The 62337-nt window shown below is 42.6% G+C and overlaps 3 protein-coding genes and 1 non-coding gene across 6 annotated transcripts; 3 read left to right on the plus strand and 1 right to left on the minus strand.

The window, feature by feature from the left end:
- Window positions 1-9952: 9952 nt before the first annotated feature.
- On the minus strand, window positions 9953-15574 carry sub1b (SUB1 regulator of transcription b). Of its 2 annotated transcripts, none has more exons than XM_072664614.1 (5): window positions 15486-15574; window positions 13612-13681; window positions 13268-13387; window positions 11625-11733; window positions 9953-10414 (listed from the first exon to the last, which is right to left on the minus strand). In XM_072664614.1, the coding sequence occupies exons 2-5, from the start codon at window positions 13678-13680 to the stop codon at window positions 10335-10337; spliced, it is 378 nt and encodes a 125-aa protein (XP_072520715.1). In that variant the 5' UTR covers window position 13681; window positions 15486-15574; the 3' UTR covers window positions 9953-10334. The 2 variants fall into 2 exon arrangements, with proteins under 2 accessions (XP_072520715.1, XP_072520716.1); XM_072664615.1 differs by lacking the exon at window positions 15486-15574 and adding an exon at window positions 15251-15448.
- Window positions 15575-16454: 880 nt separating this feature from the next.
- Window positions 16455-40975, plus strand: zfr (zinc finger RNA binding protein). Of its 2 annotated transcripts, none has more exons than XM_072664515.1 (20): window positions 16455-16545; window positions 16808-16889; window positions 21606-21888; window positions 23616-23760; window positions 23929-24150; window positions 24528-24766; window positions 25795-25995; window positions 26309-26618; window positions 26854-27047; window positions 27163-27282; window positions 28130-28275; window positions 28367-28532; window positions 28909-29111; window positions 29894-30044; window positions 31294-31435; window positions 34132-34229; window positions 35136-35231; window positions 36784-36895; window positions 37272-37369; window positions 39050-40975. In XM_072664515.1, exons 1-20 carry the CDS (start codon window positions 16476-16478, stop codon window positions 39230-39232), a joined length of 3261 nt encoding a protein of 1086 aa, XP_072520616.1. In that variant the 5' UTR covers window positions 16455-16475; the 3' UTR covers window positions 39233-40975. The 2 variants fall into 2 exon arrangements, with proteins under 2 accessions (XP_072520616.1, XP_072520617.1); XM_072664516.1 differs by having other exon boundaries at window positions 28367-28490.
- LOC140542556 (U1 spliceosomal RNA) lies at window positions 18582-18748 on the plus strand. The gene has a single exon (XR_011978118.1). It is a non-coding gene; the product is annotated as a U1 spliceosomal RNA (small nuclear RNA).
- A 2988-nt stretch (window positions 40976-43963) lies between the features above and the next one.
- Window positions 43964-60334, plus strand: mtmr12 (myotubularin related protein 12). Its single transcript, XM_072664874.1, has 16 exons — window positions 43964-44131; window positions 48194-48251; window positions 49757-49896; window positions 52684-52756; window positions 52938-53074; window positions 53163-53250; window positions 53547-53670; window positions 53999-54074; window positions 54250-54347; window positions 54486-54610; window positions 54692-54770; window positions 54852-54922; window positions 55179-55348; window positions 56175-56357; window positions 56737-56895; window positions 57631-60334. Exons 1-16 carry the CDS (start codon window positions 44063-44065, stop codon window positions 58216-58218), a joined length of 2238 nt encoding a protein of 745 aa, XP_072520975.1. The 5' UTR covers window positions 43964-44062; the 3' UTR covers window positions 58219-60334.
- The last annotated feature ends 2003 nt before the right edge of the window (window positions 60335-62337 follow it).

Genomic DNA, 62337 nt, shown 5'->3' on the forward strand with positions numbered 1-62337 from the left:
ACCTCATGTGTGCTTGCTGTTTGTTTGACGTTTTATTTATCTTGAGACCTAAGCCATTATTACCAATTGCCATTGATATGTTTTTCAATCCCTGTGTTATGACCTCGAGGGTTTCTTGTGCAGCGCACTTGTATTTTTCATTGTTGTAGCGCTCGCTGACCGGCAAAAGGGTCAGTGTCACCGAGAGCACCCATCATGCATCGCCACACCGTTTCGCAGTTGTTCCCCGATGTGAGCGGAATGCAAACATCTGAAGACTGGTACCGGGGAGACGGAGTGCACGATGTTCGAAAAAGGGTTGAGTTTCGCGTTCTGAAAATATTGAACACTTACAGAGTGCATATTTGGATCTGCCCCTTATGGAGCTTGATGTTTTGCCTTGTTGTACAGCAGACACCCCCTGTTGTTCCTTTCCTTTTCCTTCTGGAGCAATCGCCAGTGTGGTGCAACTCATTTGGCAGCATTCCTCTTACCTTTTAAAAGAGGCCATGGCAGCGAACGCATAGGCATGTAAAAACAAACTCTCAGGGACAGGTTAATAGGACCCAGAGTCCACATAGAAGGGAATGAGGAAGGGGGGGCTGGGTATGGTGCCCTCAGGCCCGGGAGTCAAGGTAACCCACACATTTACTTAAGAGACTGACTACCTTACAGTTATGCACGGTTATGACCAACACCCATCCAACACTGCATGTTTTTTTTTTTTCTTCGGATGTCTGAAGATGCACTCAATGCCATTCGATGTACGTAGAGATACATAAGAGGCCTTTTTTGCCCTAACCTGAAGCGAGCAATCCTATTTTTGCACAAAAAAAAAATCCTGCTGGTGATAATAGCACTTGTAAAACCCTCGCGGTTTCTGAGTCCAGGCCAAGATGACTGTTACTCTTCTGCATTGTCATGTTTCCGCAAAGCCTTGGACAAGGGGAGACCAAAAAATGCCTAAGACCCATTCTATAAGTCCACCGTGGAGCAAATAAAAAAGAAGAATGTGACACCATAAAAGTAATGATTTTCGGAACAAAATAATAATACAAACAGACATTATTACTGCAAATTGTGCTGCAGACATTCCACTAAACTTCCCTTCACCTCCGAAGCGCAGACACAGCCTCCGCTCCCTCGAGGACACATTAAAAATCTCTCCACGTCATTAGGGGTTTGTTTAAATTCAAAATATTCCATTTATTAAACCTTTTAAATGAGATGGAAATGTGAACTGTAGAATAACATTGTAAATGAGGCTTGTGACTTAATTAGCGAAGTGATGCTCGCCTGGGGGCGAACACTGAATGAATGATTTAACAGCCCAGCATGAGGGTGTGACTGCATGCATTTTTTTCTCACTGCTAATTCAATTAGACATTCTGTGTCAGATAGAGCTCAGATAGAGGTCTAGCGGAGGCCGAGTATCACTTGCCTTCACAATTAAATCCGTTACAAGCGTCTACCAAGTTGGTTTATCCCAGACATTAAACTGGATTATAGAGAGCGCTCGCTCATTTCATTAGAACATACAGTGATCACTGCACAAGTAAACAATGGGCCTCATTCACCGATTGTTCTTAGGATGACGTTTCTGTGTTCTAGTTTGTACGAAGACACTGGGCCTCATTCAGCAAAATCTTCCAAAAAACTTTCTTAACTTTAATTTATGTCTAATTTACACCTTCAATCGGCTTTGGTTGGTCCATTTATCATTTGAAACACACATTGGGCTAGAATTTTTGATGTGTCAGTGACATTATGAGAACCATGGGGTCATCATTCACCAATGTCGTCGTGAGAATTTTCTTCAATTTGCTCTTACAAAAAGTCTATGACTCTGACTCATGATGTGTTTTTAAAGCGCAGAACTGTTCACAGCTATTCTCTTCTAATGATGGATCACCACTGTCCACCTGTGAATTGAACAAATCCCAAATAAGAAAACACTGGTGGATGTCAAGATTTTCGTGAAAACTGCGTAAGTGTCCACTCAAGAATGATTGGTGAAGGCCCAGTGAAATCCAGCATTATAAGAGCATAGCTGTGAGCAGGCCTGCGCTTTAAAACCACACCATGAATCGGCCGTAGACTTTTTGTTATGACTTTCCCTAAGAACAAATCTAAGAAAAATCTCAGGACGATATTGGTGAAGGAGGCCCCGTGGTTCTCATAATGTCACTGACACATTAAAAACTCGCCCCCTGGTCTTTTGAAACTGCGCATATAATTCCATGACAAATGGACCAACCAAATGTACAGAATTTAACATACGTTAAAGTTACTTATCCTACAAGTTAACACTGCAGACATTTGAGCTTTAGTTTTGTTACTTTAATCCTCATATTCCACAAGCCGGGCAGCTGGCCATTTGCAAAAAGCATCTGACGGATGGTCAGAAACGCCTGGAAAACACGCTCGAATGCGGAGCTTCAAACACCAGTTTCTCCAATGTAGCAAAGAAACTGGTCCTAACCAGGTCCTGCTCAGGAATGTGTGCGGTTAACGCCAGCAGATAGCATTTAGCGGAGCTACAAAGGGATGTGCAGCTCCCTGTTTATATATCCTCCAAACGACACGCTCTGACGTCCCTCCGTCAGAAGAGAAACACTACATGTTGACATTGCGTGTGTGGTAGACATTTTTACGTCAGAGATTCCCCCCGGCCCTTTTTTCTTTTCCCCCCGTCTGCAAACCCTAGTTTATTTGAATGGTGTATTACTGCTTTCCATTGTCTGGTACTGTCTACATTCTGTTCTTGTGACAAGCGGTGGGTGTGAGGTCTAAGTTAAAGAAACAGACAGAGGCCTTGCTTCGGGGAGCTGAAATCTAAAAGAAAGGTCAGAGAGCGTCATGAGCCTTACCAAATAACCGGCTTTAAATGCCTTTATATGAAGGCAGGAGGAAATTCAGGCTGGGAGAACATCGCATCAGTTAAAAGTAAATACATCGAAAAGCATCGCTCGTGTATTAACGCTCTCTGTGAGGTCCTGTGAAACTTAAACGCTGAGCGTGTACCATCAGGTACATTACAGTACAATGAATGAATATGAATATGAAAAGTAAATGATACAGTGGGACTGAAATTAGCCAACATTCAAGGCTCTGTGTTTCGGTATGTATTCAGCTGGAAAAAAGGGAGAGAGAGAGAAAAAAAAAAAATCTGAACAAAGCACAGAGTAGGCCAAGTGGAAAACCCTCATGCCTGCAGTGGTTTGACATAACCTCGAACAGCACAAACAAGGGGAACACGACCATGAATACTTAATGGCTGCCCTATTCCGAAACGGCCTTTTTCCGTTAATCACTGTGAATTTTCTTCCACTGTTACCTGGAATCCTATGGTTGAATGTATTTTCCACTATTACTGCTAATTGAGAGATGTGTGATATTATTACCCAGCGTCTGCACAGTTTGCTTATTAATAACGCAATCAAATCGTTCATGCTAAAGATTTTCCCTCGATAAGATATTCCACTGAAAAGGCACCAAGGCCATAACGGCATTATTGCAGAGACTGCCTCGTGCGCACTAGGTGTGCACTAGATTTTTTTGGCATGGGATTTCACAGCCTTCGAGCGAGATAGCGAGAATGACTTTTTTGCTTTTGGACGGCTGCATCAAATTTACAACCATGCCATGGAGATCTTAATGGCGTCCCCCAGGACTTCGAAGGAATTAAAGTATGGCCGAAGCTATTTGGAATGCACCGTGGAGCTTCTTGCATAATGCTTTGCCACATAGGCATTCAGCGGTACAAGGCACAGAGGGTGTGCTCTGAGCTTTTTAGGCCACATCAGGCAGCTGGGCTGCTTCAAGCTATCTCAGCGCATAGTCTCCCGCGCCAAAGGTGAAGGAAGAAAATCCAGCTCATTAAGTGATGAACCCCAGAGCCCCTCAGGCACACTAACGCTTTCCTAAAAACAGGTTAAGAGAGTCTTTCACACCCGCGCGAGAAAATTCAGGGATATTTATGAGCTTGTGCGGACAGTCGGACAGGTCGGGGGCACCTTCAGCTGACCCTGACGTGGCTCCACTCAGCGGGGTCCCGCAGCCAGCAAGCGCTGAGCTGGCTCAGGCCCAGTGTACGAGGATGAGGAGGGGCGGGTTGGGCAGTCATCAACAAGGCCCGCTGCATTCCTCAGCGCGCCCCGGCCAACGTCAACAGCTGCGGGCAGGGCCGAGGCCCCGCCACCACTCACCTTGCCTGGCGGCTCCACGGCACGCTGACAGCAGGACCCTCCCAGCGAGGGAGCCCATGCTGCGTCTGAGGCTTCCACCAATCAGCACATGCTGAATAAGTGGGTTTTAAAAAAGAGGTAATCGCAGTTTCAGTGGCTGGAGTGGCTAATGGTCCAGCTAAAAGTGAACCATTCCAGGGAAGGCTAGGATAACGGATTTGCCTGATATTGTGACAAGTAAGTAAGAGTTGCTTTCAGGGACTGGTGTTAGGTGGTTCTTCAGAGCTACTTAAAAGCATGTGGACCATTCAAACTCAATCTACCGTCCACTTTTTCTCAACATCTGCCTCGAGGCCTGCCAGTTGGATGATCGCAAACACTGTTTCATCCATTCCTTATGGTTACCTCTGTGACAGCAGTTGCAGGGCACTCATTAATCATGAATGAGGGCCTGTTTTGATCCGGCTACACATTTATGGCAGCTCCACTGAAGTGACCTCTTAAGAAAGCTGTGCACTTCCAAGCTTCCTCTTCACTTGCCAAAAGTAACTGTATACGACAACTGTAACAGACACTACCATCTGTACCATCCTTCCTACAAAGAGAGCCTACGAAATGTGCAACACATCAGCCGCATGCCCACCAAAGCAGGGTAGATTGGTCCAGCTGTGTGGAATTTCACCTACTCCGACATTCAGCATTCGGAGTTGACTTGTTTTTCTTATGACGTGTGCAAGATGAATGATTTCATCTGCGGCGGAGGGCGTAGCGAGGGGACTCTGGCCTGTAAACCTCTCAATATCATTCGTCCATTGTAAAGATAATTCAAGTGTAGACGAATTGGCAAGATCCTGCTGTACTTCACAGCCAAGCCAGGCCTCAGCCAATACCATCCCTGTCACGGACAGGAAACTCGAGGCGCCCCATAATCAATATGCGTTTCACATCTCAATGGAAGAGCAAATTCCTTCCAAGAAACAAGATCCGTTATATTAGCCACCACAGAGTAAAACAACAGAGACAGAGACATCCATCAAAAAGTGGGCTGATAGGGTTTCCTCATGCCTTACACGCCCTCGGCCCCTTTTCACAGCAGCGCTAGCTCGATATTAACCCAAAGATGAGCTGCGTTCCCTTGTACATTGCCATGTTCTGATGTAAATAGAACCTGAATCTGAAGCGCCGAAGCCCGCAATACAATACCCCAAGTTCCAATGACACGAGCAGCAGTCGGAGAACCACAGCCGCTGATGTTCAATCACTGGGCTTATTGCAGACCCTTCAAATGGAAGCAGATGTTGGACTTCAGAGGCGTCGGGGACCTGAGCTAGTGAAGCACACCCACTTCCCTCCTCCCCCGCCCACCTCTGCCTTTTCTTTTCCAGGATACTCTTCCCTCGATCCATCATAAAACCATCAAAGTATAAAGTAAAGTACGGGAAGAAACGCAGCGTATCCCTGCCTTGTTTCCAGGTGCAGGTTGCACGGGCACTCCAAACCACTTACAGCAATTGGAGAGTGTGCTTTTTAGTGGGCGGATGGGAGAGGACTTGCCTTGCGTGCATGTAAGTGATGGAGGACATTTTTTTTCCCTCCCCTCACTCGAATGCGTGCAGACTGCGGCGCAACCTTTAACGTCCATCATTTCAATAAGCCCTTGTTCCACTGAGTGATTCTACAGCTGTGACTCCTAAAGACAAGTATCCATATTAGTCATGTCGATATTATATTCATCATAAATCACGTCGTCCCACTGAAGTGGCATAAAAATCTGAGGAAATGGCAGTGCTTGGCCGCAAGCGTGTTTCAGGTACAGCCAAGGGTTGCGAAACGAAGTTCTCTTCGATCGGTGACTAACAAGACGGTTGCGAGGAAATTTGTCCATCAAACCAGAAAATCATTATTCACCATTCATTCCAGCAATACTTAGCTCCTTCTTGCTTTGACAACATCAGGCATATATCAAAGGAAACACTCCCTAATGGACCAATTGGAGCTTCTAAGGCATTTCAGAAATATTTGGTAAAAGTACTTGCGGCCCCTCCCTAGAAAACTGCACTACTGAGACCATCTGAGAGCGTTTATTAATACGACATCCCTCTGTTCCAACTGTTTTCCATGGGTTTTGGGTCAGGGATGGCCACTGCAAAAGCTTGAGGGTGAGAGCTATTGTGTGCACGGAGAGAGATGCTTTTAGGCCGTTGTCTGGGTGGTAGATTCAACCATGACCTATTCGCCCTTGCAATTTAGTGTAATTGTGTTCACTCCAGTGTTTTTGGCTAGGTGTCCAAGTAGGTCTGTGCAATTTCTCAAGTCCACTAATCACACACATACACTATTCACGCCCGTTACCCATCGCTGGGTCGGAGCAGTGTTGAGATAAGCGTGTATTCCACTGTTCAACATGTTAGGGACATGCTGTTAAAAAATAAATTAATTAATAAAATTATGACCGATCTTGATGTCCTCCAACTACCTGCACTCTTGTGGCCCAAACCAGGGCTTTGAGACTGGCCGTTAATGTAAAGACAACACCATACCAATACTGGCCTCCCTTTGCACTCAAAACCACTTTCAAAAATGTCCGTGGCATGGATTCCACCAGATGTTGGAAACATTCCTTTGAAATTCTGGACCATGTTGACATGATTGCGTCACGCAAGTCCTGCATATTTTTCAGGAGCACTATAATGCTATGAGCCTCCTGTGGTACCACATCCCGAAAGGGGTTCTATTGGCTTCAGATCTGGTGACCTGGAAAGGCCACTGACGATCCCTGAACTCATTCATGTCTCATAATTAAAGCAGGCTGCTATTTCTTTCGCTGTGTGACGCGGTGCATTATCATGCTGGGGGTAGCCGTTAGAAGATTTGGTCAATTGTCATTGTCATGAAGGGATGCACACGGTCAGCATAGATACTCAAATAGACTACGACTAGGTCCCAAACGTGTGATAAAGAAACCATTCCACACACTCTTGACACAAGGCAGGTTGGGTCCATGGGTAGGCCATGCCATCAAATTTCGACCATATATTGACCTACCATCTGTGTGCCTCAACAGAAATTGAGATTCATCAGACCGGGCTGCTGTTGTAGCCCATTCTTCTCAAGGTCTGACATGATTTTTTTATGCTCAGCCGTGGTTTTGAGGTACTGTAGCCTTTCTCCATTATCCTCTTTCACCAGGAAGGTGTTTCACCATTCTGAGTACACTCTACAGATTGTTGTGCTGAAAATCCCAGGAAATCAGCAGTTCTAGAAATACTTAAATCAGGAAGAATCACCAAGGTCCAATTTTTTTCACCGTTCTGATGGTTGGGACCGGCTTTTGGATGCTGACCGAGTGCATCCCTTCATGACAATGACAATTGACCAAATCTTCTAACTGCTACCCCCAGCATGATAATGCACTGCGTCACACAGCGATGATGTGAACAGTACTTGAAGCTGCTGGCCTGTATCTGTATGATTTTAGGCTCTGATTAAATAATTGCTTGAATGAATAACATTCATAACATGCTCAATGAATGTATGTGCAAACACCAGCATATTTTATATGTGTTTAAGGATAGTTTTATTATATTAACACATTGAAAAAAAGAAGATACATATCCTTGTTGTTATATCGAAACCTTGCAAATCAATTCTTCCATCTGCATTTTACACCATGTATGAATATTGCACAAGTGATGCATCCAGCTTCAGCCAGTACCAACAGAAACGGTTCTTGAACGTACATTAAGAACGTGTTCGCTTCCCCCTTTCCCCAAAAAAACAAGGTATTTCCGAGGAAGCAATGTAGTGATGTTTAGAAAAACGGCAGGCGATTCCATTGGTTTCTTTACAGCGCTCAAGTCTTCTTCTGGCAGGCCTTTCGAAATCGTTTGTTGGCATGGAGGTGACCTCAGGATGCAACCAGTTCCTACAATTGTCTTAGTATTATTCTTTAAAAATGTTTAACCTTATTTCCTTTTTACACTTGTGCGCTTTCCCAGGCAGGTTCACCACCGCTGTTTGTTTTTTCTTCATTGAAATATCCTTAGTGTTGCTCATTTTTGTAGCGCATCAAAGCCAGTTGTATAGCCATTTTAAAACAGCCATCATCGGACTTATAAAAACAAAAGTCAGCAAGCTTTGCTGTTTATCTTCCCTACGTTGACTGACGACCCCTTAGATAGAAAAAAAGGGTAAAACAGGAATATATGTATAACATATATGACTTAATTTCAGATTTGATGAACATATGTCTATGTGATGTATACATGTCTATTTTTTCCCCCTTAGTTGGGTTTGATTCTTCTTACTTGGCAATAATGCTGGTGCGCACCACTCTAGGCAAAAAACCTGCAGTTTTCTTTTATTATAAAACATAAGACTCTAAATCATGCCTCTTATTTTTAATCATAAAAGAAAATGGAGCACTAGTGCCATCTAGTGCTTCCCTGTCCAAAACTGCTAACTATATCTCTATTCCCTCAGTCTATGATCCTTACGTTTACTTTTGCTGGACGTAGAGTCGTTTCTTATCTGACCAGCAGCCGCCTGATCTCAGATTGTGTGTGTGTGTGTGTGGGCTGTGCACACACACATTTCAAGTTCAATAGTTCTCCCAATGTAGGTGTTGTACACACACATCCTTGTGTTGGCAGCTTGTTTTTTTGTGTGTGCTGGCCCACAGTCAGCACTTAAAATATGGCAAGGCATGTGCAACGCACCTCGTCTCTAACTGTACAGAAACAGCAATCTGAACACCCTGCTCCTCAGCTGGACAATGGCACTGATGATAATCATCACCTCCGCTCTGGAAGTGCAATAGAGCTTCACGCGGACAAAAGATCTCCATAGTAACTGGCACCTTAGCAGCCGCTGGCAAAATCTAAAAGTGGATTAATTATCCTTGGTGCACTCATGCTGCTGCGGCCTAGGAAATGTTAGGGAGTGTTGAAGTTGAATGTGTTCAAATGATGGGAGGAGAATCTGAGATAATTGCATTAAGTTGGAAACGAAAGTATAAGAACAATGTTCTGCAATCTGCAAACATTAGAAAAGCTTCACCTTAATTTCATCCATTCAACCCTCCAATGTACACTCGAAATCGCACCAGCCCTTATTCGCAGCGTGAAGTGACCCTTAAAAAATTAGGTTTTCACACTGCGGTTGCTGCACCCACACCGCCCCCACCCCCCTCCTCCCAGACCCCTCTCCTCGGGTAATCGTAACTAATGTGCGCCTTTGCACGCAACACTATAAACCATGTTGTCTCAAAGATCGGTGCTGGCAATACAGTGGCTACCATGATTTAAGAGCCTGATTTAATTTGGTCAGCAAATGCAATTGATGCAAGATGGCTCTTCTGGACAGTTAGCTGAAAGGGCTGTTGTTGCGCTGGAGTCTGGTCTTTGTCTGAGTGGGCGTATGGACAATTATAATTCCTGCTCCCACGCGAAGGCAAGCAAATTATACACAGGCACTTCGCACTGGACGCAGTACGCACCACAAAAGAGCCAAACACGTTGGTTTTAGGCAGTCCTTTCTCACTGGGCTGCTGAGCGTTAAAAGCCTTCTAAAGCATAATTCTGCTTTGACGTGTGGAGCTGTTCTCACTGGAGGAAAATAAATTTCAAAAATAAATAAATAAACAAATAAATAACTGCCCATTTGTGCATCTGAGATTCATCCGTTCATTCATTTGAAGCCAGGCTAGTAGGTGCCATTTATCTAGTGCGTACTCAAAAGTGACAGGCCGTGGAGGGGCTCCAAACCCAAATATGACAAACATATGTCACTGTGAAACCCTCACTCAGGCGGCCTTTGCGGCCTTTATTACGCATGCTAAGAATAAACAACTTCGCAGCAAGTTTTTTTTTTTTTATTCTCGAAACACTCAAATTCTCACCCGTTGCAGACCGTCAGTCATCCGTTACAAACATCAGACAGCAGTTTTGAATTCTGGACAACGATACACCAAAACAAAAACACTCTGCTTCTACTAAACTGCAACCACATACAGGCTGAAAATAATAATAATAAAAAAAAAAAGAGGGAAAAACAAACAAAAAAAACTGTTTTACAAAGTGCCCAGATGTCAAAGTACGGAATTTCTTAAAAACACTTTGCCACGCCCGACCCACCCCAAACCTCCCATGGAAACACTCGAGATAGATCTTATACTCTTCTTATCGCGTCATCAATGTCCGACATTTGTTCCTTCAGCTGGTTCCACTGTTCTGGGTTCAGTGAGATACCTGAGGGGGGGGGGGGGGGGGGGGGGGGGGTGAGTGTCAATACAACTGAGGACACCAACAGGTTGGAGAAACATTCCAGAACATTCATTAAAAGGCAGTGGTTCTCAAAATCAGTCCTCCCCTCCCTCAAGACCCCCCCAGGCAGTCCACATTCCAACTCCTAACAAGTGTCGAAGCAAAAATGTGAATCGTCTTAAGGGCCCCAGGGCCTGGTCTGAGAACCACTGATTGAGAGTCGTTTAACTCCAAAATGCTAAAATTAATCATGACTGACTGCATTCTTGTGAAGTGACATTTTAGTCCTCTGAGCTACACTCCATGTTTTCTATCTGATTCATTCAGTTTTATTTGTAATGTTTGTTGATAAAAAGGTAGAAAGCAGAAGAATAATTGGTACAGTTTCAAACAATGACTGTAGAAAACATGGACACTGGTCCCATCAGCCTAAACTGAGGGCCATGTTGTCAGATTTGCAACTAGAGTCTGCGCAGTACTCTTATTTGGTAGACCTGTCCCCTTTCCCCCCAGGCCGCCTTTATTGAGCTTACAGCAAAGAGGAAAAGCAGATTTTTCACTGGATACCCAGGTAGTCCAGTACGTGTAAATGTTGTGTTTTCTTAAGAAACGCTTTACATTTCCATCGAATTACAGAACCGAAGCTCCGCTCTAATGATTTCTAAAAAGAAGAAAAACTATGTTTGGAAAGTAAATTTAGGAAGCACGCTGGCAGTGTACAAATACCTCTGAATCCAGCACGTCTAACTGCACTAATGTTAGCTGGCTGGCTAACAGCTAATCAGAGCACATTTTACGCAAACATCAGACTTGCGGGAAAAAACGAGTGTGCGACCAACAGCACAACGCAACAAATGAAAGTATGATAAACTAGCTAGTTTCCTGACAGCTTGACTACAACTTTAAGGCTACCAATCACATTTTTTTTAAGTGTAGTCCCGCCTTCTTACGATATCACAGAATAAGGGATTGAGGAAAAAAAATAAATTACGTGGTCATATTAGCACAGGGGAAACTGATTAGAGGATTTAGAACTGATTTGTTTGTTTTTTTTTATATAAAAGGGGTGAGCAGGACTGTAGATACACATACTGCAACAGCCAGCAGAGGCACCGGACCTGTGAGCGATGACGCGCCGTCCATGCTTTTTACAGTCATTGGTTTCAAACAAAGGGACAACAGGTTTGGTATTTACCTTTTTTGCCTGGCTTCATATCACCAGCTTGGTCCATCCAGTATTCTCGAATGTCAATCAAGACCTTTCCTTTAAAGTCTCTGACACTAACATACCGCATCTTCCCGATCTGAAACAGACATATCACTGTGGCAATTAGCAATGCATACACATACAGGTGCAATTTAAGTTATTCAATCCCCATTGTAAGTTAAATGTTTGTAAAGTTTAAATGATGCCTGCAGTCTCAGAATTATTCAATCCTCTGAAGAGAATCCATCATTAGAGCATTGTGGTGAGCACAGCTGATGCACCTCCTCAAGGGCTTCATTAGTTTTATCAGGTGTGCCCAAGATAAAACACATCAAATACCTGGACTGGATAGAGGCTGGTTGACTGTGACAGTTGGAGGCATGTTAGAAATATGGCTCAAGACAGTTGAGAGAAGAGATCAGTGCCTTCACAAACAAGGAAAAGGATCTGAACAAGTTCAAAGTTAAAGAAACACTGGCGACACTACCTGGACGTGGTAGAAAGAGAAAGATATCACCGGCTGCCACCCGATTCCTGAGGAGGTGGTCAAGTGGTCAAAATCACTCAAGTGCCTGCAAAAGACCTGTAGTGGCAGCAGGCACTGAGGTCCCCATGCCTGAACATCTCTACTGACCCAAAAGCTGGAACTTCTCGGGCTCCTATGGAAGCATAAGCTGCAAAGAACACCCTGCCTTTAGTGAAGCATGGAGGTCTTGGGCTGCTTGGCTGTCTCTGGTACCGGAAACCTGCTGCGTGCGCAGGGCAAGACCAATTCAATCAAGTGTCTGGACATCCTGGGAGAAAACATCATGCCTTCTGGGAGGAAGCTGAAGCTTGGGCGTAACTGAATCTTCCAACAGGACAGTGATACCAAGCATGCCTCAAAGGATTGGGGTTTCAGGCTATGCATTATTTTTGCGGCACACCAGCAAACAGCAAAGGGGAACTCTACTAATAACTAAATGCGCTCCTCAAGTGTTGAATTTCGAGAAACCACTTGTTCTATTGGTTGTGATGGGCTATTTAAAGCTCCTGGGAACCTAAAATCAGGGGCTTTTAATTGTTCTTGTTTGATTTATTTATTACAAACAGCTGAAATTTGTACATTTTGCTAATTAACCTAATTTGCACGGAGGGCTAGTCCATTTTGACTGCAATCGTATGGTTATAGACAAAGTGTTTGGGCACTCCTGGCTCGTATTTGTTGCACTGTCAGTTCCCCTTTACGTTTGTTAGACTACCCACATGTAACATTAAACCCATGACGCACAAAGTCATAACTTATCCAGCTAGCCCACAACTAGCAGCTCAAACGTGGGCAGCTTTATGAAGGCCTGCGGTCATGTACTCTCAGAGAACGGCTCTGCTGTCGCACAGATGTCGCGCCCTGAACTTTCTTGGCTGTTCTGCACATATATGTTATTTGATGCCATTAGCTGAATACAGAGGCTGTTACAAGCCAAAGTTTGGGGTAATAGCTCTGTTAAACGTTAAACATTTACATCATTTCCCAGGGCTTGTACAAACTACAGCTGGAACAGTAGATGTGGTTTGTTTTTGATGTACAGTTCACTAACCTTAAGCATGGGAAGTGCTTATAGACGTGTATATCTGGGAAATGCAAACCGAACCTGGAACATGTTGTCGCCATTATTCTTATCACTCTTAGAAGAGCTGCTTGGTTTGGAGGTCTCCCCACTCTTCTGTTTCTTAGCAGGCTTCTCCGGGGCACTCGCCTTCTTTCTCTTGGCCTAGAACAAATGTGGCAGACGGCAGCATTCAGACTCATGAGTACGGGCTTTGTTAAATACAAACTTAAACATGCATGCAAACATTTGATTGAGTGATTTGATTTTTTTGTGACTACAAGCCAGGTTCTGGCCAGATATCATAGATAAACTGCCAAGATCTCGAAGATCCTGTAATTTGTGGTGTTTAAATATATATATATCTTTTTTTAAATGACTCATCTTACCTTTGTTTCTGCTTCACTGTCAGAATCACTGCTCGACGTGGAGGACAACACTTCTTTTGATTTGGGCATGCTGGAAAAGACAAAAGCAAGAGTGTTACTACAACATGTGAGCCAACACTGCCCCCACATGACTGTTTGAGAAACTTCATAATAGCCAGCATCCCATGCTTGCTTAGACCTGAAACTAGCAAACCACAGGCTGCAAAATAGGAGATTAATCAGGAAAATACTGGGACTGAAGTGTCATTCTGTTGTTTGTAAACTGTAACATGTGTATGTGTATAGCCCCAGGAGAAATAAGAACCCACCCTACATGATCAGTTTCTCTAGTTTTACTATTTATAGGCAATGTGTTTAGTGTACGACGCAAAGCCTGAACAGTACGGGTTAAAGCGTACCAGCAATGTCCTTGGGTTTGTGTGTGAAAAGGGGTAACTTTTTACTGTTCAGCAATCAGGCAAATGCCATCTCTCTGCATGGGGCTGAAAAATCATCCCTGAGCTCTGCTGAGGAGGAGCAAAGGACTACAACTAATAATTACTATTACTTACTCTTACTTCAACTATATACTAATCCATTGAATAATGTCCAAACATTATGCTACCTATGGTTTCTTCTCACTTTGGTATTCTCAATTGGTTGCATGGTATACCGTGCAACCAATTGATTGCAGCCATACCACCCCCTGAGTTTCCTGTAGTGTACTGCAATCTGCCAGAACGGCTGCATGCATGAGATAAACATTATAGGACATTACACATGCATTGACCGTTGAGGACATTAACAACTGTTGTAAAAGGTGCTCGGGAAAACCATTCACACTAATTAAAATATAGTCAGATGACCCACATTACCACGACACCACTAATATTTCTGCCCATGTTCTGCAGTCCTACTACAATAAAAATAGAACAGGAGGTCAGTGCTTGACGGCACATTTGTACTTTACACTGCGTTTTTTGTACATAACTAACATCTGCATAACAGCAGGCCAAATAAACACTACTTGTGTGTGTGGTGTACCTACCGACAGCATGCCCGCTCAGTCTGTCGCATGTCATATGGTGAGATATACACATAACCATATTACCTCAAAGGGGAAGGGGGGGCTGTGGCATGCACTTGCATCCTCCCTCAACCCAAGCCATGTGGCTGCAGCCCATATACTGAGAAATGAAAAGGATCTCCCTCACCCATCTCCTGCTCCAGCTCTACTGCCCAAAGCTAGACAGACTCATGGGTGGCTCTGTGCATGCAGCCCAGACTGATAACACAGCCCTGGCGCGCGCGCGTGCACACACACACACACACACACACACACACACACACTTTCTACCAAAGGCCAATGTCAACAAGAAAGGACATTGCTCAAAGGTAGCAGGAGCTGTCTCCTCGCTGACCAGCACAGAGACTAGCTAGCAGCAAGCCAGAAGGCCAGCTATGGTCTTGCAGTTCAGACCCGAGCTACGTAGGACACCCCTGGGTTTAGAAGGAGGCTCGGTTGGGTGGGTGGCTTCACAGTGCAACAGCTGAAGAAACCGCTGACTAGTAAGGCCCTTAGCCAAATCCCCATGTAGTTTTATTGCTGTGTTAATTATTAAATGCTCCGCGTCCCTGTCCTTCTGTTAAGATTACCCACCTGTAACATTAAACCCGTGACATGCAAAGCAGTCAGCAAACCAGCTAGCCCACAACTAGCAGCTCAAACGTGGGCAGATTTATGAAGGCCTGCGGTCAGAGTGTGCGGCTCCGCTACCGCACACATTCAGCCGCCCCGGACTGTCGCTCCTGTCCCGCACATTAACATTAAAGACGAGCTCTCAAAACTGGACATTTCGCGTTACTCGCTTTCATCTGGATTCACGACGACTTACGTTAAACGATGCTGTTAGCTGGATGCTCGCTCTCGCTCTCTCTCTCTCTCTCTCTCTCTCTCTCTCAACGCTTACTTACAGCGGCGGGAACTCTGGGTACCCAGACCACGAGCCAACCAGAGCTTTGTTTAGTGTCGCGGAGGATTGTGGGGAACGTAGTTTTCTCCGCTTTTGGTTGGCCCCGTCGGTGAATGAAGCAGGGAATAAGATAACATGTAGGGGAATGGAGCATGTTGGGAATTATATTATTATAAACTACGTTTTTCTGAGTAAAGTGATTGAAGTAAATTGGTATGCTTCATTAACCAATTAGCCAGACTATTTACTGAGGCGTATACTGTACTAGGTATATGGCATCGTACTCAAATCATATAGCTGTATGACATTTAGCTAGCTACATTTATGTTGACAGCATTTAGTAAATCCTGGACTTACATAAGTGCTTCACTGTTCGTTATTATGTCTGATTGCAGCTTCTTTGTTTAACACAGGGCGGGACGGTGGTGCAGCTGGTAGCAGGGTGCAGGACACAGCAGATGTCCTGCACACCTGCCTCTGGTGAGGAGGTTACTCTGGATTCTTCCTGGGTCTGTGTGGGTTTCCAGTGTCCTCCCAAAAACAGACATAGTGGGTGAACTGGCCATGCTACATTGCCCCTAATGGTGTGAGGGTGTGAGTGTGTGTGTGTGTGTGTGTGTGTGTGTGTTACCCTGCAATGAGCTGGAGTAGTCCTACTCCAGACCCACCACTGGCTAACCCTAAGTGGAAACGAAAAAGAAGGGAAGGTGGAGGACATGAACTCCTAATACACGGGTGAAGTAGATCACATAACCATACTGACACCGCTGTAAGAAAGTACACAACGTTGCGCCAATGTTGTGTGCAATATCAGCCTGCAGAACTACTATTCCCAGCGTGCCCTCGCCGCGCTGCGCATGCGTACCCTGGCCCACTTCCTGCTGCGCTGTTCTGATATAAATACGGCTGGTTATGAGTCAGAGTTCGTCAGAGAAGAGGAACCCAATGATTCCCATATGTCCAGTGGTCTCCTTCACCTATGGTGAGTAAAATGTAATAAAACCCGTACACGCCGACCTTCTGTCAGGGCGCAGACGACATGGATACGGTTGTAACCCGGCCCTGAGGGCTTTAGTGTGGGTAAACACCAGGGCTGGGTTGGTGATCTGCAGTAGTTAGCTAGCTAGCTAAGCTCATGGGTAATGCGGGGTGTTCATGGTTGCTGGTTAGCCCGTTAGCGAGCGAGCGAGCGAGCTAGCTAGCTGTAGCCTCGCTCACCCACGGTCACTCTTGTCTCTCTGCAGTGCCCAGCCGGCTAGGTGAAGATGCCAAAATGGCTACCGGCAACTACTTTGGATTTACCCACGGTGCTGCTGCGCAGTACAGGTAAGAGCTCCTGCTGTGGTGCTGTTTTTTTATACATGTTGACTCTCTCTTCCTTTCCTAGCAACGGTGCGATCAGGGCTGCCTGTAGCGAGCAGTGCGCTTTACGATATCCCGGTTGCCATTGTTCAGCAGTGGGGGAGGGGGCTCCGCACAGCGAGCACAACACGGCCAGGCTCAATGCAGCCGAGTCACTGTAGGAAATCCAGCTACACGCGGTATTGGCATTAAAACGACGACTGCTGCTCCTCTGTCGCAGTGTTTAGACCGGCGAGTTACGGGCTGTTACTGTAGCCAGCCTGCTAGCTAGCTAGCTAACTAGCTAACGTCCCCTCAGGGCGGCGATGGCAGGGGTCGTGTTTTGGTTCACGAGCGACCCACAGCGCTCGTGTCCTCGTCTCGTCTTGTTTACGGAAACATGAGCGTTTTCTACAGCCCCTGATTACCGACCTGCTCATCGGCCCTTATTTTAACAGCATGTGATGTTTAGATGAACGTCGGCTCCGTGAGGAAGAGTCGCACGGATGCGTCGAGGCTAGGCCTGCATTAAACGCATTGCTGCGCTGCTGGACACGCCAGTGTGTCTGCGGTCAGCTGTCATCCTGGAGCCGGGTCCGCACCGTAGAGCGGCTAGCAGGCTAGCTAATCGCGCTAGCTGGCTAGTGCCCGTCCACACCGACAAGCGCAGAAGTCGTTGGCTTGTTTTACTGGGGTTAACGATCTCGTCCTCGGTAGAAGTAGGAGGAGGCCAGTTCAGTTCCAGCTGCATTGATCAGTGATCACTTCTAGTGGCTCCCCGTCCTGAATGACAGGGTCTGAGTGGGCTTTTGTCAAGGACTCTCTGAATGTCAAGCAGTTCGGCTGCCGGTGTCCTGCACCTGCACAATCCTGTTTGATTTATCTGCTATCGTATGTTGGCAGTCATTTTATAAGTATTTTATATTAATAGTTTTTTCCATTAAGAACCCAAATTGAAACGTTATAGATGTGATGATGATCAGTGTCTGATTTACTGGGGCAGATCTGACCATGCTGTATGTTCTGGCTGATCGTAAGGGCCGGTGTTGTTGTCTGTCTATAGGGTTCAAATGGGGCGGGGGGTGTCCATGGTGGTCTACTGCACTTAAGCTTAACAAAGACTGTAAATGTTCAGGCTTTTTTTTTTTTACATTGGCGTTTATCTACAGACTAATAAGATAAGAGTCCTTTATTAGTCCCGCAGTGGGGAAATTCCCAGTGTAACAGCAGAAAGGGATAGCAAGACACTCAGTTACAAAAATTTGGATAAATAATTTACACTATATACACAATATAAATAAGAATTAAAAGAGCAATAACAATATTATTTACAGCAAAGGAGCTGCTGCAACAGGCTGCCACCTCCGCGGCGCCATCTTGGTTTTAATATAGTTCTGTTTAGCCATGTTTTGCAGAAAGTCCAGTTACTATGCTATGTAAATCTGCTGTCTTTACAGAGAGGCGTAGGGTATGCCCCTATGCAGGGTAACGGTCAACAGGTTGTTCTTGTAGTTGTCAGGTCTTTTGTGCTGTCTGTATTTATCCCGAAGGTCCCAGGTCATGGAAAGCTGAGTTTCTCTCACCTTACACGAATAAACTTTCTACATAAACTGTGTAGAAGTTCAATTGCACAATTTACTCCCGAGTCCGTACAGCATCATTTTATTATACCTTCTAAAAAATGCCTGGCAGGGGAGATGCCATGAACAAGAAAGTGGCCCACCCAGGATGAGGCTCAGCCATTGCCTTCCGGTTGTGCTGACCTCTGCGTATTTCCCCCAACATGGGATTTTCAACTGCATCATTTCTGGTAGTAGGGGACTGCATCTGTTAGCAGTTTCTTTCAAGATCAATAAACTAATCTTATATTAAATGGCGTTTTTGATTCACCGTTTCTCTGAAGTCACAAGAATCAGCTCATTTGCATGTCTCTGCCTTTTTATTCAGCATGCCACAGTTGAGCCCCGCCCGTTCGTACTGCAGATATCCAGGGTTTAGTGCTAAGGCTAAAAATTAAACAGCCCGTTTAATTTGCTTTGTAAAAATTGGTTGTCAAATGGATTGGTATTGTAGTATTTTATTTTGAGTCGAATGGCGACAAAACAAATATGTAAAATATGAGCCCTTCGAAAAAAGCGCCCCTGTAAATAAGAATCCTTGGTGATCTTTAGTTTTATTACAGTATAAAGGACATGAGCAGTGTAGCAGGACAGACCCATTAGTTTAAAAGGGAGTGCGAGGCATGTACATCTCCACTGACACGTCTCAAACGTCACGTGAAGGCTGACCCGTATTGTTCCGGTGTTTACCTTTCAGAAAGAAGGAGTCCGGTATGACTAACCTGCCCTGTTTTTACAGTAGCCTTTTAGTGGTGAATATAACTGCTGTTATCAGCATTTTTAGTTGGGGAGCACCAACACACAATAACATGAAGTCATGTGCCTTAATTTGCCACAGAGTGTCCTTATTAAACAAGCAAACATGTGAATGGCAAGCTAGGGTGGGTGATGCACCAAAAAACTAGTGTAATCCTGATACTTGGGTGCTTTTTAGGATGCCTAATATGGATCGTAAGATTTGGACACCCAGGCACAATGCAGCTGCTCTCAAACCAGTACTACAGTGTTTTCGTTGTATTAAAGCAACATTTTGCTTCACTGCATGCAATGAAAACGAGATTCATTATGGCTGGGGGAAAAAACATTGGTTTTCTGATTACTAATCAACTGCTGGTTTCATCACCATGCTCAAATATTGTCCCTTTTGCCCACTTCTTCTAGAAGTACCTCACTTCAAGCCTTTTTCAGTTAATAAAGAATTAAGATTATATATATGAATCTCTTATTAGTGCCACAGTGGGGAAATTTAGTGTTGCAGCTGCAAAGGGATAGCAAGCCACACAGTTACAAAAAGTCGATGACTTGGCAGTGTGTGTGTGTGTGTGTATATATACAATCTAAATAATAATTAGTTCAAATATTAATAATATATTCAAGCCTTAAGTACATACTGATATGCTTTTATGGAACCGTTAAACATCCTGATTAAGTTTCATTTAGTATAGAAAGCACCTTTACACAATGCTTCTCACTTAAAGCACAGATGTGTATAAGATCATTGCAGATTATTTTATTTTGGATCCTTGGTAAATCCACTTTCAAGCAAGGCAAAACTGCCAAACACGGCAACCTCTACAAGAAATGAGTCCAATTTTACAAAAAACAACAACAATGTTTAAATTACAAAACGCTGCCCTATGACCAATAAAATAGGAATAATTATGATCTTGCAACTGAAACAAGCATCGATCGGCGTGCTTTATCTATGATCTACTCAGACACCTGTTTATCATGACTATTTTAGCATAGGACCACCAGTATAATAGCAAATACAACCACTAATGCCAGTACAACAGGTACAATGATGACTACCAAAACCAGTAGAACCACAAACACTGCCAAAATCGCAATACAGCAGATACACTGCCAAATATCGACTAATATCGCAAATACACTACCAGATGTATTGAAGATTTGGGGAATTTTTAATCCCCTTTAAATCAAAAATCGGGGAAATATGTAATGCTACTGTAAATCCCTCTCGCATGCAAATAAGGGATTATTGCATTTAGTCAAAGCAGAAAGATTAGGTTTTATCCGTCCAATAATCTGCTCTTAACTCTATCGAAAATGAGTATAGCCGTTTACCAATAGCGTTGTCCTCATACGATCTGAAAGGTCAGTAATGAGGATGTTTAGGGACTTTAGAATTATATTGATATTGGCTGATATTTGCCTAGAGAAGTTTGCACCAGTCTGATGTTCAGTTTTGAGTAATATTTCAATCTTTGTGGGAAGAGGGGGAAATTAAGGTGGGTTTGGGCTACTTCACTAAAATGCCCCTCATTTAATTTGCTCTTTTTGTGTTTACATTTGTTTTATGTATTTGTGATGCTTCTCCAATTGGGTTCTCTCTATTTCTACAGTTTGAATTATGCCCTGCTGGATGCTCACATTAGCCTGGAATATGTGCATCCCTACCCTTTATTTCATGGCTAAATTAACAGCATGCCCATGAATATCTGAGGTTTTATATTATCGCCCAGTTATATCACTCGGGGCTAGCTTATACTGCACTATAATGCTGTGGGTAGCCTAGCATTACTTGCCTAAGATGGGCTCATTTTACTGCGTTTTTGGTGCGGGTGTAGCTGTTTATTTATTAAAATAATGAGTACCAGTTCAAGACTGATCAGGATTTGGGGCAAAAAGCTGCAGTTTGACCAATGTCGTTTTCAACTTTCAAATTTTAGGTTTCTAATGAAGGCTATGAGCAAACCAACTGATCTCAAGTAAAGTGTGTAAAGTCTCGATTCACAACTCAGAATTAGCTTTTTAGCAATACAGTGGGGTCTCTATTATTCTTTCTGATCAGCAAATATAAAGAATGACTATAGATGCATCATCCACTTAATGTAAATATGTACAATATTTTAGAATAATTGTATTGTTGATGTACTTCAATGACCCTCCTTAATCTGTTATGGCAGAGCATATATATATATATATATATATATATATATATATATATATATATATATATATATATATATATATATATATATATATATATATATATATATATATATATATATATATTTATTTATTTTAGAGCTTTTCTGATTACATCCTTCCTTTGCAGTCAGCAGCCGACCGCTGGGGTAGCCTACACCCACCCCACGACAGTGGCCAGCTACACTGTGCACCAGGCACCAGTGGCGGCTCACACTGTGGCCGCAGCCTACGCCCCCACAGCCGCCACAGTTGCCGTAGCCAGGCCTGCACCAGTCGCCGTGGCAGCGGCGGCCACTGCTGCCGCTTATGGAGGGTACCAGCCTGCCCATGCGGCTACCGACTACGGGTACGCCCAGCGCCAGCCGGAAGTGCCGCCACCACCTCCTCCGGTCACCTCCCAGAACTATCAGGTAAGTTTGTGGAAAGACTTGGTATGTACACATATACGGTGGCAGGCAAAAGTTTGGGCACCCTAGCTTAAGTAGAAAACTTGTTGTAGAAAAAAAAAGTTAAGGTTAAGGTCACGTTCGAGGTCTGCAAGACCCAGCAAACTTTTGAGGAATCACTGCATAGCGTTCATAAAAGAATAATCATGGGGGAGAAAATCTTTCGTGTGTCCTTGCCGATTAAAATTCATTCCTCCGTCCAGCTGTTAAGCACAGAGCTGGATCAGTCGTCCTTTGGGCTTGTGTTGCTGCCAGTAGCACTGGTAGAAAGGGGAATAGATTCAATGAAATGCCAGCAAATTCTGGAAGCAAACAACCAATCATCTGTAGAAAACCTGAAGATTAAGAGGATGGTGTCTATAACAGGATAATGGTCTTGGATGCACCTCAAAATCTACAGTGGAATATCTCAATAGTCCCCTTACCTAAACATAATCCAGAATCTGTGACTAAAGCTGTCCAGCAAGACAGCCCAAGTATCTTTGCAGAGCTAGAAACCTTTTGTAAGGAAGAACTTAAACTGGCTACCAGTTGTTTTGGGTTTTTTTTTGTTTGAAAAATGGAAAAAATGATCTTCAATATTAAAGAAATTCATCTTTAACTTTATGCCTGTTCATTCCATCTTTTACTTACTTCAGGCACAGTATTTGGTGTGGCTGCAGTTTTACGTTTTGTAAGAGTCCCAGGATAGTTTTTCCAGTTTTTGGATGAAACCATTGGACAAAACTTTAATAGTGATGGAAAAATATAAATCAAGACAAAAATCTGACAAAATAATAAAGTTTGAACACGGCCTTTCATCCCAGTTAAAACTGAGCGTCCTCCCGGCTTCACTCTTATTCCCCGACTATCAAAATCTCTCAAACTCTGCACATCCCGACCTTCCTCCAGCAGAACTAACCTATGTTTTCCAACCTAGGAATGAATAGAAATTTATTCCAACACTATCTACAGTAAATGATATGCCCCAATCAGCATTCACCACCACGCACTCTGCTTTTAACCCCCTGTTTTGAGACATAGAAAGTACATTGAAAGGTGAAATGATGTACGTGTAAAAATGTGTGCTGCGTGACGTGGATATGTGTGTGTGTGTGATGTACAGACATCTTGGAGCCTAACTTGTTTTGGCTCTGATTATTCTGGCAAAAGACACCGTAAAGATAATTTCAAGGCAAATGAAACCTCTACCCAGTCATGTACATTGTGTGTGTGTGTGTGTGTGTGTGTGTGTGTGTGTGTGTGTGTGTGTGTGTGTGTATAACACTTTTAATGATTATTTCTGATTCTGTCAAACCATTGTATAATGCACTAACCATTCCCATTCCTTGTCACGCATTTTAATTTCTTGAAATCTTTCCATTCAATTTCTGCCCATCCTTGCTTGGATTTACTTCAAGTGACTTTCAACAAGGCATTCTCAGAATGCCTGTATACTTCATGTTCTGGTGTCCAGATGTGTCCTTTCTGAAATAGCCAGCCAAAAAAAAGCTGATGTGGAAAGATCTCGCATTGTTTTCTTTTTCAAAGGCCTAACAGTGGAAATCTAGTTCGATCTTGGAGCCGTCTAGAGAATTCTAACCAGTCAGTTTGAATATTAATTACAGTAGCTGATCTGTACCTGCAGCTGACTGTAACGATCAACACTTTCTTCTAATTAAGTCTAACTGGATTTCTTTTTACCTCTGCAGGATTCCTATTCTTACGTTCGGTCCTCAGCCCCGGCTGTAGCTTATGACAGTAAACAGTACTACCAACAGCCCGTGGCTACGGCGGCTGTAGCTGCCGCAGCTGCTCAACCACAACCCACCGTGGCGGAGTCCTACTATCAAACTGGTAACATTTTGTATTGTTTAGTCTGTCTTTTGTTGATATGTTGATCGCTTATAGAACAGCCAGACATCTTGCAGTCCTCTTAAGCTTTCAGAAGACTTTGTGAAATTGCTTGTCATGTCGTCAGTGAGCGATCGATAATATTTCCTCGTTATCCCTTACTCTTGCCAGCACCCAAGACTGGATACAGCCAAGGCGCCACACCTTACACGCAGACTCAGCAAACGCGTCAGGTTACAGCCATAAAGCCAGCCACCCCGAGTCCCGCCACCTCCACCTTCTCCATCTACCCTGTGTCCTCAGCTGTACAGCCAGTGGCAGCCGCTGCAGCCTCAGTGGTCCCATCGTACTCTCAGAGCCCCACCTACAGCACGAATGCGGTCACATATTCTGGTAAGAAGCCTTTCTTTCTTGGCCTAGGCAGTTCATTTTGGGTATTTTTGAATAGACTAATGTGAGTGTTCTGTTGGATACTGTCAGGATAAAAACCATGACATGCAGTTTTATAAAAAATGTTAGCTTTAGATCCTTTACATCGGGACCAGTTGCCATGCACAGTCCAGACAGATCCAAAGGTGCCCTTTAAATCTACCGATGACTCAACTGCGCGCCTGTATGTTGTTGCGAATAACATCATGACTTGGATTTGGTCCTTGGCGCGAGCCGAAAGTGTATTCGATGAACTTGTGTGCGTCTCCCACGGCTTTCTATCTGGAGAATGCTGGCGGACTTTTTTACCTCTTTAGTGTGATTAATCGTTTTGTTCCCAGGCACGTCCTATTCGGGTTACGAGGCAGCAGTGTACTCCGCTGCATCCTCGTACTACCAGCAGCAGCAACAGCAGCAGAAGCAGGCCGTTGCAGCGGCCGCTGCCACCGCAGCTTGGACTGGCAACACGTTCACCAAGAAAACCACCTTCCAGAACAAGACGCTCAAACCGAAACAGCCCCCCAAGCCGCCGCAAATACACTACTGTGACGTTTGCAAAATTAGCTGCGCAGGTCCACAGGTGAGTCCTGCTGTTGAGAACCTGGGTTGTATTTGGTTTTAAGTGAAGCGGAATGAGCAACTGAGATTTTAACGTCATTTGAGTTTCGCTTGAGAGCTGCTGTGCCCTTCATATCTTCTAATATCTTCTCATTGTCCAATGAGAAAACATGCACCTCTAAAATGGTGACAAATGTTCTTAACTTTGAATGAAAGTCAATGTAAAATAAGGACTCCTAGCAAGTCATTTTGAGCATTTTTATTGGTCTATTCATCCAGAATTAGTGTACAGAGCCGCTACTGCTTTCCAACCATGATGTAAACCCAAAACTGACCAATTGGACAGCAGCGATATGCATGTTGATCTGATTAAGGCATTCTGTTCTGTGGTTTTGTTCAGGAATTCCCCAATTGGTCAGTGTTGACTTTCATTGCAGTTGACTTATTTTATTTATAATTAAATTAATTAATTAATATGAAGCAACTCCTGCCCCAACGGTATATACTGCAGGGATGGAAAATCTATGTTGCAATATAAAAAATCATGATATTTTTTTCTTTCACCAGAAATCGAGGATCCAACATGTCATGTTGTTAATAATGCTCAAAACTGTATTCAAGATTGATATCCAATAAATAATACTGGGCAGATAATAATAATAATAGTCTGATATGTCATGGAGTGTGAATTTGCAGCAGCATAACATTAAATTAAACTTGCCATATGTGACTTGGCTGTTCTCCTTAACATTTATACAGTTTTGGTGAGTGGACCAGTATAAATGCTGCATGATGAAATAAAAATAAATAAAACCTTTGACATAAAAGGTTAACGTTCGAGTATTTTTTTTCCCTTTTCTCTTAAAGATTTTTGCATGACCGTAACAATAATTGAGTAAGGTTATTCCCGTGACCACTCATTTTAATCTGAAAAAGCTCTCGAGTGGTATTCCTGCATCATCTCGAATCACAGTTGTATTCATTCGTTCAGTCTGCTTGTCCATAAAGGAATGCATTTCTTTCCTAAAGTCTCTCTGTTCACTGTTGCAGACATATAAAGAGCATCTGGAGGGTCAGAAGCACAAGAAAAAGGAGGCAGCGCTGAAGGTTTCTCAGAGCAGTAGCAGCAGTAGCGGAGGCAGCAGCTCAGCCCGCGGCACGCAGAACCAACTGCGCTGTGAACTCTGTGATGTCGCCTGCACCGGGGCGGATGCCTACGCTGCACACATCCGCGGAGCTAAACACCAGAAGGTAAATGACTCATTCCACAAGGTGACCGCCTCATGCATGGATATATCTGTTAACCTTTAGAAGCCTAGAAATAGTGGCCTTTTCTCTACACTGGGTTATATAATTGCGTAGTTATGTAATAAATTACACTCACATTTGACTTGAGTGTGCGCAGTGTTCCACTGTTTTTCATGGCAAGAAAAGACCAACATGGCAGATCTGTAAAAACACGGGCCCTACACACTTGGACCACATTCGTGTTTCATAAAGCTATAAAAAGACCTTTTCAGCAGTTCATACATCGTATTCCTCTTTATGTCCTCTCCTGCAATAGGTTGTAAAACTGCACACCAAACTGGGGAAGCCCATCCCTTCAACAGAGCCCAGTGTGGTGACCCAAGCCTCCACGTCCACCACAGCAGCCTCCAGTAAGGCTGCCAGCTCTGCGATCAACAGTTCCACCAGCAGCACTGCGTCCTCTCTGCCTGCCTCCTCCACCATCTCCAGCTCCTATCTCAAACCTGTCGGCATGGTCAACAGCACCCTGACCTCGGCTGCACAGGGCAAGAGCCCAGCCCCTGGCAGCATTTCTGCCGCCACAGCTGCGGTCAAAAAGGTCAACACACCCAAGATCAACTTTGTTGGTAGGTACCGTTCTATGGTTCTTGCTTACAGTATCGTAGTAGATCACAGTATATTGAAGGAAAAGGGAACTGTAGTCCATTTTAACCTGTTGCAACTATCCATGACCGTACTAGAACCTTTGTCTGTGTTCTGTAGCCTAGCAGTGGTATGGTGGTCAGTAGTCAGTTGGAGTCATAGGAGTATGTGTTTAAATAGCCAAACTGTGGTCTCGCTAACAACTGCCCTGCTGTCCAGGTGGAAACAAGTTGCAGACTACTGGTGTTAAGCTGGACGACTCCAAGGTTGAGGCAGCTAAACCTGTCCAGTCCTCGTTGGTCACGCCGTCACAGGAGGTTAAAAATGACATCCCCGATCCAATGTCCCCGCAGTCAGCTCTGGCAGCTTTGCAGAGCGATGTCCAGCCGGTCGGACATGACTACGTTGAGGAGGTAACCAACTCCCAAACTACGAAAGAGCATAGTTTCACAAGATCGGTGTTTTTCCAGATAGTCTATTTCCAAGTACAAGTGTCTGCTTAATGAGGAGGATTCCTGATTTTTACAGGTTCGGAATGATGAAGGAAAAGTCATCCGGTTCCACTGCAAACTGTGTGAATGCAGTTTTAATGACCCCAATGCTAAAGAGATGCATCTTAAAGGAAGGAGACATCGTTTGCAGTACAAGGTTTGTGGATGCTGTTTTTATTCCCAGATCTGTATACTATGCTGAATTCTCTCTCCAGATTGCTTGTCTATAAAACTAGGGTCAAGCCAGGTTGAATATTACACTCTGCTGCTCCGTATCATTAAATGATATTTCTTGGCTTTTGTTTAAAAAGGGCAGCTTTTCATTTTTAAGTCAGTGTTCAGCAGTTTTGGACATTTTGTTATCTTGGTTAACATGATGAACACTAAATAATCACATTTCCTTTGCCCTGCTCAATAAAGTTATATTTTGAATTAATTAAAGCAACAGTATGCAAGTGTTGCCATTTCTTGCTCCTGGGCTCCACCTACAGTTGAGAAGTGGAATTTCTGCCATCCCTGAATGCATGCTTTTTACATGCACTTCTAGACTGGGAGCTGGGAGGCACAGAAAATGGCATCTGAAGTGAAGGAAGCATGTAGAGGGACACAGTATACACAAATCTGACTTTGGTTGCATAGCAGTTCTCGCAAACTGTCCTGCCCACAAAATGTCATATGCTTGTTTACTGAGCAAGGATCAGCTAGGATAGCCGTACCACTCTCCCTGTTTGAATTCAGTGGAACATCAATATTAAGTTTGAAGATGATATTTTATGGTAATAATGCTGCATAATTTGGCTTCAACCACAAGATCTTCATGCTTCAAATCCTTAATCTAGCATCTGCATTGACTTGCATGTTAGTTTAATGGAAGTAACTGAATAATAAATCTGCGGTTTAAGAGGTATGTTAAAAAAAATAAATAAAAAAATAGTGTAGTGTGCCCCCATCTCTTGCGTCATTTCTTAGCTAAAGCGCTTGACCCTGTTCCCCTGTCAATGTAGAAAAAGGTGAATCCAGACCTCCAGGTGGAAGTGAAGCCTAGTATCAGAGCCCGGAAGATCCAAGAGGAGAAAATGAGGAAGCAGATGCAGAAAGAGGAGTACTGGAGACGGCGGGAAGAAGAGGAGCGCTGGAGAATGGAGATGAGGTGAGTTTTGATCTAAATCTTTTATTATTATTGCAGCTGTACTGAAACAGTGAAAACCACGTCTGCAATTACCCCTTTTCCCCGTTTGTAGGCGCTATGAGGAGGACATGTACTGGCGACGAATGGAGGAAGAGCAGCACCACTGGGAGGAGAGGCGCAGGATGCCCGATGGTGGATATCCACAGGGTCCACCAGGACCTCCCGGTCTCCTTGGGGTGAGGCCTGGAATGCCCATGCCACAGCCGCAAGGACCTGTGGTTAGTTTTTTTTACCAGACAGAAGCACTGTATAATTATTCGATACTCAAAATTACTGTTCTACAAGTTTCAGTAGTAAAAATGAGTATTATTCTCGTAGAACAGGTATAGTAAATGGGTAGCATTAATTTAGCTCAGTGCTTCACAAGTGTACAAAAGATACAAAAGAAATCAGAACAGTAAGGAAATAAATGAAGGAAAAACAGTTTGATACAGACAATTAAAAAATGTAAAAGTGGATGCTTTTTTCTTTTTTTTTTTTTCTTTTTTTTTGTAAAAAGTGGTGTAATTTCTGTATTTTAAATTTGTGTACAAAGCGATGCACTTGGTTACTGCCCTTCATGACTTGCTTGCTATGATCTGCTTTGTGTTTCAGCCCCCACGTCGTCCTGATTCTTCTGACGATCGCTATGTGATGACCAAACACGCAGCTATTTACCCTTCCGAAGATGAGCTCCAGGCCATCCAGAAGATTGTGTCAATCACAGAGCGTGCCCTTAAGCTAGTGTCCGACATTATCACTGACCAAGACAAGGGCAAAGAAGAGGACAAGGAGAAGAAGGAGCCGCCCAAAGACCGGTATGTCCAGAATTGTTTCTTGTACTGTCATGTGAATGTATTTGGATTCCTCATGAATCTTTTGGTCTTTTTATTTTAACATGGGTAAACATGCACTTTGGTCTTCGTTTAACGGCAGTCCCCAAGTTGGGGTTGGGTGGGCTTTGGTGTTCACTTAATCGAGGGTTGCAATGTGGGCACTTTGGGATGGCTGGTTAGACTAGAGATTTGTGTAAAAGATGATAATCTGGTCAAGATAAATTTCTCTGAGTAAGAACTTCTAGGAAGAGTCCCGGAGGGTTGGTCTTCTGGGGCTTCTTGCATGGAGACAACCGACTCCCTCTCGTTCGCTCTAATTTGCTATAGTCCCTCTAGCCTTTGCTCTTGTACTCCTATATGTAATCTTATTCAGGTGTGGTTCATGTGTAGTAAGTGCCTCTTGTGTGGTATAGCATTATTACTATTCATCCCAGTTTAAAGGTAAATATCAGATTTAAAAAGTCAGGTTAAATCAATTCTATTCACATATTTAAACTTCACAGGCGTCGCTGGGCTGGGTTTTTCGGCGTAGGGATTTACAGTGATCATCTTTTAGATGATAAAATGTTACTAATATAGAATTGTTAATGAAGTCTACATTAAGTAATAATGGTCAGATTTGCTTCAATAATCAGAGGATTACTCAACCGCTAATATAATCAGCTGTAATGACCAGTGTTGTTTATGGTGGCTTTAGATCTAAAGGATTTACCGTATACTGTATGTTGGAAATGCAAAGCCCTCTGACTTACTGTTTCTTACAGAGCATTGAAGGGGGTGATGAGGGTCGGCGTCCTGGCCAAAGGGCTCCTTCTGCGTGGAGACAAGAACGTCAACCTTGTTCTCCTGTGTTCCGAGAAGCCCAGCAAGAGTCTGCTGTCACGCATTGTAGAACACCTCCCTAAACAGCTCACGGTACAGATCTTTGCGCTGATTTTCTTTGATAACAGCGTATCCAGTGCTGATGTATGTTTTGGTTCAGCCCTCACCCAACCCAAGGCAATAAATCCTGAAACGGCCGCCGCCTTGTTCCATTCTGCTCTATTCTGCAGTCATGTGTTGGATAAACATGCCAGCTATAACTTATCAGATTCTATTCAAGGCCCTAATTGGTAGACGTGGGTTTGTTTGTGTTGGGCTGCAGTAAGAACCTGCAAAGCCTGTGCTGGAGGATTGCAAATTGGGGGCTGACTAATTTTACAATTGTAGTAGTATCTTATTAATTTGATGCCGTTTCCAGACAGACATTCTTGCAATGCAATACAAACCTATGCATTGAAATTGGCAGTTCTTTAACCCTTTGGGTTTCCTGTTTATGTCTTGGGGCATGTTTACACTGGTCCAAATCCTGGTGCGATTGCTCGGTTAGGTGAAGTTTAGCGCTGCTTTTCGAACGCTTATACTCCCCAAACAAGCTTGGTTCATTTGAAGTAGGGGTGGGAAATGTCCAAAAAAACTTTCCATGGGAACTGTAGCTTGGGAAATATTTCAAAGCGTAAACTTTTAATGGAAATTTTGGGAATTTCCTACTTATTTTGGGAATTAGTAGGAAATATTGGATCATTTAAGCATCAGGTGTGTAGAAAGCATCTGGACATATACTGTACATGTGATGGAGGATTGAATGGTGCATGCAGAGGGTGGGGTCTTAATCGTTCTGCCGTGTGTAACGTGCTTGGGATTGAGGGATTCAGGAGTAGCTTTGTTCTTCAACTGTCTTTGTATCGTATCTGATTATTTTAGCCACTAACGTATGTTTTTCACCTTTAGTTTCGAATATTTCCATTTTTATTCCCGTTAATTCCCATGGTAAATTTCCCAACTTCCCAACCAATTGTGCACAGGCACGGGTCCAGTATCAGCCCTGCCTGCTCGTTTGCTCAAACGCCATGGACTTAAATGCAAGACTGTAGGATTTTCTTGCCTGCAAGGGAAGCGGACCACAAGTATAAATGCACCCTGTTGTGTTAAGATAAAAATATATATATATATATATATATATATATATATATATATATATATATATATATATATATATATATATATATATATATATATATATATATATATATGCTTATTGTCTGATCTGATCTCATCAGTCATGCCTAAGGGTTATTGTTGGGCTCAATCTAATAGCCGATCTACCAACCCCTGTGTTTCTCAGCTGGTAACACCAGAGAAGTATGAGGTGAAGGGCTCGGCCCAAGAAGCTGCCATCATCTTGACGTCCTGTGCTGATCCCAAGATGCAGGTGACCATCACGCTGACCTCGCCAGTCATTCGAGAGGAGAACGCCCGGGATGGAGGTTGGAAAAGATGTTGCTCCCTTACTTTTGACCACCTATGAAATGAATTTGACACGTTGATTTGACACCCTAAAGAGCCCATCTGCTGGCACGAAGGAGATGCTATCAGATCTGAGTAGCGTTGCATTCTTTTTGATTCATCGTGTGAAATGGAGTGTCCTTTTTGCTCCTTTTCCTGTGCAGAAGTAGAGCGAAAATGATCCGGAGTATAAAACCTGGTACGTGCATGAGCTTAGTCACCGTGATCTGAATGAAAGGAAGGAACGGAACGTTTGTGTGCCTTCAAAAGCCTTGGAAATTTCAAATTCTACTACACATCCTGAGAAGCAGTCTGCGCTGTATTTTACTCAGAAAGAGAGATCGGCATACATGAGAGTGCTTAACATGTCTGGAAGCGATATTTTGAAGGCAGTCGACCCTTGCGTTTGACATAGGCTTACCTTTTGGTCAAATGTCCCACCCGTTTGTATGGGGTGAGCATTCTGGTCTGTACTGTTTACGGTTTCCCTTTGTGACGGAGCTACTAGCTACCAGGTACCAGGTTTTATGTAACCCGTTATTGAACTAATTGCCAGCAGTGCTGCTCAGGGCCCTCTCTCTATGTAACACCTCTCCAGTGCTCTTGAAGCTCTTCCCCAAAACCAGCATGATGAGTGTTTTTTCTTTTTTTCTTTTTTTTGCATTGTGTAATTCTAGTTAGTCTTGAGTAAGATTCATTTTTGTTTCCTGTGCTCCAGGGGATTCTGTAATCAAGGGCTGATATTAATTAAAAAACAAAAACAAAAAACAGAACAGAACAAAAAACCTAGGGATCATGTTGGTGGGAAAGTAATGACGTCCCCACAGGAAACAAATGTTTTGTTTGGTGGTGAGAAGATTCACCATTCTGAGGTCCCTTGTTCCAAAATGAAAGTGCTCCCCTGAGTGAATCAAGCCACTTTCCTGACCAATCGCTAGATTGGTTGATGGGCCTGTATCCTGGGTGGGGGGTGGGGAGAAAACAAATGTGAGTTAAGCTCCAAATTAACCTAACAACTCTTCCTTATCTGGATTTCTTAGAGAACTGTGAGCTTTAGTAGGTTAGAAGTAGCTAAACGTGGGCCGCAAGTCTACTCTGACAAGCCACCGTTCCCGTTTGGATCCTTAGGGGAGTATCAGTAAGCTTTTGGGAAGAAGGCTTTGATAGAGGAATCTTTGGTTGGACCTGGGTTTTTACTGCCTTCGGTATACATTGACCTTAGGGGGGGGTTTCCCAAACCCACCCACCTACACACTCATGACCGGTATGCATGCAGTGATGTCCTAACCCCTCTTTGCTGGGAGCTTCATGTTTTCTTTCCAGCACGCATTGCTGCATTCATGTATCCAAAGCTTTTCTTTTTTTTTTTTAAATATAAGTCCAGCCCAAAGCCTCCTTGCGTTCTCAATAACTTGTTTCCCATCTGAGGCTACGTCTACCAGCTCCGGAAGGATTTTTGACCAAGGTCCCCCTCCCAAGCCCCCTCCTCAAACACTTTGCCACACCTACCATTTGCCACGCCACTGCAGTGGGTCACACCAAGCACTCATCTACAACAGGCATTCAACAACAGCTTCCTTGATTTTTATACCCCCTCCTCTTTTTTTCTTTTCTTTTTTTTTTTGCACCACTTGCATGAATTATTGTAAATGCCAAACCATAGCAGCCCCTCGTCATCCTACGCCCTGAGAAGTAAAGAAGCATACCAGTATTAATGAACCTGAACCAAATTCCTTTTGAAGGGACTTGTTGAAATTTCGTAATTTCATTGGTCGTACGTAAAATCAGTCTTGAGAAAAGTGGGCTAAGGAATCGAACTAGCATCCAATGCAAAGTCTAGTCTAGTGCCAAGTCAACAAGAGGCAAGGTCCTCAAGAAAAGGTATCTGTGCTCTCTACTGGAGCTCAGTTTTGATATTTTGAGGAATGGACGGTCAGCACTTACCTTTTTTAAATTGTACATTTTGGAAGTAGCTGTAAAAGGAGTCAGTGTGGTACTATTAAGGTAACCTGGGTCAATTTGATTGGCATTTGATGCTAATTCTTGTCCTTGACTTCACAACAAATTCAGAAAGTGAATTGTAGTGCTCAATCAGCTTTTGTGCCAAAAAATGAAATTATGAAATTTCTGTTATGGGGTGGAAAACCTGAAGTTGGCGAGTGCATTTCCAGTGGTTTGGTTTGTATTTAAACGCGGTAACCATTAAGACCGTGGCTTATCACTTGCTTAGAGCAGCTTCCTCTGCCATGCAGGTTTTGGATTGGTCCAATAAATAAATTTAATAATTATTATTTGTGGACTTTCTTGCCCATGATCATGCCCTCATTCTACTTTCTTTTTTTTTCTTTTTTTTTTCTTTTTTTTTTTTTCTTCTCCCCCCCTCCCTCTCTCTCTCCCCCCCCCCCCAAGCCTGACTGCACTATGCCTCAGTCTAATGCCAGAACTCTTGCTTAAAGTCCCCATAAGGCCGAGCATATGAAACTTGTCGCTTCACGAAAACACGAGTCTAGATGATTAGTTGAAAAATGTCATTTTTATTATAATTCATTATTGATGTCTAGTTAGCCCAGAAAGTAAACAGGGAGCGAACCTGGTATGTGTGGCAATGTGTTCTTGGCAGTCTCTCTGACCTGGTCAAACACCCGTTCCTCACCACCATTTGACAATTCATTTTTAGATGTAACCTCGGGTATGGTGAAAGACCCAGCGGACGTCTTGGACAGGCAAAAATGCCTTGACGCTCTGGCTGCCCTCCGCCACGCTAAGTGGTTCCAGGTTCGGAACATCATTTTTCTTTCTTCATGTAGCCTTATGAGATGCTTTTTCTTTTCATTTCCTTTTTACTAATTTGAGTCTTTAGTTTTGTTTTTTTATGATTTGTTGAAATTGTGAACCTCATTCTTTGTGGGGGGTTAAAAAGGAATACAAGGATGCTAAAAGTAAAGTAAATTTAATGACTGAAGAATTTAATATATATTTTTTACATATACGTGTCTTTGATCTTAACACTAAGCATCCTTGCATACATTTTCATTTTAAGAATAGAACATGACCATATACCTTTTCATATTTAAAAAAAATAAATAAAAAATAAATTCCATAAGGCTGCAGAATACCTTTGCATAAAAATGTCATCAATAAGAGCTTTCATGTTGACCGTTTGTTCTTTGTGATTTAGTTTTTTTGTTTGTTTTTTTTTTTGTTTTTTCTATAGTTTTTTTTTTTTTATTATTATTTTCTTTAGACTAGGGATTGAGAGGAAAGGAACATCTGATTAGTTTACTGTGTGTGACGTTGCTGACTCGGCAAACACACAGGCAAAGTAAAGCAGATTTCCTTGACTGCTTCAGTTCCTATGCTACTCTTTTGAGACTGATCTCTTGTAAATGAGAGTTTTTGATTGACGTATTTGCAAAACTGAGGTCAGGGTTTGCAAGACGACCAAGGAGGTGTTCCGAGTGCGTCTTGCAAACTTTGAGCTCATGTACTAACGTTGAGGTAAAATACTGCTGGGAATGGCAGCTTATATTCTGAAGCACTGGCTAAAGAGTCTGTCAACAAAGTAAAAAAGCTTCCATTGTGAACAGTAGTGTTGCACCTCTTTTGAAGCCCCCACGTCGTACGGCTTCTTGGAAATGCTTGTTCTCGTCACTAACTAAACTTGACTTTGTTGCACTGAAGGCTAGAGCCAACGGACTGCAGTCTTGCGTGATTGCTATTCGTATCCTACGTGACCTCTGTCAGCGAGTACCCACCTGGTCTGCTTTTCCAAGCTGGGTGAGTAAGAAGCCTGCGGACGGTGAACATGGCATTGTCAGGATTGTTAACAAATTGCACCCGTGTTATAACGATATGGATGGAAATGTACATGCACTCATCATACGCATGGATGGCATGGCAATATTGGGCGTTCTTATTTTTCGGGGGCTTTCTGAAATCAACACCAAGTCAAAACCATTGCATGTAGTATATCTAATGTTTGGTTAAATGTCCCTTAGCAAGTTGGCCCTAGATGCTTTTTGGCATCCAGTAACGATCACTTAATTAATTAATGGGCTAGATATTTGGCCACTGTTCTTAATAGAATTGGTCAAGTTGGACTTTCAAGCACAGTCCTGAGCATTTTGGCTAGGGTTGGGGTCCGGACAGGGACGGTCATTCCAAAAAAAATCCTTTTAGTGTGTTTGGGGTCCTTGTCCTGTTGGCACACCCAACTGTGTCCAGGTTTCAACCATCTAGCTGATGGTTTTAAGAAGGATGCTAAAGAATTCTCAGGTGCTAATGTTTACTCCACTTATGTCCCAGTTTTGCTGGCAGCAAAATGTCCCCAGAGTGTCCTACTACCACCACATTTATATTTAAGGCATTTAGCAGACGCTCTTAGTCTTTGGGTATCTTCGGGATTCTAGCCGATAGAAGCGAGCTAAGGATGTTTTTCCTAAGCTTGGATACCACTAAATACAAAAGTCAGTATGAAGTCTACAATATTCGGAACTACACTTAACCCAAGTACTTTTGGAAGAGCTGGATTTTCAGTCGGCATTTGAAGACAACCAGGGGAAGTTCGTTCCACCACTTTGGTACCAGGACAGAAAAAAGTCTGGACGCTTGTCTTCCTTGGCTCTTAAAGGATGGCGGGTCAAGGCGAGCCGTACATGATACTGAAAGGACTCTTGGTACTGATCGGCTTTTGACCATTGCCATCAAGTACGGAGGGGCTGGTCCAGTCTTGGCATTGTAGGCCAGTGTCAGGGTTTTGAGTCTGATGCAGGAAGCCCCCTGGGTGGTCTCTCTAGAGAGGGAGGGTCGAATTCTCCGTATGTTGTACAGGAGAAATCTGCATGGGCTTCTGTAGATGGAGTGACCAGCGAGTTCTCAAAGAAGATGGCAAGATCATTGTGAAGTCGAGCAGTTCTGCAGCTCTGCCTTGCTTAACCGTTGTTAAAAAATAGAAAACCCAATGTTGCCATGACAATCATGTCCATGATGAGTGTATGTACATGTTTTGACCACAACTGTTTTTATAGGTTGTGCAGTTATGTAAATTATAAATGGGTTCAATGCCATTGGGATTATTGGGAATGTAATGAGTGAAACCTCAAAGAAATTCATGAAACCATTACGGCTGTGTGATTGGCTAATGTATCCTTCACATGCTCTAACATTTTATAGGGCAATTTCCAGATCATTTTCTTTCCTTTAGAGGATTTCTTTACTTTTCACATAACTTGAACAGCAGGATATGCCCAGTCTTCATGTCCTACCAAGACACTGGAACTTGTCCCTGTCTCTGTGTGTTCTATAAGCTTTTGTGTGTGTTCTATCCAAGGCCATGGAGCTGCTTGTAGAGAAGGCCATCAGCAGTGCGTCTGGCCCAATGAGCCCTGGTGATGCGTTGCGACGAGTCTTTGAATGCATTTCCTCTGGCATTCTGCTCCCTGGTAAGGCAGGGCCTGTTGGGCCTTGTATTTTTGGCCTAATCTGATTTTTACATGATTTAAAAACCTCATTTAAAGCATAATGGGAATGTTTGACTTGTGTACAGCATGAGTTCTACTGTATAAAAAAAAAAGACCATGAATTGCACTGTGTAGCAGAGTGCAAAGTTCCTAGACATTGAATCAACGACCCAACCTCAAACCACCGCTTTGCTTTCACTTTGCTTTATAACATGTGCATGCATTAAGCTTATAGCTCTTTGTAGACATTCTATCACAGGCTTTTATTAAAGTTTCCGGACAGTAGAACCATCCTCTGATGTACTGCAAATTGTTATGCTATAAATTAATGTCTTAAGACCCTTGCTTTTTGATTCAGGCGGTCCAGGGTTGATCGACCCGTGTGAGAAAAATCCCACAGACACACTGGCTGCCATGGAGGAGCAGCAGAGAGAAGATATAACGTCAAGTGCTCAGGTAAACCTACGTCCAGATTACACTCGCCACTTCTTTGGAGTGATGGTAGGCTACGATTTAAAGGTTAATGGGGGGAGAGGAGGGGAGGAATGCCATGGTGAAATGCAGAGAAAGCACCCTCAAACCAGAAGAGCCCAGAGTTTTGAATATTGTTCAAAATAATTAAATCAGCAATTAAATGAGCTGCTCGTTAGTGTGCCTTCTTTATGTAATGGTCAAACTTTTGTAAATATAATAAGGTAACTTCCAAATGTAACAACGCTACAACAGTTTCATAACTTGAAAGGGGTCCGAACTGGTTATACGTAATGATGTTAAATTACCTTTTAAAGTGGGCTGATCTTTGTCGCAAGCGCATCTACATTTTGTACACACATTCACAGACTGTCCTGTGAGACATTCCAGGATGTTGAATATGTGTCACTTGGAGACTTCGAGTTAACGTGAAGATAAATTGCTGTAAGCAGCATGGCACATCTTTTTAAAGGGTCTGTGACTGGTCGTATTCGGTATGTAAAAGAACCTGTTGTAAGTGTTTTAACATGCAAGCATTACTTGACTAAATTATCTTGGTGTTGTGATTATACCATGTTTAATTGCAGCTTGATTCAGTTTCTATGAACATTTTGTATTTTACATGAATTACTACTCTTATTCTTATATTGAAACCCATTTATTCATAGAAATCAATTATGCAGAAATATCCAGTCAGTTAAGAACTGCTCCCATTTGGAACAATCTGAATTCATCATCCATAAAAAAAAAAACGGCATTGCTTATCTTGGGCACCTATTTCATAATCCTAGGGCACACTGCCAGTGGTGGCTCAGCGGTTAGAGCGCCGGGATATCGATAACAGGGTTGTGGGTTTGATTCCCGGGCTCGGCAAGCTGCCACTGTTGGGCCCTTGAGCAAGGCCCTTTACCCTCTCTGCTCCCCGGGCGGTGTGTGTGTGTGTGTGTGTGTGTGTGTGTGTGTGTGTGTGTGTGTGTGTGTGTGTGTGTGTGTGTGTGTGTGTGTGTGTGTGTGTGTGTGTGTGTGTGTGTGTGTGTGTAAAAAGTGTACACTATACAGTGACTAACGTGCACCTTAACCATTACCTTAGTCACTTACACAATTAATCTAGAGCTACTGCATTACACTCATTTTCAACACCACCAGTTAAGATCACTTGTATTTATACTATTTATTATTATTACTATTATCTAGAATGTATCATGGCCCAATCAAACCATACAGTTACCCTACCAAATGGAAGGAAGACCAAATTACTGGCCTCTAATGCCAGTTTATGGATTTAGACTTCTTGTAATTAGCACCTTCAGCTACACCTCACCACACACGCATAAAAAAATGGGATCTTAAAGCTTAGCAATTTGTGTACACCCTGCACCCAAAATGCAGAACACAGTAATCATGCTATGTGGTGATCTGCACCCATTATCCAGTTGTGGCAAGAGGTTCTCAACCTCCTATTTCATTATCCTAATAGTGCTCTGGTGAAGTGGTGGTAGTGGGCCCAAAGAAAATGGAGCTTCATGACTTAAGGCAGTTGCTGTGGAATTGCCCACCTGGGTCTCTGAATCGTTCGAAAGGCGGACCATAGCTTGACTAGGTCCTCGGCCTGCGTGTACTTTTGGGGAGCCAGCGCTGATGTCCTGTCCCCCTTTGTTTCCGCAGTTCGCCTTGAGGCTCCTGGCCTTCCGTCAGATCCACAAGGTTCTGGGCATGGACCCCTTGCCTCAGCTGAACCCGCGCTTCAACATGCGGAACAATCGCAAGAGGCGGCGTGACAACAGTGATGGCACGGACGGCTTCGAGGGCGAGGGGAAGAAGGACAAGAAGGATTACGACGGCTTCTAAGTTTCCACAAGCTCCACAGGCTCCCTGTGGCACATTTCAAATTCTATGTGCATGCCGGTAACTGTTCTGTGGCTTGTATTTAAAAGAAAAAAGGAAAAAATAGGGGGAGGCGGGGGGAGGGGGAGAAAAGTTGAGCGTCACCTTTGTGGGGGTTTTTTTGTTTCTGTTTTTTTGGGCTCAAAGCTTTGCCACTGGTGCCCTTAATGGGACTTATGCTGATTATGATAATAGCTTGGGAAATGCCTAGTTTTATTTCCATGACATGCCATGATTTTCTAAGGCCTTCAGCACACGCAAGATGCCAGGTCACCGGCTCATGTCCACAATCAATACAATTTAAATCTTATGAACTTTGCTTGTGGTGAATGCATGAGGAAATCTAAGGATGAGTGTACCCTCTGGAAACACTGCTGGCTACTTGTGTTTCCATACCAAAAAAAGCGCACATTAAAAAGTTAGATAAATGAATAACTGAATGACGGTCCAGCTACATTTTGGGCCGATGTATGCCATCACCTTCAGAAAAAGATTTGAACTATTTCAGTTCATTAAAGCTCAGTTGTTTTTTGTTTTGTTTTTGTTTTTTTGGGGGTGGGTTTTTTTATTATTTTTTTTTATTAATAATATAAAGTGGATCAAGATTGACAACAGATTGAACTAAAAAAAAAATAATACTAAACCACGCAAGTTAGGAAAAGACTCTAAACTTGCTGCAGTTTTAAATTGCTATGTGAAAACGTATGACAATGATTTAAGCTTTGCAACGTAACTGTGCTTTAGGGTTTATCCTGTTTTTGTTTTTTGTTTTGGACGGAGACATTCCTCATATCCACAAAAACCTAAGCTACAATGTGACCCAGTTGTACATTCGTCGTGTTGTGATGAATGGAACGACGTTGACTGAACGTTTTTGAGGCCTACTCGCATGTGTTTCGTAGTGCTAAAACATCCCGAGGTGTCGGCTGGCAGCTTCTAGCTGTTCGTGAAACACATCCTTGGTTAATCAGCGACCACAAACCGGGGGCAGGGGAACCGATCATCCTAACCCTTCTCTAATATGCGTAAGTGGTGTGAAGCTGAGCTTGTTCAAAGGCTAGACTGCAAGTGTGTTCTTGATTTTCACAGGCTTTTGTTGAGTAGCTGTATTGCATTTCTAAAGACACTGATCCCTGACAGCAGACTTGGGTCCTACACACGTATAGGAATAGGCTTACCGGTAGTCCGGTGCTCTGTACGTGATGTCAAAACGATCAGACAGAATAGGTCAAAGCGTTGTGACGACGGCCTCAGCATTTGCATTGCACCACGATCCTCTGTGTTGCTTCTGCTTTACTAGATTTGCATTGATGCACCCTGATGCACCCTGAAGGAGCTGTTGAGTTCTAGACTGAGCGCAATGATAAGTAGTCGGCCCAAGTCTGCCTGAGCTATTTGTGTTCATAGTGTTGTAATCCCCCCCAAATGTATCTGTGTGTATATATACATATATGATCATATGTAGCTGTGTGTAGGCTATGTGTGATCTCTAATATATGACCATTAATAAGCCTCTATCTAATCTCGCAATAGATCTTCAAAAAAAAAAAGTCTGTATAATTTTATGAAAGCATGGCAGTGTTCAAGTTTTGTTATTGTTTTATAGATTTCTGTTTTATCAGTTCATAGATGAGCAACTGCTTGCCCCTTTTCCTTGGTTTAACAGTTCCTAGTTTGTTGAGAATCTATTGAAGATGGGGTGGGAACGTGGAGGGGAGGGGAGAGGAGGGGAGGGCGGGGTGTTATGTCTGTGTTGTAATTGCGGATGTAGATCTATCCTTTCCGTCGCCTGTCATTCGCTGTCACGGTACTACTGCATAACAATAGACATAATAAAGACCTTTACAGAATCATGGTCCATTCTTTTAGTGTTCAGTGAACAAGAACCGGTCTGATTTAGGACCAAATCTGTCATCAGGCAGTGTATTCATGGCTTAATCGCATAAAATATTGTGCTCTTTGTTCAGGGATGGTCGATTCCAGCACAGTTCTTTTCCAAGCACACCTGATTCCACTCTCCTCTAAAGTCCCAGGTATAGAAGGTCCGTTGGAGTGGGGAAATTGGCCAACCTTTACCTTGGTGCGCTCACTTGCACTAGGTACTCCAGATGTGAGCAATTCTGGCTCACTATGTTTGTCCTGAATAACATTTATGGAGGGTGATTTTCAAGAATTTTTTTTCAAATGTAATAAAGTAAATGTAAACTTTTTTTTTTTTTTTAATAATTTTTAATATATATTTGATTAGCAATAACCTTCACACCACTACCAAGAAATGTCATCTTGTTATAAGGGCACCTGTTTAGGGGTGGATAATTTGGGCAGCAAGTGAACGGAACCGTTTCATTTGTTGGAAGCAGGAAAAATGGTCATGTCAATGTTTTATTGGGAATCTGTACCAATTGAGGGCAGTGAGGTCCTTTATTATAAGCTGTAAACAATTTGCAGTTGAAAAACCTCATGAATCTAACAGGCTTTGTTGGTACTTGTTCATGTTCATATGTTATAAATCTTACAACCCAATTTTCATATTAACTACTATTTGCCTTATACAGTTAAATCAGTGTAGTGTAGCAAAACGGAAGAAATTAAGCCAAACAATATTTAAAAAAAAAAAAAAAAAAACACCTTGGAAAATGAGAACTGTGGCCTGACCTCCTTCAGGAAATGATGGCTTTACGTAGACTGCTAGCAGGACTTTAAGAATCATCCTCACGCTAATTCTAATTATTAAAACTGATCATGTTGGAGGTTAAGAGAATAGTAAAGAACATATTTTTCAGAACATTTTCACTTGCACTTATTTCTTTTCACACAATTACTTTCTTCTTGAGAGAGTGATTTAATTCTGATTTATTTAAATAGCGCTTTTCAAAGATGCCACTAAGCAGATTTACAGGGATCTGGGTCCAAGCCAAAGGTGACCGTGGCAAGGACAAATCCCCTCATGCTGAAAGGAACCCATCCTCTACTGGTCGACACCGGCTAGAGAATAAAAGGGAATAACTGAACAGGAAGAGTGAGATAATGAGCTATGGCTAATGTGAGAGCAGGCCGTGCCTCAACGGCTCACAGCAGTTTTGGCAGCACGAGGAGGACTTGCACAATATTGGGCGCGTAGTGTTAACCCTTTAATAAAATAATTAGTATAATGATTAAATAACAATAATATGAATTTATTAGATACTCAGAAATAAGACCCTAAAATCAGATGCACATTTTCTGCACCCTGCTGGATTATTCGTGCACTGCAATCGCCAGAAAGATACACAGACTTCTACGGATCTATGGAGTAATACATTTCTGATGTACATAAATTTCTAATTTCTAAAAATTCTCATTTCTAATGTCTAATTTGTATACACAAGTTTTAAGTTTAATTAAACTTTGGAGCAATTCTTTGATGTTTCAGGCTTTAAAGGGTTGAAGTTGTGACTGGGATAGACAGACAGATCTCTCTGTATTTGATGTGTGACAGTGACTGTTTCAATTTTAAGGCTTATTACAGGTTATAAAAAGAGTATACAATTAAATAATATGATATATAAGTATTAAAACATTACTAATAAATTAGTTATTACATAATTTGACTTATTTACTATCTATTTACCATTATTTTACACATTGTTTATTTATGTATTTATTTTTGGCATACACCCAGCCCAACCCAACATGATGGAATTCCCTTTTATTGTATTTGGACTGAATTAGTTGAACATTTCACCCTCCGTGTTTCAACAACATAATCTCAGCATGTTGTTCAGGAGCAGGAAGGATGTGTGGAGTGAGCGTCCGGCCTGCTTTGCCCAGCAATGGACAGGAAGACCCCATCACTGCTAATGCCTGCAATGGAAAATGACCCTCAGTAGCTCTACACTGGGGACTCTGGAGTAGCAGAGGAACAGGAATTAAAGGCCTGAAGTGATGGAAAACTGAATGATGGCCCTATTGTATTAAAACTGAGCAGCTGATGCACTTCCATGCACACGGTCTGACCTTAAGCTCTTATTCTATGAGCGAAACTGTCAAGAGCTTCTCCTGCACCTCGTGATGTTTTGAATTTGTGACGACATGAAAACCACCTCATTTACATATACCTGCCTATTCAACCCAAATCAGCTTAGCCCCGCCCCTTGACCTTATAAGGGGTGTTGCAGCAGGGACTACTTTTTGAATAAGGCTCAATAGAGAGCAGTCATTTAGAAAGGAGCTCACCCACATCAGCAGCAGAACACCCTGCTAAAGCAGCATTACCTTCACGTTGACGCTTCATGGCGTCTCCCATATCGCATGAATTGTGGCTCTCAGGGAATTAAGCAAAATTACTACAGGACGAATGTAGGAAATGAGCCCTTCAAGGCTTGACAAGCTTGGAAAAAGACAGTTTGAGCTATTGTAATATTTTTAAAAGAAATAATAAAGTATGAAGCTCGGCCTAATTACACAGAAAAGGTCCGAGGAAGATTAGAAACGCCGTAGTTTCCTCACCGCCCGGTCAGCTCGAGCTCAATGAAGGGCGTGGCCGGACTCCACACGGCGCTCTATTCGCTCCCCACTGAGGAAGTGGAGCCTTAATGGAAGCTGGAATTTGATTGACAGTCGAGCGGCCCAATGGGGAGGCTCGGCTCTTGCGCACACGCAGCCCGGTCAATAGTTGACCGTGAGGAGCCAATGAAGTCGGACGGGCGCGGTTTACTGTCGAGCAGGTTACTCTCCCACCGCGGAAATCCGCGCAGAGCACGGGGAAGCGGAGTCCGAGCGTTCCCGAGCGTTCCCGGGTTCAGTAGAGCCGAGATGTTGAGTTTGGGAGGCGGAGGAGCGAAGTCCAGCAAACCGTCGTTCGTGTCGTACGTTACACCCGAGGTGAGGCTGGCGTTGTTCCACTTCTGACTCTTACAGAGAGGACAGGCGTGAAAAACACAGGTTTAGAAAGCGGCCCGAGCTTCGGGGCTTGAGTTTAGTTAGCTGAGAGGGTCGACCGGTCCAGCTGGAGTTGCACGGAGAACACGGGGGGTCTCGTCTTCTCACTTCTGCTGACCGAGAGTACAGTTACAGTCATGTGTTTACAGCTGTGAGAGAGAGAGGGCTGTTAGAAACAACAGGGGTTCAGGAGATTTTTACGTGAACTAAGTTACGTTCTGGCACCTAAGGAAGCAACACATTTATATGACTGTTAAACACACACACACGCACACACACACACACACACACACACACAAAACGACCGCATGATTTCATGTTGACATGCATTCATAGGGGCCTGTGCGCGTGCGCGTCTGAGGGAACGCGCGCGGATGGGTTCTGTAATAATAATAAAAATAATAATAATAATAATAAAATAGTTCAGATCTAGAATACAAAACAGGAAGTTTCTCACTGGTTTGGATGCCATTGTTCTCACGGGATGTCCTCAGGTCAACTTTATGTAAATAAATAGAGCATTTTTTTTTACCCTTATTTTCTTTATGAATGCTGAAATTCTGTGTGGGAATAATATAGGACATATTATATATAACCTCCATATAGATTATAAATCACAGGAAAACTATAAAAATATAGTTAGTAATTGCAATTATCAGTAATCTTAGTATTAAATTCCTGAAGTGTTTTAGCTGTGGGCACGCGGGACTGGAGGGTTTGTTTGTTTGGGGGGGTCTTTATTATTATTATTATTATTATTATTATTAATAATAATAATAATAATAATATGATATTAGTGGGGCAGTGGTGGCTCAGCGGTTAGTGTGTGTGTATTTGTGTGTGTGTGTGTGTGTGTGTGTGTGTGTTCACTACCACTGAGGGCACATTTGGCTGTGCAGTGCGCACTGTACAGTGAGAAATATGTGCACCTTTACCGTTTAATCAAATATTTAAATCTAGAATACAAAACAGGACGTTTCTTACTGGTTAAGATGCTGTTCTTCTCACAGGATGTCCTCAGGTCAACTTTATGTCAATAAATAGACCAGTTGTTTTTTTATTGTTCCCCATTATTACCTTTATGAATTTTGGGATTCATAAATATATAGGCGGTAATATAGGAGATTGACTCTGTATAGGTTATAAATCACAGTAAATTAGTCAATTAGATTAGTAATTACAACTATTAGTAATTATCTCAGTATTAAAGGGGTCCTGTGGTGATTTAGCTGTGGAGATGGATGGGTGGATGGACGGATTGTTTGTTTTCTGTCTGTTAAACGAGTCTAGTCTGATGATGATCCTAAAGACACTTCAAAATCCAATGGACTATCTGTGGCTAGACCTTGCAGTACATGCAACGTCTATACCTAAAAGCCTCTTTTTGGGAAGAATGGAAAATCCCCCAAACAAGAATTAAGAGACTTTTGGCTGTCTACAAAAAGCTGTTACAAGCTGTGACATTTTTAATAGGGGATGTTACTAAATACTGACCATTCAGGGTTGCTCAAACCTGTGGTTATGGCCCTTTTCCTTTTTTTTTGGTATTTTACAATTGCATGGGAATAGAAGAGAAAACAGTTCTCCTGATTACAATGTGTCATCTTTAACATTAAACTGTAAAAAGAACACTGAAATGTACAGTAACATGCTGGTAGCAATTACCTAGGGGGTTGCTGTAGTGAATTTTACATAATGCATATTGTATCACAGTAGGCCTAAAACACTCATGTTTATTGCAGTAATACTCACATTCCCCACTCACAGTAGGGATGCACAATACCATTTTCATACCGATAACGATACCAGATTTTCAAGTATCTGCCGATACTAAGTACCGATACCAATTCCACTTTTTATAGGTTGTACTTTTGTCTGATCTGATAAGCCTGAAAGAACAGCATTTACTGGTTGAGGTACTGCACGTTTGAAAGGTTTCCGAGCTATAGGAGGTAGGGTTGTGTAATCTTGCTAAGCTCGACCAAGCAGCTTTTAATCAGTGTTTAAAATTCACATTTCAGAGCAGTGAAAAAATGCCAGTTTAGAAACAAAAAGTGCTTATTCAGCAATTTCACATTCAAGTCCATGTCTCTGTGTAAAAAGGTACTAACTAAAACGTTTGGTTTTAGAACCAACAAAACACCATATGAAAACAGAAAGTGCTGTAAATGGAGAAGTTCCAGTAAATGTCTGTTTAATGGTGGTAATAACTGTTTATGACTGGCTTTTACTGGTTTCATAACAAAGTATGCAAACAAAAATGTAAAAAATGTAGGGCATCAGTAAGCTTCATGGTATCGGTGCTCTCTATTGCCGTACCGATACAGTATGCAAGTGCCAGTATCGATGCCAGTTTCGAGGCCAATATGATGTCGGCATCTGTGCTGCACTATTAGTAATGTAAATAACATAAATAATATATGTGACAGCAATTACAGAGCTGTCATTATTATCACAGCAAATATTAGACTACTTTAAAAGGCATCACAGCCTTTTTGAACACCAGTAAAATTATTATATACTGTAACATGGAGAAGACAGTACCAAGAACCACTTAAGCTTCAAGTATGGCTCGGCTTGACCCGCCATCCCTCAAGGTCCACTGAAAACGAGCGTCCTGGCTATTTTTTTTTCTTTCCTGGCACCGAAGTGATGGAACGAACTTCCCCAGGGTGTCCGAACTAAGCTTAGAGGTGTCTTTTGGATTCTAGCCTATAAAAACTAGCAAAAGGTATTTTCTGACTAAACAGTAAGACACTTTTCTAAGTCGCTCTGGATAAGAGTGTCTGCTAAAAGCACATAGCTATTTAGTTTATTTTGGTAATGCTGTGCACACTGCGATACTGTTGGTTCTTTCACCCCCAGCTAGCGTTCTGTTGTAATGCAGTACCATAGAACAGCAGCAAGCAGAGTCAAGTTCAGGTTCCTTATAAGGAAATAAAGCATTCACCGCCACTTTTCACACTTGGTATCATTCGACTGCGTCTTCACAGACCGACTGTTCACCAGCTAAAAGATACAAGCTGAGATGTCTGTTCACCTAAAAGACTGGCTGCTTTTCTCTGTGTGCATTCGAGCTCCATATAATCTGACCTACATTCGCTTTCTGTGTTTCTACACATTTATGGAGGCTATAGAGATGTCCTTTTGTCTGCAGGACAATAAAAACTTGTTGGAAATAATATTAAATAAAGATTTGTAAATATGATTACAGTTAACTGCTGAAATTAAGTCAGGATAAAAAAGGTGTGCTGTCGAATTCCCCCTCCACTGAATTCTGACCATGATGCTTTACAGATCTACAGTAACCTGCTATGTTCTACAGGTTCTACACTAGTAATGCTATGAAACCTACAGAAATTTGTTACAGTCTAGCAGTGTTGAACAGGGGTGCTCAAACCTTTGCATGCCATTGTTGGGGAATGATGCAGGACACGGTGCCTTCCTTTCACTTCTTATTAAATAAGTACACATCGCTCATCACTCTCTAATTGGCCTCCCATGCTTCTTCTTGACATGGGAACGTCTACACTAAGGAGATTCTGTGACTGAGTTTAAATAACGCTTTAAAGATCTAGAGAACGGGAGTCCCAAAACCGTATCTGTCAGATAAACAACACTTAAAGCTTCCATTGGTGACGGTGGAGGAAAAAAAAACACCATCAAGAGCCCCTACTGAGAACTATAGGCTGACCTGCCCAGAGTTCAGACGTCTACATTATTGAATGTGTTCGAGTTTACTCGGATAGTTAAAATCAGAAAATTCTCCAAATCTGTGAGACACTTCAGATTGAATAAATGCTAAATGCTGTTCTCTGAGGCGAGCATCATGTGATGTCCTGTGCTGTAAGTAATGTATCACTTAGCTGGTGGTATAGTTCGTAGGTACTGACTGAGCAAGCACTTACAGTACTCACCAAGACTTGGCAGTGAACATAAAAAAATGATTCTAATCAGAAAATATTTAGTCTGTGTGAAATGTAATTCTTTTTTATTTGTGTACAGGAAATCAAATCTGAGAAGGAACCACCCAAGAAAGAGAGGCATCCAGACTTGCTACCAGGTAAAGGAGGAAAACACGTTGACATTGTTTTGTAATTTGTAATGAATAGAAACATAAATGTAAAGCTGAAGAATCTACACACAGTCTCAGTCTGCTCTTGAGTAGTTTGGGCTTCATCTTGTGCATCCTTTTTGTCTTATACTTCCTCCCATGGGGGAACATGTTTGTTGCCAACAGAGGAAACACCTTTGCAGATCATCATTTTTATTATTGTTATTATTAGTAGTAGTAGTCCAGCTCTAGTAGAAAAAGAAGAAGTTGAAGTTGTAGTTTATCTTTAGTAATAGTAGTAGTAGTAGCAGTAGCTTAGCTTTAAAAGTAATAGTAAACTCCAGCTGTAGTAGTAGTCTAGCTTCTGTAGTAAAAGTTGTAGTTTAGCTTTAGTAGTAGTAGTAGTAGTAGAAGTAGTAGTCCAGCTCCAGTAGTAAAAATTGTAGTTTAGCTGTAGTAGTAGTCCAGCTCCAGCTGTAGTAGTAGTAGTAGTAGTAGTAAGTATGGTAGTATTGGTCCAGCTTCAGTAGTAAAAGTTGTAGTTTAGCTGTAGTACTAGTAGTAGTAGTCCAGCTCCAGCTATAGTAGTAGTAGTAAGTATGGTAGTATTGGTCCAGCTTCAGTAGTAAAAGTTGTAGTTTAGCTGTAGTAGTAGTCCAGCTCCAGCTGTAGTAGTAGTAGTAGTAGTAGTAAGTATGGTAGTATTGGTCCAGCTTCAGTAGTAAAAGTTGTAGTTTAGCTGTAATACTAGTAGTAGTAGTCCAGCTCCAGCTATAGTAGTAGTAGTAAGTATGGTAGTATTAGTAGTATTAGTATTAGTTACTTTAAAAGTACCATTTTAATAGTCCAGTTCCAGTATTAAAAGTTGTAGTTTAGCAGTAGTAGTAGTAGTAGTAGTAGTAGTAGTAGTACTATTGGTCCAGCTCTAGTAATGGCAACAATAATAGTAGTCCAGCACAAGAAGTAATACATGATTTTTTTAGACCAGCTGTAGTAGTGGTGGTGGTGGTGGTTGTGGTGGTGGTGGTGGTTGTGATGGTAGTAGTCATAGTCCATTTTCAAAGTTAAAGAGTAACTCCATCTATTAAAAACATTTTGTTTACTGAATGGCTAAGATTAGAAATGAAGTGATCTATTACTTTCCTTAAAAACATCTAAGCTTTAGAAAAACAAGCCTCTAATAAATGCAGATTCCTTTATGTTCTCTCTGATAACCATTCCAGCATTTTCTGCTGAATACCAATCAGCTCAATACCAATAGCCACCTATATGGAAATGCTTTTTCTAGTTGAGGCGTAAACGGAGTGGGAGTGCATGATTTGGTGTGAAGTTCTCCCTTCTTCAGAAAAAAAAGTTATTACATGAAACTCTTATGAATGCATTGTCTAATAGTTTTGATACATTTTTGGCAGAAAGGGGCATTTAGTACTTGGTAATGGACGGTAGCGCCCAACGAAAATGTTCAATGGAACCAGCAGAATCTCTGAATACACCCAATTGCTGTTTATCCCCAGGGGAAGTAATATTCTGTAGTGCAGACCCCATCCTCAAACACACCCAGGATGATGTGTCTCAGCGGGGCATATTCGGCACACTTCTCTGCACCAACTTCCGCGTGTCTTTCATCAGTGACGAGACACCGCTGGAGGAGACGGTAAGAACACGTGTTGAGGCTTTGCATAATATCTCAAGCAGAGCCGCTGAACACATTTGATTTGCTGCACTGTTGTTCATGTTCAAAATCAGAACCCGTAGATACAGACAGGATAATAACAGCTATCGGAATCAGCCCCCAATTTCTACATTCATTTACACTGACAACATGTTCTGAACACGAGTCCGTAAAACCTTTGCACCTACAATGCTAGTCTAGCGAGCCAGGCAGCAGTAGCATACTAGCAATTGAGTACGTTCAACAACAAGCGTTAACGAAATACACCAAGGGACGAAAGGATAAGACCTCTGAAGACCTGTAGGTCCTGTAAGTTGTGAGGTCTCTATGGATCGCATCAAGTGCTGGATGATATGACCGCAAATCAATATCGTGGTTAATTCAACATTTTACCTCGATTATGAGTAATGAGCGATTACGTAAGCTACCCGAGTTGCTGAGTGGGCTCGATGTTTTAGCTGTTATGTTGCAGACTGGATGGGGTGGAGTCATGTGACTACATGTGCATTTTTAAAGGGGCAGCACATGAACACACACAATGTCGAAATTACAGAAGATAACGTTAAAGGTTCTGAATGTCGGTTTCGATTAATTGCTCAGCCCTAATCACATCAGTGATCCTTGACTGCCCATGACCCTGTTCCTGGTTTACCGGTTGTCCTTCCTTGGAGCACCTTTTGGTAGGTACAGACCAATTGCATGCCTGAAACTCGTGTAGTCGTGTAGCCATCACAGTGTGGCCTAGAGTGGCTCAGATTCTTGCGCTTGCTCAGCTTTTCTGCTTATCGCCTAATATATCCCACGCCTTCAACTGTCAGTGGTTTTAATGTTGCTGATCAGTGTATATGTTACATGGCTACTCATCCATGTGGTTCCAGCAGCCATTTGCCCCAACTCTTATCAAAGTACTGGAGCAGTGCTCCACCTGCTTAGTCTTCACAAGTTTGATACCACACTGTGTTAATCTTTAAGATGCTGGTTTCAGTATTTCTCACTGCTGCTGTTCTAAGCCATGACTTGAGAAGCTTCCGAGATGTGATCCAGCAAAGTTAGCTTTCTGTGCAGAACCCAGTGAACCAAATAGGAGCAAAACAAACAACACTGGCCATGTTAAAGAAAGGTTTTATTGGGACATTGGCTGTTTCTAACATCTGCCTAATCCATGGTTCCACTAGCACACTGCATTTTTGGAGGTATACCCCACCCCACCTCCTTCTACAGTATGAAGCTTTACTTAGGGTTATCTATAGAATCAGGTCAACACGAAGGTCAACTATCAAAAAGGAACCATGCCAGCAGACCACTTTTACTTTAAAAGTACCATTTCAGGAACTTGAGTGTCTGACTCATTGTCGGAGTACAGTGTGGTGAGGAACGCAGCGTTGCTGAGCTGTCTTTAGTAGGCCTGCTTTCACTGGAATACCATAAAATCAGGAGGCTCACATTAGCACGTTAGTGGTAGCGATTTGTTCAAGGCTCATTTGTTGTATTCTTTCAGCCTTGTGCAATATCAATATTGCAGTGTCCATATGACAATAATGGTTAAGCAACCATACTTTGTGCAGCTCTAGTTTGACTTAATCCGACCACAGATCAGCATTAAAGCGCTCATCATGTACGATAACCATCAGCCTCAGCCCTACTATAGAACTTGGACAGTATTAGTTGTGGCTTTTTTGCTTTTTCTCGACCAGTCGTTTTCCTATCCAAGGCCGTAATGGTTTGAACTGTTTTCTATTTTCTATTTATTTTTTTTTTTTTTTACAATAATTTCATTGTTACTAGTTCAGCCAGAGATTGTACATAGAAATGTGAGGGGTTCGATAGATAGAATAGCAGGGGCAAAAGCAGGAAGTACTGTCAGCCTTCCAAAAACAACTGTGGGGTGAAAATAGAAACCATGTACTCGGCTCGGCGGCAGGGCAGCAGGAAATGTCCACCCTGTGTGAACACAGATAGGGTGAGTTTCCTGTGATGTTTTCACTGCAAATATATAGATTCGATCGGAAGTTTATATACAGTCATATCGACGAAAATAAAATGAAGATATTGGTCTTTGAATTGCTTCTTTTTTTTCTGGGGCAGAATAAGTTACAGACATCATTAACGAAAACGAGAAGAATTGTTTTGATTTTTATTTTATTTCTACATATTATATGTACATACAACAAAATATACGTACATACAACACACGTAATATTTGGTTAAATGTTGCTTGGGAAGTTGTATCTTGACCAAATGCTTTTAAAGGCCATCAAGACCAGATTTCAGAGTTCAGTTAAATTTGTTGGTTTGTCATTCCAGACTTCCAAGTGTCCATATTCCACACTCATGTACAGTTGTGAAAACCAATGGTCTTGGAATCTGTGGCTGTTTAGAAATGGCTTTAAGAGACATTCGGGACTTGTGTAAATCCACAGTCATTCTTCTCAGATCTGCCCTGAGCTCCTTGGACTTTCCCATTGTACTGTGAGTTGGTCAAACCAAAGCTACCAGCTATAGTCAATCGTAATTTCTAACAGGAAGTGAAATGACCTTTACGATGGCAAGTTTCAGCACCACTAAATTGTTCATCTAAGTGTGTGTGTGTGTGTGTGTGTGTGTGTGTGTGTGTGTGTGTATAAAATTTTAATTCTGATTACAGCTTTTTCTATTAAAGATTGCTTTGATTAAAGGTTGCCTTGTTCAGCACTGCAGTGACCCCCAAATAAATTTGTATGGTTAAGCCTTTGGAGGACTACTATGTCACCCAGTGCCTCTTTGTTACAGGCACAACACTTCAAGAATAAGCTCTATGGAGAAAATGACATTCCTCTAATGTGTGTGGATCATATCTATGGAGGTAACGCTGACCGAATGAACACATCACTGTTGTGCAAACACACCTAAATCACACCTAAATCTGACTGTTTGTATTTTAGTAGCGATTGGTAGCGAACAGATGCTCATATTTCAATGACGAGACTTCCAGTAGTTACGTCTTTGCGGTCTCACGTGTCTGTAAACGCTCGTCTGTTCTACAGTTTACGATGAGAAGAGGAAGCTGATAACCGGAGGCATGCTGAAAAACAAATATCCGTCCAAAATGATCATTCACTGTAAAGACTTGCGTGTCTTCCAGTTCTGTTTGACGTTCACCAAAGAAGAGGATGCCCGAAAGGTGAATAAGCCTACTTGTGAGTAACGAAGATTTAGCAGTAATTTAGATTAGAGCTAACTTGTTTGTTTGTTTGTTTTTCTTACTGTAGATCTTTCAAGGTATTGCCCACCATTGCCTGGAGCCAAAGTCTCTAAAGTGTGTCTTTGCGTTTTCCTATGCTGTCTCTACAAGTCCAGGTATGAAATGTGTATGATTTCTTTTTGTGTAAGGAGGGGTGTAACAGTATGTGTATAAGTGCTGAACTGTTACTGGCTATACAGGTACAGGGTACATGGATGAAAATAGATGAATGCTAAATGAAAAGAAACCCAAGTTGGCCTCATTCCAACCATGGCGTGACTTTTGCGTACCAGTGCACCCCTAATGAGAAGTTTTGCAAAGATTGTAAAAATTCAATAATTGTGTGATTATAGCAAACATACTACACTCAGTTATAGAGTTACTTATAGGATTTCTTCTAATGGCTTTACAGAGATGCAGAAGTCCCAGAGAACTGTTATGTTTGACTCAAAAGAAGACTGGACCCAAGAAATGAAAAGGACCAAAGGAAACTGTAGAATAGTAACGGAAAATGAAGGTTTTGAACTGTCCACAAGGTAAGCAGTGACGTCTGTGTGAATTAGAGCTACAGTGTCATTGTTAAGGGCTGCTCAGTGAGCCATGAGGGCATGATTGCGTCTGATTCGTCACTGTCCGTTTCTCGAATATCGTGCATACCTAATTATTCAGTCACTATTAGCTCAGTTTCTTGTCCCAAGCTTGGTGGGTCAAACAGATAATTAGATTTTTTTTGTTGTACATTTTTGCATGTAAAAATGTCCAATATTGGTAATATCAGTGGAAATATATTGCAGCTAGACATTTTCAGATGACAATGACACATTCTTTAGTTCTCTGAAGAGTATGCTTTAAACTTTCTTCTAGGCTACCCAAGTACTTCATCGTTCCAGCAGCTGTCACCGATGAAGATTTATCTAAATTCCAGGGGAAAGGATTACCAGTAAGGGATTTTTGACAGATTTTTAAACAGATATCATCATTTAGTTGGAATATTTTCATCCTAATTCAACTTGATGGCAGATGTAGGCTCATTAGAGGTCTCTCAGATCTCAGATGTGTATAGGGAGTTGTCAATTCCAGAAAACCCTTCTAATCTGTCTGTTTGTGTTTTGAAGATGTGGTGTTGGTCTCATCATAGTGGCTGTGCTTTGTTCAAAGCCTCCACTTTGCCTGCTACCCAAGAAGATGGGTTGGTACAGGGATATATGGAAAGGTAAAGGATAATTAAATTAATTAAAGTAGTCCAGTTTTGTATGGTTTTCATTGGGAGTGTGCTTCTAGACTTGACAGTCTTACACCATGCTGCACAGTATCTATTACATAGAAAAAGATGTTGGGTATTTTGTTGCAGAATGTTGCATGCAGTGGCCCAAACCCACCTTTATTCATTAAAAATAGAAGATCTCTCAGAAACCCTTCCCACCATTCAAGATATTCTGCAGTCTTACACCAAGTTCAAGCAGTTTTTTCTCATCGGTGAGTGCCCTTTTTTTATTACTCAGTAGGAGGCTGATTTTAAATGTTCATTTTTTTAATTATTTTTTATTTTTGTAATAGACAACTCCACTGATTTTTGGGTGTCAGATGTGAAGTGGTTCTCCTCTGTTGAAAACACAGGCTGGCTGGACATTATCAGGTCAGGTTCAGTTCTTCTTTGCCAGAACAGATGAGCTGCTTGGCCTTAAGGACTTAAGCACTAACTCCACTCTCTTTGCAGACAATGTCTTCAAAAAGCAGTTGAAGTGATCGAGTGTCTTGAAAAGGAAAACACCAACGTCCTCATAATAGGTAGGCGTCGCTCAGCAAACACCATTTATACTTCTACTGTTCCAGACATGATGCGTGAATGAGTGGTGTGACTGGAACAGAACTGGAGAGAAAATCGTACAGCAGAGTGAAAGTTGGGTGAATGTTCTTGAATCTCCTAATATCCACACACCCTTACGGCAGACCTAATGGGTTAGTTTGTTGGAGAACCTTGAGTCTGAGATCTTAGCTAGCAGATGACTAAATCTCTTCTTTTTGGCACTCTGACTGGTTTCAGAGGAAGAAGGTACAGACCTGTGCTGCGTAATTTCCAGCCTGGTTCAGATTATGCTGGACCCTCACTGCAGAACGCTGACAGGCTTCCAGGGCCTGGTGCAGAAAGAGTGGGTGGCAGGGTGCCATGCCTTCTTGGATCGATGTAACCACCTCTATCAGAAGGACAAGGAGGTAGTTGTCTCACACTCAGTCCTTGCTTTTGTTTGTTACAAAGCTCCTTCTGGCTTTGCGCTGAATTGTCTCACTCTCTTAAAGGAAAATTCCAGCATTTTTGGCTTGTATTTGTACAACAATTCAATAATTCCGGTGTGTTTCTTTAAGCTTCAATCATTCTCAATAATGGCATGATTTAAGAGATGGGTGCTATACCATTATAAACTAAAGCGGGAGGTGGAGTAATATAATGCACCACTGAGGAGTTCTTTGCCTCATCTTCTCGTTTGAAGTAGCGCCTTAATACTTGTGAAACCCTGTGGGAACATGTTGATTCCTACAGGATTATTATAACCCAAGGTTAGTTTTACGGCTCATTTTACAGCCATATACAGAAATCACTGCAAAGCTCTGGTAATAATTGCATTACCCTACCTTACCCTCCCATGTAAACGAATCCCATCCCAATAGGGCCTGAGAGATTAAAAAGCTAATAATAAAATATCATAGTCAGTCTATGAAACAGGCACGGAATTAAGTTTTAGTAATGTGTGGTTTAAAAGTTAAGTCAGAGGCACGATGGGCAGAAACAAATGCCATCAACTAAGGATGCGGATGATGGTGGATAAAAAAAAAAATGCTGGAATATTCCATAAAGCAGGGAGCTCTCGCTGCGTTCTAAGACCTGCTGTTCTCTTCCGGCACAGCCGACAGGCATGGCTTCTTCACACCCAGCTCCCAGCTTTAACTGTAAAACCTATAATTGGTTTAGTTCCAGATAATCTAGGCTCTGGCCATGTGTTCAAGAGTTGTCAGTCCTTAATACCAGTTTATATTTCTGCAGTGTCAGTCTCCGTCGCCGGTCTTCCTGCTCTTCCTGGAGTGTGTGTGGCAGCTGGTTCAGCAGCATAGTCCAGCTTTCCAGTTCTCCGAGACGTACCTGACTGTGCTGTCGGACAGCGTTCATGTGCCCATCTTCAGCACTTTCCTTTTCAACTCCGCCTATCAGAGGGAGAGCACTCTGAAGGTAGAGCTGATAACCGTTTATTTGCATCCAAAGAATGTAACCTTTTGTTCAGTTACAGACTATCAGGTTTCGATGAAGGTTTTTGAGTACTGTTTTATCACATTGGGAAATTCCTGCAAAGGTTGTAGCTGCACCTATTGTAGTTGTTTTGCCAAGTCAAGCCATATCCATAGCCATCCAAGTAAACATCACAATCTCGAGATACCTTAACTATTATACCTCAATTTCCAGCTTACTGCAGCACAGAACTGACACAGTGTTGCTTCATCAGGCCAAAAGGCAAACAGTCTGTGTAACGTGTGCACCAACATGCTCTGCCACTACTTCCTTCACATGGACACGCCTCTCGCTGACTTGCACTGCTTGATTGTTTTGGCAGGCCGAGTCGCAGCACTTACAAAGAGGCCCATTGAACTGTCCTGCAGTGTGGGACTGGTCGGTACAGTTTGACTGCAAGGCCCAGGGGCTCTTCATTAACCCTCTGTACGCTGATAAGCTGAAGCAAGATAAAACTGTGCGCAAGGTTCCTCGCCTCAAGGTAAAAAGGGGTTCAGACTTTGGTAGTGGTCTGTCAGCTGACGCACATAATGGTGGGGGTGTAACATAACTGATGTGCCATTACTTTTTTAGTTTTTATTTTTTTTACAATGTGTGAAATGGAGAGCGAGACAGACAGACAGTCTGTAATTTCTCCTATAAGACTTAAACCATCTGCCTCTCCTCCGTAATCGAGATTTTGCCGGCAAACGTGAGCAGGCGGGCAGGCAGAAGTAAAAACAGCCTGTAGGCCCTTCAGGAGCGTCTTTGTGCGGTTTGTGACCATTTGTGATCAAGCATTTGAGCGGTTTGTGACCTGTCTACGCAGTACTACATTTGTGCTTTGCACTTTTTTATTGTATTACTGTACATAAGAAACACTGGCTATAGGATGAAATTTAATTGCTGTGCCAAATGAACCGTCCCACCGCCCCCCCAATAAATTTTATTTTAACCATAATGGAGTTTGTCCATTTAGAAAGCATGCAGCACACATAACTTTCCGCAGAATTGCAGATTCTACACTAGCCCTGGCTATAATGCATCAGTGCATGAGTAGAAATGGCCCAGCAAGTTCAGTTGTCATTATTGCTGTAATTCCAGTATTGAATTGTTCATTATACTTAATTGCCAAATCCTACTTAAACCACTCATGTGCACAGCACATGTTTTTCTACTGTTTGAAAACTGCTCTCGAATTTAATAATCATCTATGATTGTCTGTGTTGCCTGGCAGCACCAGCGGCAGCTGTCCCTGCCCAGCTCGGCCTTCAAAACCCCACCCAAAAAGGGCTTTTTCAAGGACGAGACGGAGAGCCTGAAGAAGATGCTTCGCGTAAAGCGCATCAGCCGCTGGATGGCTTCGCCCGATTCTCCAGCAGTGACCACGCGTGAGTTCTATGAGGCCTGGCAACGTCGCCCTCTAGACCATCATGGCCTGCTGCTGCCCTGGCTGGACGGGCCTGCAGTGCGCCTGTGGATGCAACGCTACCTCCGCTGGATCCCAGAGGTGCAGATCCTGGGTGGGGGCTCCGTGGCCGTCACCAACAAGATGGCTGAACTCCTGGGCCAAGTGCAGGAGCTCAGGAGAGAGTTGAATCTGAAGGGCGACAGGGAACCGGAGGCCGAGCGCTTCGAGCTACGACGCGGCCCGATGGTGCTGACTCGAACCTCGCTTCGCCTGTCCTCCGCCTTCCCCTTCGCTTCCAACCGTAACTGGACTTTTAAGCCAGCCATTCCCACAAGCCTGCTGCAAAGCCTTATGGTCACAGACAAGCTAGCCAGCCAAGAGGATGAGACCAACGAGGTTATAAGCTTGGTTTAGGAACGGGTGATGCGTCCGATGATAGCCAAATGGCTTAAAGTCATAAACCAAAGGTTATGGTGGGCCATTGATGCGTACAGTCGGACATGCTTAGAGTGACACTGGTCCAAAGCAGGTGCTTATACCGTTTGTGCCCTACTGTCTCAACACTTGAACTGAGCCGTAAGACTAAGCCTATATTACAAGTGTTGCATCACGTTTTTTTTGTTTTGTTTTTCTGATGCCATAGTCAAGATGGCACATCACCCCCCCCCCCCCTCGTAAGGGCTGGAACAATCATTTAGAGCATCACAAAAACATAAGCGTGTAACACTACCGTAAATTCTGAGTCACTGTTCAACAGCTTTGAATCAGATTTGAAAAAGATCCAATTTGGCTGCAGATAAATGTATAAACTGATATGATCTAGTATGATTGTTGCGTACCTTCACAGGTTTACATAAATTGAAGAAGATCTGGGGGCAAAAAAAGAATTGTTGCATATAATTGATAAACAAAGCTGTAGATCTTTTATAAAACGACTGAAAAAGCGGATTAACAGCAGAACAAAGGTGTACGAAGAAATATGTAAATGCTTTGTGTGTTAACAGTGGAAGGTTGGAAGGTCTGATTCTAAGCAGAACAAGTATGTGCTATTGTTTTATCATTATTAGCAAGCCCCCAAGGTAGGGCTTTGACCAAGTCATGGACTACATTTTCCTTTCAATGGAAAATTGGGCCAGGAATAGACCTAATCCCTTTCCTATATCGCAGCTGTAATATGCTAGATTCGGTTTACCCTTAAATTGGATCTGGGAAACTAACCATATACAACATTATTGCATATAAAAATCACACAGTGTACCAAAACTGCTGTTAGTAAAGATTTGGGGTATTACTGAATTCCAAAATTTTCTCAAGCCACATGCTAGATGAATTGGAGACTCAACTTGGCCCAAGACTAGGCTTAATCCAGGTCTATGAAACCAAACCATTAATGGACTTCGTACTGTTATTTCTGTAAGTAACAATGTAAGTAAGGCTCTGTCTATTTCCAGTGAGATTTCAGTGATCCAGCATGCATTACTGTGTATTTTTGCTTAAGCATTAGCTTAGCCCAAAACTGATTTGGGCTCTGAAAGGCTAAGATTACTAGACTAGCCAAATAAATCTATCAATAGACAGTCAGTATTACACTGAATATTGTTGACTTATGTGTTTTAGAAAGTCTGTATGCAGACGGCAGAAAGCTTAGATTCTTCATAAACAGCCGTAGATGGTCTGAGCCTTGGCAAAATAACATTTTCTACTTTTGGGGGGGAAACTTGTTGTTTTGGTGCCACCTGGTGGTTGTGTCATTTTATAGGCTCAGCAAAAGCAGGAACCAAGGTGAGGAAATCAGGAATAACCTTTTCTTTAATCACATCCACAGCTCAATGTATGATATTCAGCATTTTGCACAAAAGCTTCACCTATACTGTAGAATAGTTAATTAATGGTTAATGGTAGCATTCATTTGGTTGTCTTTACACACTGAAAACCTTTCAGCACTAGGAACTTTAGATATGCTTGATACTAAGGTAAACAGTCACAATCACCTCATGCCACACCAATGAGGAACATTTTGTTTTCCTGCAGAAAACACCTTATGCCTTACTGTCTGTCCAGGAATGCATGTGTACCACATTGTTTTACAGATTTGCCTCAAGTTTAACTCTTTTGCAGAATGCCAAAAGAGAAGTGTGCCTTTTGTTGTTCTGCCACACTGGTCTTACTGTTTACTTCAGTATGCAAACACTTTTACAAGGTGCCTCTTTTTTTATTTCCTATAACTATAATCAAATTTTCTTAACCTTTATTGAGCCTTGATTACCAAACGCGGTTTTCTAATTTAGTGTCCACTGTTTTCCTTCTGTGCTGCTTTTGAGAATTGCACTACTGCTCCTTTGCTCTGAGACACTGTTAAAGCTGGTCCAGTTCAGTGAGATGAGTTATTTAACTCTGTTCTTGGGCCTGTATGTAACACCCGTTCACTTGGTTCAACAAGCTCTGATTACCGTATTTGTTTTGTTTGTCCTTTATATATATATTCTGGAAATGCTAGACCGATATTAAGCAGAGAATAAATCAGAATATATTCACGGATTGCTTTGTGTCTGGTATTTCAATGGTGGTTAAATGTGGAAGTCTAGGAAATGCTTGGAGACCTGAGAGTCTTTAATGAACCAATGTAAACCAGTACATAAAAAAAAAAGCCTACTGGTGCCTCATCTGGCTCCCTGGCCCATGCAAGACGATGACGCCTGTGCCTGGTGGTGTGGTCAGGTACCCTTGCAGGTCGTCTAGCACGCAGACCGCACTGAGGTAAGTGGTTTTGAATGCTCTGACGAGACACTCTGGTGCGTGACACTCTCTGTGTCTCTGTTGTAACCTGCTGAAGACATTCTGTGACACTCTTAAACTCAGTGGCCACTTCTGTCTGAGAACATCCTGTTGGAAGCCTCGCAATGGCGAGGTACTGTTGATCAATTGTGAGGTCTTGGTTTCACAATGTCAAATTTTGTCAAAGCTCCTTGTTAGAGAACAGTGAGTTTTTGTGAGCAGCGTATAGACGATAATGACTTTAAAAAATTGGTGGCAGTAGAATGGGTTGTCTGTTGGATCACTGCCTACAGAGACAGCTTCATCAAATAGGCTAATGTGCAGCTGCTCAGCTGTGGAAACGCCAGGCTTGGCTGTACGGCTGTAAAGCACACTACCACTGGATGCTGGACTAGTGCGAAGTCTTCATTACTGGTCAGTCTAATGCACAAATCTGGTTTTGTTGGATCCAAGGAGAGCATTACCTACTGGACCGCTCAGTAGCAATGGTGAAGTTTGGTGGAGGAGTCAAAATGGAGGGTTCAGAGAAGGTTGATGGTAATGCTACAGCATACCAAGACATTTTAGGCAGCTATGTTCTTCCAAAGTGAAGTCCATGAAGACGTGGTTTAATAAGCTGACTTTTAGAACAGAGCCAGGCCATCACATCCAACATCATTGCATTTGGGAGGCATTCTGATTGAACGGGCACAAATTCCCACAGACACACTGCAACATCACAGACCTAGACCTAAATCCTGGGTGTGGGTTTACTTTCCGGACCTAGACCTAAACCCTGGGGTGTGGGTTTACTTTCTGCACCTAGATCTAAATCCTGGGGTGTGGGTTTACCTTCTGCATCTAGACCTAAACCCTGGGGTGTGGGTTTACTTTCTGCACCTAGATCTAAATCCTGGGGTGTGGGTTTACCTTCTGCATCTAGACCTAAACCCTGGGGTGTGGTTTTAAGTTCTGGACTTAGACCTAAACCCTGGGGTGTGGGTTTACTTTCTGGACTTAGACCTAAATCCTGGGTGTGGGTTTACTTTCTAGACCTAGGACTAAATCCTGGGTGTGGGTTTACTTTCTGGATCTAGACCTAAATCCAGGGGTGTGGGTTTACTTTCTGGACCTAAGACTAAATCCTGGGGTGTGGGTTTACTTTCTGGACCTAAGACTAAATCCTGGGTGTGGGTTTACTTTCTGGACCTAAGACTAAATCCTGGGTGTGGGTTTACTTTCTGGACCTAAGACTAAATCCTGGGGTGTGGGTTCACTTTCCGGACCTAGACCTAAATCCAGGGTTGTAGGTTTATTTTCCAAACCTAGACCTAAATCCTGGGGTGTGGGTTTACTTCCCGGACCTAGACCTAAATCCAGGGTTGTGGGCTTACTTTCCGAACCTAGACCTAAATCCTGGGGTGTGGGTTTACTTTCCGGACCTAGACCTAAATCCAGGGGTGTGGGTTTACTTTCCGGACCTAGACCTAAACCCTGGGGTGTGGGTTTACCTTCTGCATCTAGACCTAAACCCTGGGGTGTGTTTAAGTTCTGGACCTAAGACTAAATCCTGGGTGTGGGTTTACTTTCTGGACCTAAGACTAAACCCTGGGATGTGGGTTTACTTTCTAGACCTAGGACTAAATCCTTGGTGTGGGTTTACTTTCTAGACCTAGGACTAAATCCTGGGTGTGGGTTTACTTTCTGGACCTAGGACTAAATCCTGGGTGTGGGTTTACTTTCCGGACCTAGACCTAAATCCTGGGGTGTGGGTTTACT

The sequence above is a fragment of the Salminus brasiliensis genome, chromosome 20, assembly GCF_030463535.1.
Source record: "Salminus brasiliensis chromosome 20, fSalBra1.hap2, whole genome shotgun sequence".
Classification (NCBI taxonomy): domain Eukaryota; kingdom Metazoa; phylum Chordata; class Actinopteri; order Characiformes; family Bryconidae; genus Salminus; species Salminus brasiliensis.

What these genes read in the sequence shown, in the direction of transcription:
- sub1b (XM_072664614.1), bottom strand. Translation starts at nt 13,680, where the DNA reads ATGCCCAAATCAAAAGAAGTGTTGTCCTCCACGTCGAGCAGTGATTCT. An exon ending in ATGGCGACAACATGTTCCAG is followed by an intron (nt 11,734 to 13,267) that starts GTTCGGTTTGCA and finishes TGTCTGTTTCAG; the next exon opens with ATCGGGAAGATGCGGTATGT. An exon ending in TATGAAGCCAGGCAAAAAAG is followed by an intron (nt 10,415 to 11,624) that starts GTAAATACCAAA and finishes CCCCCCCCTCAG; the next exon opens with GTATCTCACTGAACCCAGAA.
- zfr (XM_072664515.1), top strand. Translation starts at nt 16,476, where the DNA reads ATGAGTCAGAGTTCGTCAGAGAAGAGGAACCCAATGATTCCCATATGT. An exon ending in TTAGCTGCGCAGGTCCACAG is followed by an intron (nt 24,767 to 25,794) that starts GTGAGTCCTGCT and finishes TCACTGTTGCAG; the next exon opens with ACATATAAAGAGCATCTGGA. An exon ending in GACATCGTTTGCAGTACAAG is followed by an intron (nt 27,283 to 28,129) that starts GTTTGTGGATGC and finishes CTGTCAATGTAG; the next exon opens with AAAAAGGTGAATCCAGACCT.
- mtmr12 (XM_072664874.1), top strand. Translation starts at nt 44,063, where the DNA reads ATGTTGAGTTTGGGAGGCGGAGGAGCGAAGTCCAGCAAACCGTCGTTC. An exon ending in TGTGGATCATATCTATGGAG is followed by an intron (nt 52,757 to 52,937) that starts GTAACGCTGACC and finishes TCTGTTCTACAG; the next exon opens with TTTACGATGAGAAGAGGAAG. An exon ending in CACCAACGTCCTCATAATAG is followed by an intron (nt 54,923 to 55,178) that starts GTAGGCGTCGCT and finishes GACTGGTTTCAG; the next exon opens with AGGAAGAAGGTACAGACCTG.